Here is a 70,031-nt window from a genome sequence, read left to right as displayed (position 1 = left end):
GCGGAAACATAAAACCACGAAGCATTTTCAGCCCTTTAAGCTAAAAGAGAACAAGACGCGAAAATATTAACATTAGGCAATTGGAAACAAAAAGAAATATGGCAAACTAATAAACTTGGATGTTTCTATTGATTGGCTAAAAATGCTAAAACATAAGACACAAACATAACAATTACATAAATGTTGTCCCAAAATCCAAACCCATCACGATCTTTCCCGTTACAAGTTATATATTAAGGAGCTAACACGCACATATTGACACTAAACACCCAAATCAAGCTTTCTTCGGAGACTTAGTGGCCTTGGAGGGTGACTTTTTTTCCTTGGGAGCTTTCTCAGCGGTTTTCTTAGGCAACAAAACAGGGTTAATGTTGGGAAGAACACCACCATGTGCAATGGTAACACCAGCAAGCAATTTCCCCAATTCTTCATCGTTCCTCACGGCCAAAAGAACATGCCTTGGAATAATCCTGTTCTTCTTGTTGTCCCTGGCAGCATTTCCAGCCAATTCCAACACCTAAAAATGAAGAAACAAGCACATTCCAATATTAAAATTTAAAACTTTAAAATAACGAAAGAAAAATAAAAGTTAGGGTTTTATTTTACCTCAGCTGCTAGATACTCCAATACGGCAGCAAGGTAGACAGGGGCACCGGTTCCAACACGTTGGGAGTACCTTCCTTTCTTCAAGTAACGTCCGATTCTTCCAACGGGGAACTGGAGACCGGCTTTGACGGAGCGGGAAACTGGCTTCTTCTTTGGGCCGCCTCCTTTCCTGCCACCGGCACCCTTCTTCACTTTCGATGCAGCGTCCATTGCAGATTCTTTGCGGAGAAAGAGAGAGAGATTGTGAGAAAATGAGAACGAGAGTTGTGTGTTTGAGTGTTTTGAGCGGTGAAGGAATGGTGATAGGCGGGTTTTATTGAGCCTCGTTGACACTGACGAATTTGAGGATGTGGCAATCGGTGGAAAGTGACCGTTCGATTCGATATTATCTACGGTTCAAGATTATTTCTATGGCGATCCGTGCGCTTTCAAATCAACCAATGGGACCTCGACACTGTGCGAACCCCCCTCGAAATTTTTTCTTTTGGATTTGGGCTCTTTCTCTCCTTTTTCAAATTTCTGTACTTGACCGCGTCAAAAAATTTCAAAAGTGGGAAACCTAAAAATTGTAGATTTTAAATTTTAAACTAAAATTAGTAACACATTTTCATCAATTCATGCATTTGGCAGGAGAGATATTCACGGTTTGAATTGATTTAGATTTGGGGTAGAATGAAATCGAACCATTTAAATTTTAACTAGTATAAATTAGTTCTGATTTGAGATTATTTATGAGTGAACCTAAACCAATTAAATTTGAGTTAGATTGTTTGAATAATTGGGTATTTGATTAAAAATAAAATTCATAAAATATTTGAAAGAAATCAAAAATTTTTTAAATATTATAAATATGTAATAATAATAAAAGACACTACATCATTAATTTAAATTTAAGTAATTATTATAATTTAAAAGATTTTTGAGTTAAGTGATAAAGATGTATATATTATTATATTTTATTTATTTTTTAAAATTAATATTAAACAAATCGAGTTGGTTTGAGTTCTACCATCTCAGAATTAATATTAGAGAAAATAAAAAAAAGTTGTAAAAATTGACATGAGTATAACTAGTATTTATAGAAAAAAATTAACTTGGGTTGGTCTAATGGTTTACTTGCTAGTTCGCTTAATTAAGTGTTGGAGTTCGAATTCTATCTTATGTATATAGTAACTAGTGTTAAACCCGTGCGATGCACGGGCTTATATTTAAATTTGATAAATTAAATTAAAACTAATATTTTATAATCATATATTTTTTAAATTTAGTATAACACTATCATCATCGTTATATAATAAACGTCTTAAATATGTTATTTTATCTTTATTCAAAGTAAAATATGAATAGAAGAGTTCGAAGTTTATAATATTCTTGAACCATAAGGAGGGAAATAAAAAAAAAGAACATATATAACTATAATAATAGCATGTTAATTTTACCCTAAATTTTATATCAAAAAGCTAATAAAAATTTATCAACAACCTAATATCTTAATAACTTCATTAGAAAATCATTGGATGTTGTGCTCCTTGTTACACATTTCATTTCAAATTTGAAAAAAGAGTTATAGATAAATTAGTTATATCTATAGTAAAGATTTGTACAAAAGTGTAAATCATAACATGCTATTAAAATGAAAATAATATTATTCTTACCTAAATATTATTAAAAACCTCTTTGAACACGACATTTGTTGTTGATGACTTTGGATTGCCGTCTTCGTTTAGAATTAAAACCCTGAGACCACTGCGACTCTTAACTCTTGACAAAGCAACATAAAGTTGTCCATAGATGAACATTGATTTTGGCAAATAAAGCCGTACATGTGATAATGATTGATCCTGACTCATGTTAATGGTCATTGCAAAGCATACTGTTAATGAAAATTGTCTCCGTTGGAACTTAAATGGCAATCCTGAATCTGAAGGGATCAAGTTCATTCTTGGAATGTACACTTTATCTCCAATATTTCTACCGCTCACTACCGTCGCTCCAATTACGTTGCTGCCAAGTTTGTTAACTATTAATCTTGTCCCGTTGCATAAACCTGAAGTCTGGTCTATGTTTCGCAGTAGTATTACAGCGACTCCTGGCCTCAAAGTTAACTTGTGATTGAGTAGTCCCGAACATTTGATGTCATTTAGAAACTCTGATGTGAACCACTCTTGTTTTACATCTTCATTCTCATCAGCTTGACATGTTGTGTCAGAGCTCAAATACTCCTTTTCCATCCCTGAAAAGATTGTCAAGACAAAATCGTTTACCTTCTCGACACTCTTAAGTGTGGGTGCAAGAATTGCTCTACTCTGAAAATATATGTAATCTGACATGTTTTGCAACAAATTTGGATATGCAAAGTCTACCAAATGAGAGAGAGGATCATCAGTAGTTGTAATCAATAGATCATCTGAAATTTTAACTTCTGATTCATCACCAACAACAGAGATAATATTTCCATTTCCAACATCAAGTATCTAATTAGCAAATATCTTCGTTTCACCTTCATCTTGATCCAAAGAAGACATTAGAAGCCTCATATTCGTATGCAGTTTCAGAACCTTACAAAATGACCAAAACTGGGATGAGTTAATAGCGGATGCTAATATATCGTGTCTACTTCCTTTCGGAATCACCGGAAGTATCTGTCTGAAATCACTTCCTAGAACAACAATCTTACCACCAAATGGTTTATGTGTCTTATGTTGATCGGTAACTGACATAAGATTCCTGAGCGTCCGATCAAGTGCTTCAAAACGGCAGTTGTACCTTTCCTCGCATACAACATATTGAGAACTCAAAATTGGATCCTGTTTTGGACTTCTCTGATCTCTCCTCATACCATATCATGGTGTCGCAATGCCGACAAAAAATTCTGGGTCATCAATATCTATCACATCTAATAATCACCAAGATAATAAATTGTTTTAGTTATATCTGCAACAAATAATTTATATAAAAATATACCTTTCTTTCACCATGTTAAGTATAAAAATAATATTTATAAAAGATTACCAAAGAATGCAATTTATAGATTAAAAAGATGAGATCATATAATACAATTTCATTGTGCCAACCTCAAGATTTAAGTTTTACAATAAAGCAATGTTCAAATACAAAAATTATAATATATAACCATATCTTAGTTTGAATTTTAAAACTTGAACACTAAACGATAATTTTTTGTTTATAAAAAGCATAACAATAGTAAATAATAAAGTGCTGATATTGCTACCTCTTAAATTACCTGTATTCTCAGCAACATCGAATATGGCTGGGTATTAAATTTGCACAGAATCATCTAAAATAGTCGTATTTTCAATAATATTCTCAACTTCTTGAAAACTTTTTGAAAGATTTGTAGTCAATTCCTTCAAAAATGTTTCTCTTTGTATCAGGTGTCTTTTTTTCAGCTATGTACACTTTTTCTAATTCTTTTTTTAGTATCTAAATTTGAATTAAATGTACTTGCTCTTGTAATCATTAGAGATAATACATCAAGTATTTTATATTATAAAAAAAGAAAAATGAATATATGTTAAATGTTTGAATCAGCTGAATTATGAATATATATTATGAAGGTAGTATTAAAGATAAAAAAAGTAAAATTTTAGCTTTGTGATAATTACAATCTATCATGTTTATCTTACCATGTCTCTTTTGAAGTAGCATAGTCTTCCTGTTCAGTCTTACATCCCTTTGCAATCTAATTCGATTTGTGTACTCCAATGAATCTATAATAATTATTTAGCATATACCAATGATTATTTTTAATAGACCAATTAAAAAGTTAAATGTTTGGTCTTTAAATAATAAAAACATATTAACATAGTAACTGGTAGATATTATTTGATGTTTGTTGAAGATGTTGTTGACTTGTCTGATGACATGAACTATCATATGCTTCATGTGTGATATCCGAATTACTAATATCACTAATATTGGAACATTATTTTTTTTATCTACAGAGTGTAGATTAGTAATTGGAGACCTTGATCAATGTGGTGTTGGGTTATTACCAATAAGATAACTCGAGATATTAGTTTTGAACATATTTTCTGTTAAAGTTTATAATTGAATAAATAGTAGGAAAATCAAAATATATAAAGTGCATGTACATTCCCATAAGCAAGTTCTAAAAAAAATCATCCAAAAATAAATCTGTATTAATGCTATTTGTAATGTTCGACAACACCGATTGAAGATGCACACCATTAGAACTATCACTCGAATTTCCTGTAATTTTTCATAAACAAATTTAGTAACATATTACGAAGACAATGTAAATTAATAATTTATTACTTGTCAATAGCTAAATAATATATAGAAAATATTGTATTTTATGGGCTTTCATTCGACCAAAATACTCATGACATGTTAGTTATTTTGTATACCCAATAAAAACTAAATATATAGAACTGACATACTTAAAAATACCAAATAAAAAAATATATTATTCTAACCTAAAAACAAAAATGATAAAATAATTAATTTATTTTTTTATATGAAATCTACCTTGAATTGTGCTTTGCTTTGTATTTTCTTTGTCTTTTAATATCAATCTTCTCTTCAATATAATCTTACTTCTCTTTGGACTTCTTGTATCTTTCAATATATACCTAAAAATATCAAATAAATAAATTTTTTAACTAATTAAAAATATATATACATTATACATAATACATTTTTATTATCAAATTTTTTATATTATTAAAAAAAAAATAAAGCAGTACACATATGACAGCGTCTGTCTTTGGTATACATGTCCATCAAAATATAGACACAGAAATACATGTATGTTGTTTGTTTACTAAGACAAAAATATGAAAGACATAGTCGTACACAAACACCCATTAAAAACATGTATTTTGTGTCTCTCTAAAATGCGAAAACACTAATTTTTAACTTGAGACACTAATTTTTTTACAATTTTTTCTCATGTCTAACTTACCAAATAGAATATGAAATTAATGCCTTCTTATGTCTATGTAAAATTGCACAGATTTTATTTTCGATGGCTGCTTTAATTTCTTTTTTATTCTCGTTTATTTAGTTAAGTAAACATATTTTACAAAAAATAATATATATTTTTTTATAAAAGTATCTTTTTTCAAATAAATATAACTTTAATCTCACGATCAATAAATTTAACTTATAATTAAAGAGATTGAAAATGAACAACTTATAAGTAAAAGGAGAGAAAAAGATAAAAGTACCTCTATTGTTATAATCTAAAAAATAACAATGTAAACGAAGTAAATAGAAAAAAAATTATAAATGTGACAAATAAAAAAATTTAAATTTAAAAATCAAAACGGCTAAGAAGCCACTTAATTAGGAATTAGTATTAGAGTTTTAAATTTCAAATTTTTAAATAGAATTTTTTAATTAGCTAGTGTAAATTTAAAATTTTTAAATAAACTTTTTTTAATTAAACGTTTGTTATTCATTAAGAATATAGGAATTTGTTAATTTAAAAATAATTTTTATTAGTTTCGTCATAAATAGTATCAATCCTATTATTTATCGATAAAAATAAATAAAATTAAATACAATCTAAAAATTAATAACCTTATAAATTACGTAAATTTAGAAAAAATACTTAAAAAGAGAAAAAAAGATGAAAGTATTTCTACTGTGGAGAGACAATCTAGAAAGATAATAATAACAATTTATAAATGTGGCAAGTAAAACAATTTATAGCTAGTATAAATTTTAAATTTTTAAATAAAATTTTCTAATCAAACATCCGTTATCCATTAGGAATATAGAAATTTGTTAATTTAAAAATAATTTTTTTAGTTTTATCATAAACAATATTAACTTTATTATACTTTTTCTAAAATTTAAACAGTATTACATTTTTTTAAATAGTATAAATAATTTCACATTTTAATAAGATTGATAATTCTATTTATTTTATTATAATTCTTTGTAATTAATATAGTAACTTATAAATTATATAAATTTTTAAAAAATATTCTCAAACCCAATTGCTTACGTAAAAATTAAAAAAAAAAGTATATTTGAATTTAAATTTAAAATTATAAACATAATACTTTAATTAAAAATTATAATTAGATTTTTTTAAATAAATACACATTAAAAATTAATAACTAACTTAATTGTATCAACAATAATTCAAGGAAAAAATTTATAACTTTATGACATTAAATATTAAATTAAAAATTATCAGAATATTAACGGTGAGAATCAAATTAAAAATAAAATCACAAGTAATAACTAAATAACTTCTATTTATATTTAAAAAAATTCTAAATTCCAAACATAAAAATCGAAAAGAACCAAAAAAAAATAATAACTCAATAAAAGACAATGTTTCACCAAAACAAACATATGTTTGGCATTATTCTATTAGATAGACTCTAAAAGAGATTCCAAAACATGTGCATCCAAATTCTCAAGTTTCTTTCTCAATCTTGATCTTCTTGCAAGTTGAGGTATCTCCTTCCACCTTCGAATCTTCCGACTCCGAGGATAGTCACTTAGTTGGTGTAATAACACTTTCCAACAATTCAGATTCATCATTGGCCGCAACTTCAATGGAGAATTCAAGCAACAAATTCTGTACAAAAAACCACGTTAAATTAAAGACTTCTTTCTAACCTTTGATTTTATCTCACTAATATTTTTGAATAAAATTAAGATCTAATTTTGAGAGAACAAACAAAAAAAATATTTTTTGAACAAATACCTTAGTACCTTCTACTTTCTCCCCTTCAATGATTGAGGATGTCTTTGAAATTAGAAACAAAGCACCGGTGTAGTCAACATCCTAAAATTATAATTAATTATTATTTATAAATTAGATACTACTAATGACCAAGAAAGCAAAAAATAAATTAATTTTTAATAGAAGTACACTTATATATACTCACAATTTGAATAGGGTGAGTCTCTTTGAATTTATTTATGAGATCCACATTATTAGTCATCTTCTTAACTTTATAAGAAGGTGAAAAATATGAAATATCATATATTTGAACTTCAATGATGAAGAGAAAGATCTTATCAATTAGGTTGAGTAAAAGTGTAGGTGTATCTGATAGATCTCCTTTCTACAGGATATTACGTAATATATTAATAATAAATAATATAAAAAGTACCAATAAAAATATCTTCACTAATGCTTTTAGAAATAAATATTGGTTAGATCTTACCAATAGGAGTGGATCAAGTATCTCTACACAGCTCTCTTCCAAAACTTGTTTTGCCTCATTGTCAAAGACTACATAACATGCACAGTCAGAATCATCAATGACACCAAACTTTATTCGATACCTGCTTAAAAAAGAAAATAACATAAGAAAAAGTTAAATATAGACTTATTTAATATCTAATCCAATGTACATAGACTTTAATTTAAATAAATAAATAAATAAATAATCTTGGCGTCATAAATAAAAGGATATTAGTAGAAAACTCGCGTCTTCATTGAGTCAAACCATCTCAATTGAGTATGGCAATGTAGAATTTTCGTAACTTGATAGTGTCCATAACCATATCACTCGTATACGTACACACAAATTGTAGATTGTAGGATTGATGTTAGCAATTTTGTGAATATCAGCCATTGGAATAAGTAGGGAGATTTTGGATATATGTAAAGAAAGTGATTGATGTACTTTAAATTGTGGTACTTTACATCTCTCATAACTTATCCTTTTATAGTTGTATCATAACTAAATTTTTTAAAATTTGGTTGACTTTAATTTAAAATTTAAAAAACAACAAACTAAGTTAAACAACCCAAATTTAAAATTTAAAAATAACAACTTAAATAAATAATAATTTAAAAATTCTAAACTAACGTAAATATTTATTTATTGTAATATTAGTATGTAACAACCGAAGAATAATTAACGTAAATTTTTTTAAAACTCTAAATTTCTTTAAAAGAATTTATATAGCTACAATTTAAAAAAAATCAATAAAATTTTAAAAAATTATGCTAAAAAGAATTAACAGATTTTTAAAAAATAGTGTTAAAATATAAAAAAGAACAATCTAAATAAAATTTAAAAAATAACAACTTAAATAAAATAATTTAAAATTTAAAAAATAACAACATAAGTAAAATAATCCAAACAAATAAAACAATTTAAAATTTTAAAAATAACAACCTAAGTAAAACAACCCAAACTTAAAATTTGAAAATAACAACCTGAGTAAATAATAATTTATAATTTATAAATATAAATCTAAAAATTTCTAGTAACGACACGTAAGCAAATAAACTCCCAAACTCAACGTATGAGCGCCACGTCAGCAAATGAGCTTCCCATTTGTATTACTACTAGTGTTAAACCCGTGCGATGCACGGGCTTATATTTAAATTTGATAAATTAAATTAAAAATAATATTTTATAATCATATATTTTTTAAATTTAGTATAACACTATCATCATCGTTATATAATAAACGTGTTAAATATGTTATTTTATCTTTATTCAAAGTAAAATATGAATAGAAGAGTTCGAAGTTTATAATATTCTTGAACCATAAGGAGGGAGATAAAAAAAATAAGAACATATATAACTGTAATAATAGCATGTTAATTTTACCCTAAATTTTATATCAAAAAGCTAATAAAAAGTTATCAACAACCTAATATCTTACTAACTTCATTAGAAAATCATTGGATGTTGTGCTCCTTGTTACACATTTCATTTCAAATTTGAAAAAAATAGTTATAGATAAATTAGTTATATCTATAGTAAAGATTTGTACAAAAGTGTAAATCATAACATGCTATTAAAATGAAAATAATGTTATTCTTACCTAAATATTATTAAAAACCTCTTTGAACACGACATTTGTTGTTGATGACTTTGGATTGCCGTCTTCGTTTAGAATTAAAACCCTGAGGCCACTGCGACTCTTAACTCTTGACAAAGCAACATAAAGTTGTCTATTGATGAACATTAATTTTGGCAAATAAAGCCGTACATGTGATAATGATTGATCCTGACTCATGTTAATGGTCATTGCAAAGCATACTGTTAATGAAAATTGTCTCCGTTGGAACTTAAATGGCAATCCTGAATCTGAAGGGATCAAGTTCATTCTTGGAATGTACACTTTATCTCCAATATTTCTACCGGTCACTACCGTCGCTCCAATTACGTTGCTGCCAAGTTTGTTAACTATTAATCTTGTCCCGTTGCATAAACCTGAAGTCTGGTCTATGTTTCACAGTAGCATTACAGCCACTCCTGGCTTCAAAGTCAACTTGTGATTGAGTAGTCCCGAACATTTGATGTCATTTAGAAACTCTGGTGTGAACCACTCTTGTTACATCTTCATTCTCATCAGCTTGACATGTTGTATCAGAGCTCAAATACTCCTTTTCCATCCCTGGAAAGATTGTCAAGACAAAATCGTTTACCTTCTCGACACTCTTAAGTGTGGGTGTAAGAATTGCTCTACTCTGAAAATACCTGTAATCTGACATGTTTTGCAACAAATTTGGATATGCAAAGTCTACCAAATGAGAGAGAGGATCATCAGTAGTTGTAATCAATAGATCATTTGGAATTTCAACTTCTGATTCATCACCAACAACAGAGATAATATTTCCATTTCCAACATCAAGTATCCAATTAGCAAATATCTTCATTTCACCTTCATCTTGATCCAAAGAAGACATTAGAAGCCTCATATTCGTATGCAGTTTCAGAACCTTACAAAATGACCACAGCTGGGATGAGTTAATAGCGGATGCTAATATATCGTGTCTACTTCCTTTCGGAATCACTGGAAGTATCTGTCTGAAATTACCTCCTAGAACAACAATCTTACCACCAAATGGTTTATGTGTCTTATGTTGATCGGTAACTGACATAAGATTCCTGAGCGTCCGATCAGGTGCTTCAAAACGGCAGTTGTACCTTCCCTCGCATACAACATATTGAGAACTCAAAATTGGATCCTGTTTTGGACTTCTCTAATCTCTCCTCGTACCATATCATGGCGTCGCAATGCCGACAAAAAATTCTGGGTCATCAATATCTATCACATCTAATAATCACCAAGATAATAAATTGTTTTAGTTATATCTGCAACAAATAATTTATATAAAAATATACCTTTCTTTCACCATGTTAAGTATAAAAATAATATTTATAAAAGATTACCGAAGAATGCAATTTATGGATTAAAAAGATGAGATCATATAATACAATTTCATTGTGCCAATCTCAAGATTTAAGTTTTACAATAAATCAATGTTCAAATACAAAAATTATAATATATAACCATATCTTAGTTTGAATTTTAAAACTTGAACACTAAACGATAATTTTTTGTTTATAAAAAGCATAACAATAGTAAATAATAAAGTGCTGATATTGCTACCTCTTAAATTACCTGTATTCTCAGCTACATCGAATATGGCTGGGTATTAAATTTGCACAGAATCATCTAAAATAGTCGTATTTTCAGTAATATTCTCAACTTCTTGAAAATTTTTTGAAAGATTTGTAGTCAATTCCTTCAAAAATGTTTCTCTTTGTATCAGGTGTCTTTTTTTTCAGCTATGCACACTTCTTCTAATTCTTTAGTATCTAAATTTGAATTAAATGTACTTGCTCCTGTAATCATTAGAGATAATACATCAAGTATTTTATATTATAAAAAAAGAAAAATGAATATATGTTAAATGTTTGAATCAGCTGAATTATGAATATATATTATGAAGGTAGTATTAAAGATAAAAAAAGTAAAATTTTAGTTTTGTGATAATTACAATTTATCATGTTTATCTTACCATGTCTCTTTTGAAATAGCATAGTCTTCATATTCAGTCTTACATCCCTTTGCAATCTAATTCGATTTGTGTACTCCAATGAATCTATAATAATTATTTAGCATATACCAATGATTATTTTTAATAGACCAATTAAAAAGTTAAATGTTTGGTCTTTAAATAATAAAAACATATTAACATAGTAACTGGTAGATATTATTTGATGTTTGTTGAAAATGTTGTTGACTTGTCTGATGACATAGACTATTATATGCTTCATGTGTGATACCTGAATTACTAATATCACTAATATTAGAACATCATTTTTTTATCTACAGAGTGTAGATTAGTAATTGGAGACCTTGATCAATGTGGTGTTGGGTTATTACCTAATAAGATAACTCGAGATATTAGTTTTGAACATATTTTCTGTTAAAGTTTATAATTGAATAAATAGTAGGAAAATCAAAATACATAAAGTGCATGTACATTCCCATAAGCAAGTTCTAAAAAAAATCATACAAAAATAAAAATATGTATTAATGCTATTTGTAATGTTCGACAACACCGATTGAAAATACACACCATTAGAACTATCACTCGAATTTCCTGTAATTTTTTCATAAACAAATTTAGTAACATATTACGAAGACAATGTAAATTAATAATTTATTACTTGTCAATAGCTAAATAATATATAAAAAATATTGTATTTTATGGGCTTTCATTCGACCAAAATACTCATGACATGTTAGTTATTTTGTATACCCAATAAAAACTAAATATATAGAACTGACATACTTAAAAATACCAAATAAAAAAATATATTATTCTAACCTAAAAACAAAAATGATAAAATAATTAATTTATTTTTTTTATATGAAATCTACCTTGAATTGTGCTTTGCTTTGTATTTTCTTTGTCTTTTAATATCAATCTTCTCTTCAATATAATCTTACTTCTCTTTGGACTTCTTGTATCTTTCAATATATACCTAAAAATATCAAATAAATAAATTTTTTAACCAATTAAAAATGTATATACATTATACATAATACATTTTTATTATCAAATTTTTTATATTATTAAAAAAATAAAGTAGTACACATATGACAGCGTCTGTTTTTGGTATATATGTCCATCAAAATATAGACACAGGAGTACACAGGAGTACATGTATGTTGTTTGTTTACTGAGACAAAAATATGAAAGACATAGTCGTACACAAATACCCATTAAAAACATGTATTTTGTGTCTCTCTAAAATGCGAAAACACTAATTTTTTTACAATTTTTTCTCATGTCTAACTTACCAAATAGAACATGAAATTAATGCCTTCTTATGTCTATGTAAAATTGCACAGATTTTATTTTCGATGGCTGCTTTAATTTCTTTTTTATTCTCATTTATTTAGTTACGTAAACATATTTTACAGAAAATAATATATATATTTTTTACAAAAGTATCTTTTTTCAAATAAATATAAGTTTAATCTCACGATCAATAAATTCAACTTATAGTTAAAGAGATTGAAAATGAAAAACTTATAAGTAAAAGGAGAGAAAAAGATAAAAGTACCTCTATTGTTATAATCTAAAAAATAACAATGTAAACGAAGTAAATAGAAAAAAATTATAAATGTGACAAATAAAAAAAATTTAAATTTAAAAATCAAAACGGCTAAGAAGCCACTTAATTAGGAATTAGTATTAGAGTTTTAAATTTCAAATTTTTAAATAGAATTTTCTAATTAGCTAGTGTAAATTTAAAATTTTTAAATAAACTTTTTTTAATTAAACGTTTGTTATTCATTAAGAATATAGGAATTTGTTAATTTAAAAATAATTTTTATTAGTTTCGTCATAAATAGTATCAATCCTATTATTTATCGATAAAAATAAATAAAATTAAATGCAATCTAAAAATTAATAACCTTATAAATTACGTAAATTTAGAAAAAATACTTAAAAAGAGAGAAAAAGATGAAAGTATTTCTACTGTGGAGAGACAATCTAAAAAGATAATAATAAAAATTTATAAATGTGGCAAGTAAAAAAATTTAAATTTAAAAATTGAAATGGTTAAAAACTTATTTAATTAGAAATTAGTATTAGAAATTCAAATTTAAAATTTTTAAAATAGAATTTTCTAATTAGCTAGTATAAATTTTAAATTTTTAAATAAAATTTTCTAATCAAACGTCCGTTGTCCATTAGGAATATAGAAATTTGTTAATTTAAAAATAATTTTTATAGTTTTATCATAAACAATATTAACTTTATTATACTTTTTCTAAAATTTAAACAGTATTACATTTTTTTAAATAGTATAAATAATTTCACATCTTAATAAGACTGATAATTCTATTTATTTTATTATAATCCTTTGTAATTAGTATAGTAACTTATAAATTATATAAATTTTTAAAAAATATTCTCAAACCCAATTGCTTACGTAAAAATTCAAAAAAAAAAAGTATATTTGAATTTAAATTTAAAATTATAAACATAATACTTTAATTAAAAATTATAATTAGATTTTTTTTAAATAAGTACACAATTAAAATTAATAACTAACTTAATTGTATCAACAATAATTCAAAGAAAAAATTTATAACTTTATGACATTAAATATTAAATTAAAAATTATCAGAATATCAACGGTGAGAATCAAATTAAAAATAAAATCACAAGTAATAACCAAATAACTTCAATTTATATTTAAAAAAATTCTAAATTCCAAACATAAAAATCGAAAAGAACCAAAAGAAAAATAATAACTCAAGAAAAGACAATGTTTCCACCAAAACAAACATATGTTTGGCATTATTCTATTAGATAGACTCTAAAAGAGATTCCAAAACATGTGCATCCAAATTCTCAAGTTTCTTTCTTAATCTTGATCTTCTTGCAAGTTGAAGTATCTCCTTCCACCTTCGAATCTTCCGACTCCGAGGATAGTCACTTAGTTGGTGTAATAGCACTTTCCAACAATTCAGATTCATCATTGGCCGCAACTTCAATGGAGAATTCAAGCAACAAATTCTGTACAAAAAACCACGTTAAATTAAAGACTTCTTTCTAACCTTTGATTTTATCTCACTAATATTTTTTGAATAAAATTAAGATCTAATTTTGAGAGAACAAACAAAAAAAATATTTTTTGAACAAATACCTTAGTACCTTCTACTTTCTCCCCTTCAATGATTGAGGATGTCTTTGAAATTAGAAACAAAGCACCGGTTTAGTCAATATCCTAAAATTATAATTAATTATTTTTTATAAATTAGATACTACTAATGACCAAGAAAGCAAAAAATAAATTAATTTTTAATAGAAGTACACTTATATATACTCACAATTTGAATAGGGTGAGCCTCTTTGAATTTATTTATGAGATCCACATTATTAGTCATCTTCTTAACTTTATAAGAAGGTGAAAAATATAAAATATCATATATTTGAACTTTAATAATGAAGAGAAAGATCTTATCAATTAGGTTGAGTAAAAGTGTAGGTGTATCTGATAGATCTCCTTTCTACAGGATATTACATAATATATTAATAATAAATAATATAAAAAGTACCAATAAAAATATCTTCACTAATGCTTTTAGAAATAAATATTGGTTAGATCTTACCAATAGGAGTGGATCAAGTATCTCTACACAGCTCTCTTCCAAAACTTGTTTTGCCTCATTGTCAAAGACTACATAACATCCACAGTTAGAATCATCAATGACACCAACCTTTATTCGATACCTGCTTAAAAAAGAAAATAACATAAGAAAAAGTTAAATATAGACTTATTTAATATCTAATCCAATGTACATAGACTTTAATTTAAATAAATAAATAAATAACCTTGGAGTCATGGATAAAAGGATATTAGTAGAAAACTCGCGTTTTCATCGAGTCAAACCATCTCAATTGAGTATGGCAATGGAGAATTTCCGTAACTTGATAGTGTCCATAACCATATCACTCGTATACGTACACACAAATTGTCGATTGTAGGATTAATGTTAGCAATTTTGTGAATATCAGCCAGTAGAATAAGTAGGGAGATTTTGGATATATGTAAAGAAAGTGATTGATGTACTTTAAATTGTGGTGCTTTACATCTCTCAGAACTTATCCTTTTATAGTTGCATCATAACTAAATTTTTTAAAATTTGGTTGACTTTAATTTAAAATTTAAAAAACAACAAACTAAGTTAAACAACCCAAATTTAAAATTTAAAAATAACAACTTAAATAAATAATAATTTAAAAATTCTAAACTAACGTAAATATTTATTTATTGTAATATTAGTATGTAACAACCGAAGAATAATTAACGTAAATTTTTTTAAAACTCTAAATTTCTTTAAAAGAATTTATGTAGCTACAATTTAAAAAAAAATCAACAAAATTTTAAAAAATTATGCTAAAAAGAATTAACAGATTTTAAAAAATAGTGTTAAAATATAAAAAATAACAATCTAAATAAAATTTAAAAAATAACAACTTAAATAAAATAATTTAAAATTTAAAAAATAACAACATAAGTAAAATAATCCAAACAAATAAAACAATTTAAAATTTTAAAAATAACAACCTAAGTAAAACAACCCAAACTTAAAATTTGAAAATAACAACCTGAGCAAATAATAATTTATAATTTATAAATATAAATCTAAAAATTTCTAGTAACGACACGTAAGCAAATAAACTCCCAGACTCAACGTATGAGCGCCACGTCAGCAAATGAGCTCCCCATTTGTATTACTATAAAGATAAAGATAAAGATTTATTGGCCAGTGACAAACTGTTAAATAAAGCTCAAAAATGCGATAAATTAATTTTTGACCTATCGAACTCGAAAATAACACACAAAAAAATATTTATAGAAAATAATAAAATTTACCATTATTAAAAATTATCTACTACTGCTTTTAATTTATTTAAATGTTTTTTTAAAGTACGATAACAATATAGTTACTCTAATGTATAAAATAAGTCTCAATTTCAATTGTGTCATAACAATAATTCAAATTTTCTACCATTCTGGGAGCTGTTATGTGATAGGGTTTTCTAAAGAAGCCTTTGTCTTCGCCAACTAGTGTATTTTGTGTTTTTGTTAGACATAAAAATATTAATAAAAGACACAATTTATTTTTTAATTTTTTAATTATATTTTTCTGTTACTGTATTTTTTTTTTCTAAAATTTGTATATAAAAACAAATAAAAATAAATTTAATTTTTATTATTTGTTCTTTTTTACGATTAATTTATCACTACACAAAATAAAATTACACAAATTTTTGTATTTTTATTTTTTTATATTATTTTTAGTATCTGTCTTATTTAGGAATAGGTTTTCTTGTGGGCACGGCAGGTTTATTGCGAACCCATTCCTATCCACTTCGATATAATAATAATAAATATGAAAATACATTAAAAAATGATAAAAAAAATTAAAATTCAAACACATACTCATAAAAAATATATAATTACTAGAGAAAGAGTAAAGTACCAACTCGATCTGTATCTATTTGTCCAAATAACAACGCGACTTGATAATAAAAAAAATCGATCAACTTCGACCCTTGACTTTGTGCTCCGTCTATCACATGGTCCTTGTATCACTTTTGCCGTCAATTAATAATGAAATTTGATGATGTGTCTCATTAAGCTACTGAAGTGGAAGATTAAGATGGTGAAGTGGATATTAGATGTCCATATGGGTTGTTAGAAAAGACACGGGTCTATCTGGCATGTTCCATATGTGTACAAATGACATTATTTTGCTACTTTCAGAAAACGTTATTAAATGATTATAGCCATCTCTTCCTTTGTTTTATGATGTTGTAGCCATGACTAAGATGGGGATGAGGTTAAAAAACTTTGTTCATAGATGACTCACAATAGATACTATTAGATCAGTCTATTCACAAAGCATCAAACTAGTCAACAGAAAAAATAATGAATACCAATTAATTCACCTAAGTCATTACCTCCCAATTAAAAACTTGCTCATCATTTGAAGATGAAGAGAATAATTGATCATGTTTACGGAAAAGATGCATTTCAACAAGGCTAGAAGACATTTGAAATCACCTGTAATAAGTGTGGCTAAAAGGCCACTATTACAAAATTTGCTCCAATCCCCCTAAATATCCCAATTAAAAGCCTATGACCACGAAAAAAAGAAGAGCTAGCAAGAAAAATATTGCATGAGTGGATTCTATCAATACCACATAAGTATAATCACTTTAGAGTTTAATTTGTCTTATAAATAAGGTTTGGGATTTAAGTGTCACATTATGTTTTGGTTAATGATTTAATTATCTGTAAATAAAATGCTTAGGTGTTTAATTGATTATATATGAATAATGATTTATACAGGTTTAAGGAGTAGAAAAAAATAGTCAAGAGTACCAATTTTGCATTTACTACTATGAATTCAATGATGAATACGTTCATGATTATATCTGTTAAAGTTATGTTCATTCTACTTTTACTGCTCCCCAAACAAAAATTATAATCTGAATCACAATTAAATCATACTATTTTATTGTAACATCTAACTAAGTTTATGATATCTAAGCTAAGTTTATTGACCATCAACTTAAACCTTTCACTCCCACAGGCCAATACAACATCATAAGGGATGAAGCACTCAATTATTAGGTCACCATCTACATTCTCATTTGTTCCAATTTTTGTGGTGCATCAGAATTCTCTTACCATTGGCCCTTATTTAAGGCCTTTTACTCCATCTAACACATAACTTTCCACCAACATTGTATCTAATACTTTTGGTGAATATGCAGTGCCTAAACCAAGTAGACAAGGTAGAGAATAATTTATGAGACTGCATCAAGATTCTTCAAGTTCATCCCCACTTTCACACTCTTTGCGGGGTTCCAAACATAAAACAAAGAGAGAGATGATTAGAATTATCTAATAACATCTTTTAGGGGCAACAAATGATGTTATTTGTGCTCATATAAAACAGGACAGATAGGCTCCTATCTTTACTAATAAATCACGTGAGCACATCAACAAGTTTTATTACTCCTTGACGGCAAAAGTGACAGAGAGTTCATGTTGGCAGAGGAAGTATAGAGTTAGGAGTCGAAATAAATTTTTTTTTATCAAGGGTCGCGTTGTCATTCGAACAAATAGACAGGACCATATTGATACTTTATCCCAAACAAATTAACACAATACTCAATAAGACATTATTTTTTTAATATGTTGTTTGAACCTTAGTTCTTTTAATTATTGTTTTATAAATTTTAAAATTTAATTTTGTATATTAAATATTAAAGGTTATAAGGTGGGTACCCACAAGACTGCAAAGATAGATTAAGTATAACAGCTCACGAATAGTGTTGGAACAATTTTATTGTCTAAAAAGGGCCGGATGAAATTGAATAGATTGAAAATCCGCTCTTACCTATTTTATTGTCATCCTTATTCGTAATATATCATGTTTACTTATATGCAGTGATGAAAAATAAATGTTGGATAGCAAGAGGTTATTTTTTAAAATTGTTATTTATTTATCCATAATCTCATCCATTAATAACATATATCTATTTTTATTTTGGGTGTGCATCATGCTAGCAAAATATTTGCTGGGGGAGAGAAAGGAAAATGAGCACAAAAGCTAAGGGTGCGTTTAGTTTGTATTTTTTATTTTTTTATTTTTAATATTTTATGCGGACAAAATTTTATGAAAGAAAAAAAGAAAATAATAACATTCAATTTTCTATTTTCTTGTCTTATTTTCTCGTTTTTATTCACAAAATTTTAAATACAAAAACAATAAAAATGCATACCAAACGATTCCAAAAATTTTGAGCAATGGGTTACCATATTATAAAGACTATGGATAAATTTAGAGATGGTTTTGTTTGGTGCACGAGAACTTTATTAATTAATTAGGTTTAAGTTTTAGCCGAAATGGATATTTAGCTCATGCAATTTTCTTTGATTATATTTTCAGACTCTGGTCTTACCTTGGGTGATGTTTGGCGCCGTGGACAATCACATTGTTGGGAATAATACACCATTTTCCCTTGAGAAAACACCTTTGACAGAGAAATAAAATAGACACAATCACAACACAAGAATTTAACGTGGAAACTCCAATTACCGGAGAAAAAACCACGGCTGTTGTCAAATGACAACCAGAGAATATCACTATGTGAAAATTGTTACAACACATAGACTTCTTTCTCTCACCGGCACCCCAGTACACCCACACTCTCTCAAAGCAAATATCTAACTACACCTCACAACACTCTCTAAAAAAGAGTACAGAGGAAAAGAAAAATCAGATACAAGCTTAAAGTGTTTCTGACTGGTGCAAAAACAAATGGAGAACTTAGCCTCATATTTATAGCCTAGGCCACCCACTCCATTTGCTATTCTAAGTAATGTGGGACTAATTCAACCAAATCCTAACAATCTCCACCTTGATTGAAATAGTCACACATCTTCAGCTTCCATTGTCAACACCGACAATTTTTTGCTGCCATTGTCTATACCGACAATCATAGTTCAGAGAACTATCATACTCCACCATGAAAGTATACTCACTTGGAATTAGACCACTCCAAGCATTTCGCCTTGGTACAGATCGAAACCTTGCTGAAAATTCATGGTGCAACTTCCAAATTGGCTTTTCCTGGAAGTTCTTCAGCCATCGACCTAACTCCGCCACACACCTTACATCTCAATGCCAACCAATGCCCGTGTGCAATTGTGGACCCGATTGCCACAACTTATCCTTATCCATGGCAGTGCGGTAATACCATGAGGATACTTCTTGTCTTCTAGAGAACATCACCTTCTCTCATAGAGAGAGCAATATTGCAAGTATCAGATTGAGAGTCTTTTTCTGAAACCGCATTACCTGGACAATTTCTCTTTACATGCCCAGACTTTCCACATTTCCAGCATATTACACTCCTTCCACGATTTCCTTTTCCATAATTGTCACTTCTAGCTACAAGCGCCAAATCTGATGAAGTGCTACCCTCATTTTTCATTCTTCTTTCTTCAGCAATGAGCTTACTGGCAACTTCTTCAAAATTCAGAGTTTCCTTTCCATACATTAAAATAGGTTTGATATACTCATAGGAAGAAGGAAGAGACAACATGAGCCTCAGTGCCTTATCTTCATCATCAATTTTCACTCCAATTGCCTCTAATTCAGAGACAATACCGTTGATAGCACTAAGATGGTCGGAGATTTTCACATTGTGATCCATGCGTAGATTATGGAACTGCTCCTTCAATAACAACCGATTTGAGATGCCCTTTGCCTGATACAACCCTTCGAGTTTATCCCAAAGTTCCTTGGCTGTTTTCATTCCTTGCACATTTGCAAGAACATTCTTAGCCAAACACAGGCGAATAGCACTTGCAGCTCTCAAATCTAGTTCCTCCCAATCTTCATCCTTCATACCAGAGATCCTCTCCTTCAACGCCTTGTGCAAACCTGATTGTATCAACACATCTTTGACTTGTACTTGCCACAAGCCAAAATTGATTCTTCCATCAAATTTCTCTATTTCAAGCTTCACAGCACTTGAATATCCTGACATTGTTGCAACCGTATACTGGAATAGTATAACTCAACTGTAGACCGTGCACTAGGAAGGGTCCCCAGGAAAGAGAGGTGGGTCACAATGGACACACTTAAATACCAAGTCTTTCCTTAGCCAGAACCTTTTCCAAACTGCACTCTCACAGAGTCACACTGCCTTCCAGCAACAACAACAGCAACCAAAGATCAACCTCAAGTCACAGGACAAAATTCTTTTCTGATGTGGAAGGTCAGACTAGGCTGCAACCACAGAGCATACTAAGAATAAATCCCACCGAACCGAAGCTCTGATACCACTTGTTGGGAATAATACACCATTCCCCCTTGAGAAAACACCTTTGACAGAGAAATAAAATAGACACAATCACAACACAAGAATTTAACGTGGAAACTCCAATTACCGGAGAAAAAACCACGGCCGTTGTCAAATGACAACCAGAGAATATCACTATGTGAAAATTGTTACAACACATAGACTTCTTTCTCTCACCGGCACCCCAGTACACCCACACTCTCTCAAAGCAAATATCTAACTACACCTCACAACACTCTCTAAAAAAGAGTACAGAGGAAAAGAAAAATCAGATACAAGCTTAAAGTGTTTCTGACTGGTGCAAAAACAAATGGAGAACTTAGCCTCATATTTATAGCCTAGGCCACCCACTCCATTTGCTATTCTAAGCAATGTGGGACTAATTCAACCAAATCCTAACACACATTTGGATGACGTATTGTTATGGTTATTAATGAAAAGGAGGAGGTGCATGAAAGGAGCGTCACAAATTGCAATTCTAAGTTGGTTACAAATACAGGACACGTAGCAATTGATCAGGATGAGTGGGGACTAAGGCGTAGTGTCAGAGAGAAGGTTATTAATAGGAGGTTGCAAAGATATGCTCTTTAGGTGTGATGTGGTAAATTCTCTTCCCTTGTACTTGGTGACAAATTTTATGAACCTTATATTCTTCTATTCTTTTCCTAACTACTCCCTTTTCTGATTGTTAAACATCTTCCTCCCTTCCCAGGTTCCTTGATGGATGCTCGCTGTGGCTGAGATGCAGCTGAACTTATATTCCTTAATTCCTTTATGACTTCATTTGTTGTTATCACATTATTTAGTACTTGTCAATTTACTGTTCTATTGAACTTGCTATTACTTTTTCCTACATAATTGAATAAATATTTATTTATCAGTGAAATTTTCTACTGCAACACCCTTTCATTGGTGCTTTCATTAACCATATTTGTCGCGAACAACACGAGAATGAAAGGCATGGAGGCAGAATCTGCACAAATTTGTTGCGCTTTAATCCTCCATTATGCAACTGCTCCACAATCTGCACCGCTCTAGCTCTCCTTCTCATGAGTTCTCACATGGTGCGAGCTCAACCGGGGACCCGCCGTTTTGTGCGGGATTGCAACCCTGAAGGATGAATGTTGATCTACCGAAATTTGATGGAAATGATGCCTTGGGTTGGATTTACTCTATGGATCAATATTTCGATTTCTTCTGAGTTCCCGATGAAGAACATGTGGGTTTAGCAGCTTCAAATGTCGGGATTGGCCATTCCAAGGTTTCAATTATCACAATGAGTGACACAGTTTCGTTCATGGACTCAACTCAAGAGGGCGATTGAGCTCGAGTTCAAACCCTCATTGTTCGAGTCTCCCAAGGAATTGCTCTTAAAGCTTCAACAACATGGAATAGAGAGTGAGTATTATTCTGAATCTGTTGCTTTAGCTAATCATACTCAGATGAACTGCCTAATGCCCTTAGGGACTGTTTTATATGTGGATTCAGGCTATTCGAAGGGAAGTGAAAGCTCAGTGTCCTCCAAATTTGATGTGTGCTGTGACTTTGGCGAGATTGTACGAGGATAAATTTATCACCAAACCACGTCACACTACAGGGTCGGCTACCCATCGCCCTCAGTTTTCTAACGAAGCTGTCGTTGCTACTCCGCGGCCTAATACACGCCAATCCTTTCCTCCACTCCTTCCTACACCACCACAACAGCCCCTACCAAACACTACCAGAAATTTCACTCGAAAACTTACTTCGACTGAAGTCCAAAGTAAAACAGAGAAAGGGTTATGATACTGGTGTGATGAGAAGTTCTCAGCGAGTCATCGTTGTACCAATTGGCACTTCATGTCATTACAGCTTGAATTGGGGGATGAGACGGTGCCCAGGGGGCCAACGGATACGTTTATGGATGAGACCGCAAACTTGTAGGTGTTGGATCAACATATCATTGAGCATATCCTATAATGTGATGCATGGTACTGAAGGCCCAGCCATGATTCGAATTAAAGCCTTTATCAATGGCTTAGAGGTCTAGACCTTACTTGATGGGGGTAGTTCCGATAGTTTTATTCAGCCCCGTATTGCCAATTTTTTGAACTTACCGGTGGAGCCTACACCAGGGTTCAAGATGGTGGTTAGTGATTTCAATGTTTTGCCAGTGGAAGGTCGCATTGGGACTTGATTGATCTATCCGGTTACATTATTACGATCCCTGATGTTTTTGCTCTGTATGTGGTGGGAAGCGACTTGGTCATTGGAACTACATGGCTTAAGTCCTTGAGAGCCCATATAGTAAATTATGATGCAACTTTTTTGTGATTTATGTACAATGGACAACTTACCACTGTGCAGGGAATTAAACACCAGACTACAGGTTGTGCTCAATTCCATCACATTAAGCGGTTGATCAACACTATTGCTATAACTGAAATATTTACTTTGGAATTGACGAAATTAATAGAGGAAAACCAATCACCCTTACGACTGCTAGCTTCTATGGACCCTAAGTTGATGCAGTTATTAACTAAGTATATTGATGTTTTTGCTAAACTTTCGGGCCTACCACTACAGCGGGCTCATAACCACTGCATTCCCTTGGTTAAGGATGCAGAACCTGTGAAGGCGAGACCATATCGGTATCCTTATAGTCAAAAAACCCAAATTGAATTGATTGTACAGGAAATGCTTGATGAGGGGATTATTCAGCCAAGCAAGAGTCCTTTTGCATCTCCAATTTTGCTGGTGCAAAAGAAAGATGGGACATAGAGATTTTGTACTGACTACCGTGATTTGAACAATATTACGATCAAAGACGGTTTTATAATTCCAACCATGGATGAATTGTTAGACGAGCTGTTTGGTTCTTATATCTTTTCTAAGTTGGATCTTCGCTCTGGCTATCACCAAATCTTGGTTAAACCTGAGGACCATTTCAAAATTGCTTTTCGGACTCATCAAGGCCTTTATGAGTGGCTTGTGATACCATTTGGTTTAACAAATGCGCTGGCCACGTTTCAAAGCCTCGTGAAATGATGTGTTTCACCTGTATCTCAGGAAATTTGTGTTGGTATTTTTTTATGACATTTTAGTCTATAGCGCATCTTGGGAGCTACACTTTCAACAATTGGAAACTATTCTTCAAGTGTTACAACAAGAGAAATTGTGCACAAAGTTATCTAAATGTTTGTTTGGTACTCATGAACTTGATTATTTGGGTCATACAATTTCGAGGGGTGGGGTTTACATGGAGACTGATAAAGTCCAGGCAGTCCTCAGCTGGAAGCAGCCACAAGACCTTAAGCAACGGCGATAGTTCTTAGGTCTTACCGGGTATTACCATTGCTTCATTAAAGGGTATGATACTCTTGCAACTCCGTTGACTGATCTTCTCAAAAAGGATGATTTTAATTGGAGTGCTCAAGCTGATTTGGCTTTTGAAAATCTCAAGAGAGCTATCTCTTCCAAACCAGTATTGGCTTTGCCAAATTTTGAGCTACCTTATGAAGTTGGGACTAATGCTTCTGGGTCTGGTGTGGGTGTGGTGTTGACACAGAATAAGCACCCCATTGCTTTCTTTTCTAAGAAATTATCAGCCACAATGCGTAACTAGTCAGCTTACACGCAGGAATTTTATACCATCACCGAGGCCATTGTGAAATTTTGCCATTATCTATTAGGGAAGTAATTCATCATTCGCCCAGATCAGCAGAGTCTTAAGGCGCTACTCAAGGAGAATCTACGTACTCCGAGCAACATAAGTGGCTGCACAAGCTGTTAGAATATGATTTCAAGATCCACTACAAGCCCGGAGTGGATAATGTTCCTGCCAATGCCTTTTTCTAGATCATGTTTTGTTGCTTGGTCATCACCAAAGTCTGATTGGCTGCACCAGCTAAAAACTGAAATTGATCAGTATGCTAGCCTCAATGCCATTGTACAACAATGCATATAGGGTTCCTTGAATGATGCGAACTATGCTTTGAGAAATGAGATTCTCTTGTGGTGAGACCGGGTGGTGATTCCCCAAACTAGCAGCTTAATCAATTCAATTCTGAAGGAATATCATGACAGTGCAGTGGAAAAGCACTTTGGTGTGGTGAAAACAATGGACCGAATCTGTGCGACCAATTATTGGCCTCACATGCAACGCCAAATACGTAGCTACGTGTTATCGTGTACTACTTATCAGCAGGCGAAGGCTGAGACGAAGCTTTCTGTGGGGTTGTTGCAGCCTCTTCCCATACCTATGAGAGTTTGGAAGGACATTTATATGGATTTTATTGTTGCTTTACCCCCCCCCTCTGTTGGTTTTTGGTGATTATGGTGGTTGTAGACCATTTAACCCAAATTTGTTCACTTTATTTCACTCAAGCATGATTTTAGTAGCAAAACGGTTGCTGGGGTTTTCATAAAAAATGTGGTTAAACTGCATGGTTTTCCTGTTCCATCGTTTCAGATAGATATAAGATCTTTGTTAATCGATTTTGGCAGCAACTTTTCAAGATACAAGGCACAAGTCTGGTGATGAGTTCTTCCTATCATCCTCAAACGGATGAAAAAAGTGAAGTTGTGAATAAGACTTTGGAGATGTACTTACGTTGCTTCTGTTTTGACAACCCACAAAGATGGTTTGAGATGCTTCCATGGGCCCAGTTCTGGTACAACGCTAGCGTTTATAGCAATACTAAAATGTCGCCTTTTAAAACCTTGTATGGTCGGGACCTCCCAGCAGCTTGGTGCAGTATGAATTCTGCCAAGATGATGAGTAATCTTTGCAAGATATGCTACAAGTTAGAGATCAACTCCTTGATCAGCTCAAGCTTAATCTCCCTTGCTCACAGTAGTTTATGAAGCACTTTGCTGATAAGCATTGAAGGCACTTGGAGTTGGAAGTGGGCAGTGACGGACCCATAAAATTTTAAAAGTGGGAACAAAAATATGTATGCTAAAATAAATTTTGTTGAATATTATTAATTATATCGAGATATAATAATTAAAAAGAGTTAGTGAACGCTTTCATTCTTAAAATATTATTCATTATATATAATTTATAAAAAAATATTTCCAAAATTTGGATTTAAAATATTTTAATTAAATTATAGAAAACTTGTTATCCTAACTAATTTTTTATTTATTTTTATACACATTTAATAATAAAGAATAAATCAATTGACACATTAACGTCTAATGATATACCAGTGTTTATAATTTAAAACTAAAATTATTTATAAATATTAAAAAAATTAAATCTGTATATAAAAAGTAAGTTTATATAAAATAATAGAAACTTAATTTATAATTTTTTATTTTTTAAATAATTAAATTTGTTATATATATTTTTTAATTTAATTTTGATATAACATTAGATGAAATATTTTATGTATTTGTTTAACTATGTAATGTAATTAAAATATTTTTTATTACTATTTTTTAAAATAAAAAAATATATTCTAAATTCGTAAATTAATCGATTTATTTCAAAAATTTATATGCAATTACAAATAATAGAATAAAAGATAAAAAATGTAACATAGATGAATAAATTGAGAATAAAATAAAATATATAGAATCATGAAAAGAATAAAAAATTAGATTAATACCTAAATTATAATTATTTGAATTAAAATTTGTAATTAAAAGTATCAAAAAGAAAAACAATAAAATTAAAAGATACAAAGAGAGTTATATAAAAAAAAATGGAGAATTTGAAATTTATTTTTTGATGAAGAGAAGTTAATAACTAGATAAAGAATAGTAAGGAAAGATTAAAATATGAAACAAAGAAGAGGGTTTAAGGGGATAAAAGAATGGCGGCGCAAGAACTAAATTATTTTAGGTTAACTAATAGTCAAAATGATAGAAAGACAAAAAAGTAAATTTGAGGCTTTAGTCAATTGAATTTAGTTTATTTGTAGTAGAATCATTTAAAATTTAAAGTGGGGCACATAATACGTTATATATAACTATAATTTTGTTTTAAAAAAATTGAAAATACAGTGGGGCAAGTTTCCCCTATTGTTGTTAGGGGTCTGTGTTGGAAGTGGGGGACTTAGTCCTGGTCAAATTCCAACCTTATAGACAACATTCAACCGCTTTGCAGAAGAACCATAAACTTAGTATGAGTTACTTTGGCCCCTTTCAGATGAGTCACAAGTTCAGCCCAGTAGCATATCGTTTGGCACTACCTGCAGAAGCTAGAATTCATTATGTTTTTCACATCTCCTCCTTAAAGTAATTTTGTGGTGAGCAGCGTAATTTTACTTGGCAATGCCACTTCACTCCACTGAAGTTGGTCCCATCATTGAACCTCACCAACTGTTGGCTAATAGAACGATCTTGAAGGATGGAAAAGAAGTGCAACAAATTTTGGTTCAGTGGGGACAAAGCGCGGGTGCTGAGGTTACTTGGGAAGAAGCTGACAAATTTCAATGTGTTTACCCCACTTTCAACCTTGAGTACAAGGTTGTGGTTGAAGAGGAAAGTAATATTATGGTTATTAATGAAAAGAGGAGTGCATGAAGGAAGCGTCACAAATTACAATACTGAGTTAGTTATAAATATAGGACATGTAACAATTGATCAGGATGAGTATGGACCAAGGCGTAGTGCCAGATAGAAGGCTATTAACAAGAGGTTGTAAGGATATACTCTTTAGGCGTGTTGTGGTAAATTCTCTTCCCTTATATCTGATAACAAATTCTCTGAATCTTCTATTCTTCTCCTTACTATTCCCTTTTCTGACTCCCTTTTCTAATTGTTAAACCTCTTCCTCCCTTCCAAGATTCCTTGATGGATGCTTGCTATGGCTGAGATCCAGCTGAACTTATATTCCTTAATTCCTTTATAACTTCATTTGTTGTTATCACATTATTTAATACTTATTAATTTACTGTTTCATTAAATTTAATGTTACTTCTTCATACATAATTGAACAAATATTTTTTATTAGTGAAGTTTTCTACTGTAACACCACACCCTTTCACGTGTACATTGTTGTACTAAAAGAGCTTAAACAAGAGCTTATGAACTATGATCTTAACAATCAAGCAGTGGTTGAATCTGGCTAATTATGGAGTGCTAATTCTGCAAAGATGCACACAGCTAGAGATGGTTATAAATGGTCGTTAAAGAAGAAGCATGAATGGCTTACAAATGAAATTTGGCTTCGGTTGTGGCGCTCAAGTGTTCTAGAAAAAATTATCTCATGTGACTTTGCTGGGGTGATGGAATAATCCCAATTGGAACTATAAATTATTTATCCTAAATTTTGTCCAAAATCTCAACAAATCTAGAAGAGTTTAGGAGTGGGTCTAAAGACGAGCAACTCAAACTTGCATTTCTAAGTTTGATGCACAAAAACTTTAAGCAAATTGAATTTATTTTTTCAACTGGAATATAGTGGGTATGGAGAGATAGAAATAATGACATTTTTAATCAACATGATTCTTCGAGCAAAAAGAAGGTTATTATGCTCATTAAGCATGCCGTTCGTGATTTATTCCAATCCAATTCCTTTCAATAGAATCATATCATACCCTCTTTAATAATACTTGAAAACCTCCTCCTCCAAGTGCAACTAAAGTGACTTGTGATTCCAGCTTATTGGAGGGCCATCAAGTTGTAGAATTTGGTTGCTTAATTCAAAATAACATGGGTGATGGCTAATAGGTTTCTCAGATAACATTCTAGTGGACAGTGGCAAGTATTCTTTGTAATTTGAAAAAGACTTGTACTACGTGAAAATGTGAGAACAGAAAAAGAATTTGTGAAACTAATAGTTTAGAGGCCTTCTTATTGATCCAACAAGAGATCAATACAATGTCGACAGAAGACAATGATCTTCTTTTGAATATTAGATAGAGGTGGTAACATGTACCCTACCCGCGGGTACCTAATCCGACCCCATCCGATCGGGTAGGGTTGTCAACCCGATCCGCAGCGGATAGGGTAGGGTGCGGGTCGGGTAGAGTACGGGTTGAGCTTCAACTCTACCCGACCAACCCGCACCCTATATATGTATATGTTATATATTTATATAAAAATACGTTTCAAGTAAATATTGAATCAAAGATCTCTCACTAAATGTAAAAGATCCTTAACCGCTAAAAGAATATCATTAAGTGATAATTTAATATATTTTTTAATATAAAATTTAGTTCTATTTTAAATTATCATAAAATTATATAATAATATTGTATTTTTTTTGTAACCCGCAGGTAGGATTGGGTATCCGAAAGTTGAGAACGGGTAGAGTTAGGATTGGGATATTCTCAACCTGCGAATAGCGTAAGATTGAATTTATATAAAAATCTTAACCCACAAATAAAGTTAAGGTTGGTTTCAAACCTTATCCTACCATACTCATTGTCACCCCGATTATTAGAGAAGATCTTCACCACATCTGGGCCGGACAGCTAACATTCCACTAATTCAATGATTAGCAATTGATATAGCTCATTGCTAAGTGGCTACGAAGAATAAACAATCATACCCAGAATGGCTTCAATCCTGGAATGCTTTTGAGGTTATAGATTATTTATAACTTTCGATTTGTTTGGTCTTCCTTTCTTTGTGTTATTTATTTATTTATTTGCTACTTTTAGAAAATAATTTTAGAAAAATGCTAAAAAGTCAATATAATTTTATTATTTTTAGATTACAGTTAATTATTAATATTTAAAAATATAAATTTAAATATATTTTAAGCTAAAAGAAATTAAGAGGGAAAGAGCGATTTATTGAATTTTATTGTTAGACGATTATATTTATTATCAAAATCTATTAAAAAAATTGTCCACTACTTTTTTTTAGTTATTTATAGATGAAGTTGTATAAATATAAATGGTAGCAAATTAATTTGTTTAACATGAAATCTCTTAAAAGAGAATGATCAAATTGATTATTTTGTATTTTTTATTTATATATTACTGAAAATTGCTGATGTATGAAGTAAAATTTATAATATAACAACGTTTTTAATATTATAATAGATTTTTAATAATGACAATAATCAATTAACTTATATTATTATCTCTTAGATATCAAATTATAAAAAATATTTTGAAAATCAAATTAATTGATGCCTATCTTAACATTAATTGATATCTCAATGTCATATACATATATATATATATATAATTATTCTTTCTTTTTATATTGTATAGATGAAAGTTTTTTTTTTTCATATCACAAGATCATATTGAAGTAATTTTATTTATATATTTTCATCAATTAGAATCATAATCCATAGAAATATAAATAGAGCAGAGGTTTTGCTAATATAGGGGACTATTATTTATTTGAAGGGATAATTATTTGTTTAATCCAATAAAGGGCGGAAGAAGTGATGATGGCAAGACCGACTTAGATTTTACGGCTGCAAATTATACCGCGTATATTTCTCTTTCACTATTTTGACTTTGTTTCCTTCTTAGTCTCTGCTTCCTTCCGCTTTTGTAGCTCCCAGCTGGCACCTCCTTACATTTTATCCTCTCTCTCTCTCCTTCGAGGAAACCCTAATCCCTCTTCCTCCTTCATTCCTTTTCCCTCTTCAGATCTAATCTAATCTTTGCTGCAACCATGTCTGCGGCACTCGATATGACCCTTGACGACATCATTAAGAACAACAAGAAGTCCGGATCAGCCGGATCCCGCGGCCGTGGTCGCCAATCCGGATCCGGACCCGGACCTACTCGCCGCTTCCCAAACCGCGCCGCCAACCGTCTTACGCCTTACGCCACCGCTAAGGTTTTTACTTTTTTATTGATTTTTGTTCGATTTGAATATTTTCGAATCTTTTTGTTTATGTGGATTCAGATCGCGAAGGTGATTTGGTGTAACCTTTTGTTGGTTTCGTTTTTATATGTTTTCAGGCGCCGGAGACAGCGTGGCAGCACGACCTGTATGCAGATCAGGCTGTGGGAGCTTTCCCTGCGCAGGGTGGTCGAGCGTCGTCGATTGAAACGGGGACCAAGCTATACATCTCGAATTTGGATTATGGTGTTTCTAACGATGATATCAAGGTGAGCCATCTCTTATTGATATTCGAATCTATCTTTGTTTCCTAAGCAGAGAGCTTTGGTGTTCTGACTTTTGAATTTGAAGTCTTTGATGTTGCTTGTTTTGCTACTCTCTCTCTCTCTCTCACATTACATTAAGGGATGTAGAAGAACACTTCCTAGCCATGCCTTTGCTTGTATATGTGAAATTTGATTTTGAATTGGCTCTGTTATTCTACTCTTTTTATGCATTTATAGAGATAAAAGCACGTGAAGCACATATTCTAATTGTAACCGCTACAAACTCATGTATGCATGATTATTGGTTAGTGATAATATTGAATATTTCTATCAGCTTGGGACGTCTGATAGCGAGCTTAATTGCTATGCTTTCTCAATATAAAAACACTAAACACAGATTTGGACTACTATTTTAAGGAGTCATTATTTCTTACCATATCTTTTCCTTTCCGATTAATTACATTGAGGTCAACGTCTGGTGCAACATAATGAATGGGAAAGAATTACAACAACGTGTATTTGCAATCCTTTAAAAAGCTACAAATAATGATGTTTCCAAGTTTATCACTGACGATGCAAACAACACCAGGAACTTACTTTCATTGTTGTTCTAATCATGCCTGCATATGTGTTTTGTTTTATGCTATATTTCACTCTATCTCCTGTTGAAGTTTTTCCGCTCTGTATTTATTGTTTTTTTCAAATAATTGTAGGAATTATTTTCTGAAGTTGGTGACTTGAAACGGCACACTGTTCATTACGACAGGAGTGGGAGATCGAAGGTATCTAGTCCAGCTGGAATATTTTGGTCCTTCTGATCAATTGTTTCTGTCCTGCCATAGTTTAGAAAAAAAAATACTCTTTTTCCATAGGGTACAGCGGAAGTAGTCTTCTCGCGGAGAGCTGATGCTGTAGCTGCAGTGAAGAGGTACAACAACGTGCAACTTGATGGGAAACCAATGAAGGTAGAGATTGTTGGAACGAACATCACAACACAAGCTGTTGCTCCTGCTGCAAATGGAGGTTTTGGAAATTTGGGTGGAGTTCCCAGAAGGTATGTAATTCATTAATGAATCTGTACATTGGTGTTTGGGTTGTCCTTAATCTAACTTTTGGAAGTTAGGCATTCATAATTCTATTGTGCTCGGACTGACTGTTGTTATGGGATGTGCATGCACTGATTTTTTGTATTTCGAGGTTTCACTTTTACCATGCTGCAAAGCTTCACTATGTCCTGTTTTGTGTTGATTAAATTATTTCCTTTTTTGTAAATGTAGTTCATTGTTCCGAATTTGGCATTACCTTGAAGGATTGCATTGATTATATTATATTATCTTCGCACTAAAGATTGCCATTTCATATTTGATATTTGGATCTTCTAACAAAAACCTTAGAGCATGCATCTTGTTGTGTATATGAGTTTGATCGGTGAATACTCGATTTTAGTTCTGGTAATGATACCTAAATCTTTTGTGATGCTTTTTATCATGAAATATCTTGTAGACATTGTTTTTATCATCCAATTTGAAGGTCTATATCATTGATTTGGCAATGCTTTTGATCTATTTAAAGCTTATTACACGTATTTTGGCTTTTAAACAGTGGACAAGGGAGAAGTGGAGGGCCATTAGTACGACTACGTGGTGGTGGAGGTAGAGGACGTGGCCCTCCTCGAAGAGGTCGAGGGCGTGGAAGAGGTCGTGGCGGTGAGAAGGTATCTGCGGAAGATCTTGATGCTGATTTGGAGAAGTACCATTCAGAGGCAATGCAATTAAACTGAAGAAAATTACCCGTGTTATATTTTCTTGGTATTACCGTTGTGGTTATTGGGGCTTGGTGATGGAACACTGCCTACTTATGTAACTTTATCCCATGCTTTTAGGGGAAAAGGGGGAAGGACAACTTCTAGAGTGAACTTTTTCAGTTGATATATGTAGTTTGGGATTTTTGTAGTCAAATATTTATTTTTCTTGACTACGACTGAAATGTGGGTAAAGAAACAAAGTCAGGATGTAATATGCAGTCGGGCTTGCTTTCATTGGCTTTAATCAATTTTTATTCAGCAAGTATGGATGTGGAATCTGTGATCTCGTCTATCCATGCACAAAGAAAGCTTTGGCTTCAAAATGTGGAAGGCTGCAGATTTCTCCCACTGCTGTCTGCTGCTTTGTGCTTTGATTAGACTGTAACTGTGGAATCATCAAAGAAGGTAGCTTTCCCTGTCGTTGCCTCCTCCCCCCAGAATGACAAAGCTCCTTGAATCTCTCTTGGTAGTATCATTTTTCCTGTGCTATTAATTTTTATATATGATGGTATACCATGTTGAGTTTTTCTTACCTGTATTGGCTGTATCTTTTAGGGAAGTTGTTTTTCTCTTGACTGTTTGGTAATTCTGACATACTATCTAGTGGGATGGAATCTATCATCTGTTCTCTGGTTGGGTGCACTGGTCAAGATAGTTCAACAGATGAAAGATAGATAGAGCCTTCCGTGATAGGTTTGCTGCAGGAGTTAGCATTTATGTAGATCCTGCTGCATTCAAGGTTAAGCTGTCTAAATGGTGTTCTGTTTACATTTTGTTCCGAATTATTTCATATGCAATTATCAGTATTCGAACTGAATGTTACATAGAGAAGAGGGGAGTGCTTGCTCTTAGTGATGGTTGGAGTGGTCGTTGAATAATTCTGTTTTCAAGGCATGTAAGTTGGGTGTGGGAAAGACTTGCAGTGCAGGGATTATAACCTGGTGCATATTTCTCCCATATTGGGTTTTGTACAAGCCGATATATTAGCAAAAGATATGATCATCAACGGCCAGTTCTAGTTAATAATCAACTCCAATACAAGTGTTTTGTTGTTAAATATGGGGTTGCTAAGTTGATTTTAACTTGGGATCAAGAAGTATCCTCTTGAATTTTGAAGCTCCTACTTTGCAGCAGTTAGGACTTGAGGCATATAATTGTTACAAAGCTTTGCGCCTTTTTGTTATCTTGTTCAATGTAATTATAACCTGTTGTTCGTAGTCATATAGAGTAACGGACAACTTGTTCGTAAATTTGATGGAACGAATTGCAGTTCCGTGCCTTTTATAAAAATCCCTGCTTTTACATCACCGCTTTGTGAAGTTGGATTGAATTCTAGATTTATTGCTGATAGAGTAATATTGTACATGAGTTATCATTATCATTAATGATAATAGTGCGTGCGGGAAGTGTTCAGAGACCCTTTTCCCCCTTGCGTTTCCCTGTTGGCATGCATTCAAAGTTGGAAGTTCATCTGTAAAAACTTCATGTGCATGGGGATGGTCTAAGATGACTTTGGCTTGGCAATCTTTGCCCAGAAGGACAATAACACCCTCAACAAGGAGTGAAGGATTGCCTTAATGCAAAAATCCAACAAGTTCCAGCAAGTGGAAGGCCAATACCAGGGATATAGCAATCTAAAGAACAAACTTATAAGATGCCGAGGGTATCGTCCAACCTGAGTGCCATTTTATAATATCTAAGTCAAATGTTTCTAGGCTGCAAACATCTAGCTCCTACTATTTTAGTTAACTGTCAAAATACAACCTAGGTTAAGAATAACAGTATTTGCCACTTACCGGAAAGAGCAAATCCAATGCTTCCCAGGCCGTATGACAAACGGCTCTAGTGGGATACATCAGACCGCCAGGAGAAGTGAAACTATACAAACAAGTTTTTAGTCTTGTACTTGTAGTCATTTTAAGTTCCATGCCTGTACAATATTGATAAAATAAAATAAAAACGGGTTAGTTCGAGATAAGAATTTTTTGAGTATAGTATTTCATGGTAACTATAGTCTATAGTACCCTGAAGGACCTTAATTTCTGAAAGGTAATGCAGTAGTACTGGTTCTACCTTCAACTTTTGAAGCTGAAAATAATTTCAGAACCACAGATCAGTAGGGTTGCTAACATCATCATTTCTACATAGGTACGGAGAACAACTCCAAACACACAAAGTTGTACCTGATCAGTAAGTTCTGTAACAAATATATCTGCCGGGCCACCGTTCAAGAAGGCATTTGGAAAAGTTGGACAATGTTTCAGAAAGCTATCTATTTTGTTAGCTGAAAAGAAAACCAACAACCTTTTTAGAATACTAACACAATTATTCATAGGCTAATCCGGTCTACATAATATCTACCTGCATTGTAAAAGAGCATGAACCTTGAAAGCAAAAGATACATATCTCGTTGTGCCTGGAATTCAACGAAAATTTTAAGTGCCGCTAAATCCATATCAGGTGAGCATAGTTCTACTGATAAATAACTCTGAGGAGATCTCATCAGACCTGAACTGGAATTTTATTCAATCGATTGGGGACCAATGTAACATCTTGCAGAAGGTACTGATCTTGAAGAGGAAGAGGAAGATTAATAATCATTGGCCAAAACCTTTTCAGAAACATTAAACAAGATTTGGCTGTAGGACTCTTACACAGAACAGAGACTGGAAACGCCTTGTGTGTGTTTGAATGTCAATCCTTTTCATAAACAAACAATAAATATTTTCCAAGTTACAAGGGAATAAGCATAACTAACTAGTTCATCACTTCATCTACAAAAGATTCATCACACATACCAGAAAACATTAGTGGCACCTTGAACAAGAGCAGCTGAGTAGCGAAGCAGCACTTCTGGATTGTCAAGTTGAACTTCAAATAACTGCAAAAATGTTTGAACTAGTTATATATATATTTTGCGCAACAATCTACAAATGAAATGAAAGACAAGACATACCCATTTGTGGAAGAGGAGGGCAAATATGTTGGATGCAAATGATTGGGTCCACATTTGAACAATCATTTCAAGAATACGTTTTCCAGTCTCTGGAACTCTGGCAAAATACTCGGCAAGAACATCATAGAAACATAATGGACCTTCAATCAAATCCTCTGCAGGAGATATAACATCTTCTTCCTTTTTCACTATTACATCTGTTATACCCAGGAGACTCAAAATCATCAACTATAATACGCGTACAGTTTCAAATTTCCATAACTAACCTTTGGCGCGATCATCCACTTCTAAAGCTACATCTGCAAATAGCTCCTGCAACAAGTTGCACCTCTGCGACGGATTAGCTACTGCCTGCAACACACACACATATTTACATCAACACAAAGCAAGCATTAAGATAAATAAAAGAAAAAAAAAGTTGAAATTGGAAGAAAAGGGACCCGGTGGAGCTTCTTGTGGATGGCTTGAGAAAGAGCATTGAGACAACTACTAGTCATTTTTTTTTGTTTTCAGGAAGGAATAATCTGATATCTGAATTCAAATGGAGCAGCAGTGTTTTATAGTCGTTTTTATGAAAACACAGATTTCAATTTCCACATGATATGTGTGTGTATAATATCTTCCGACAGCACCACCGACCGTACAGTAGTACAAATCAAAGTTGATGCATGTTTGGGGTTGGATCCTAGTGTTTGGTCTTAATTAACAGTAGTCCATAGCCGTTTCTTTCTTTTGACATATATGTATGTGGTTTTTGTGCTTTTCATTTTGGTGCAACTATATTGTTTATTTATTTAAATTTAATCTAATCTAATGTTATGTCATTTTATGTTAGAGAGACGTAGAAGGAAATGTGATTAGTGTGAGGTGTTTAGCCACGGTGGCACCATGGAAGTGTCAGGATCAAAGTGTTGTCAAAATTAAAAGCTGGTATTGGAATATGAGACACAAAATTAAAGGCGTTTGTGCATCATTGCAGTTTAATTTGGTGGGTGCTGTGTTGTCCTAGCTACCGCGTGTTCGCTAAAATAGTATAATGTTGTCAACTTCATAGGTTGGATCACTATAATTTAATTCATGAGGAAATCAGTTTACTTTGATTTTTCTTTTAGTACACATGTTATGTAAACATAGTTATCATTATTTTTTTGTAGAGATATAAACTTCTCTTATATTATTATCTAATATCTACACCTCATAATAGTAGATGAATGGTATACGAATTTAAATCTTTTTTCTAAGAGATGCAGTTTTCACTGTCATCTTGGGAGCTGTTTTTTTTACTCTCATGAAACTCAGTTTAATTTTTTTATTCTCTAATGGATGGCGGTCATAAAATCACATTGTTTAAATGCATATATTATGTGCCGACCACAGAACTTTTCTCAATCTAATCAGCATTGCAGAACCTCAAACTCATCATAGTATTTGTTCTGAACTAAGTCAAGTTCACAAGAAAATAACATTGAAAGGTCCAAAAAAGTTATTATGCAAAATAAGCCTATAAAAGAGAGAATTAAGATCTATGGAACCTTGAATCACTCAACTTAATGCTACAAAACTAATCCGTGAAAATGTTTCTGAGCCAATAATTATTAAGTAGAGTAAAGTGACAATTAGATACCTAAAAATTTTGACTTCGGATTAGTCTCTAAAGAAAAAAGTATCAATTTAGTTCTTCACGATAGCAAATGGTAGACACGTAAAGTCATTCTATCAATTTATCATGTAAAATTTAACGGTAGACACGTAAAGTCATTCTATCAATTTATCATGTAAAATTTAACGGTACTGTCTATATGTTTTGTTAACTATTGTGACGTGTTTATTAATGAAAAATTGTTATATAGATAACAACTTTTGGAACAAAACTTCATATGTTTTATTAGGATTCATGATAAATAGAGTAGCTGATAAAGATTATATGAAAACTCAAAAAATAATAAATATTTTACTGTCCAAAACTACATCATTATTTTCATTTCACACTACCCATTACCTACATCATTATTTTCATTTCACACTACCCATTACCGAAAAAACCATTTCAATTATTTATTATTATTTATTATCGTGGAGAACTTAATTGATACTTTTTTTTCCATTAAGAACTAACTAGTCCATAGTTAAAATTCTCAAAAATCTAATTATCAATTTACTCTCTTAAGTATAATGGTTATATTGAACAGGATTGTGATATCTCATTTAAAGAGAAAGCCGCTATTCTAATAAAAAGGAAAAAAAAAAGAAAGAGAAAACACTATAAAAAAGGAAGAACTGAAAGGGATAAATTTAGTTATCATAGTCACAAGATACACAAATTAACTAAAGTATGGGAATATCTTGCATAATTTTCCCCGGTGTGGTCTTGCTGCGACAAGTTAGCGAGTTCTCATCTATAATGAAGATCGGAAAGATAAAAATACTCCAAACAATGACACTGACAAAATGAACTGTTGGACTCATTCTCAATGGCTTTCTGTTTCACTTTTAACAAGTGATAACCGAACAACAGAAACTCTTGCATCTCCTGACTGAACTTTATTTCATTAATAAAACCTTTATAAACAACGTGTTAGGATGAAACAAACATCATATACTCACTAACGAAATTACAACGCCAACAATTGATCATCAGCATAAGAAATAATAATCAGAAGACACAACTACTATTGGAAACACCAGATGAGGCATATTATGCTAAAAAAAGGAAAAAGAAAAAGCACTATTCAATATCTACCAACCCATCAACGTTCTTCTAACTCTATCTACAATCTGATTTCTAGCAGCAACACTTGTTAAGTGAAATTCACAGTTCTCATCCAAAAGGAATCTGTACACCTCCCATTCACGTGCTGATGCTGAATAACGTCCTACTTCAGCCTAAAACAAAAAAAGAATAACATAAACATTGTAAGATCTTGATTACCGATAACAATTGGAGATAGTAGAGATTTTCTATCACATTGCTGAATTTGCTTACCGAGAAAACACAGATTCCAAGTGTTTTGAGAGCATATGTGACATCATAGAACACCCGAGGTCTTCCCTTTCCAGATAGCTCAACTGGATTAGCAACCAATAGTTCAGTATCGGGCCCTCGGTTGGCAATCATAACTCGCAACGGATGAAGCATTTCCTGCTTTAGACGTGAGCAAAGCGCACTCTGCTTCCCGGAATCCAAAATCTTTTTCCCATCTTTCTGCTGAATAAATATGTCTAAATCACGATACCCTTTTGTGTTTGGTGAAAAACGGCCATAAGAAATCTGAGAAGAAGAATTCAAGTGTCAGCAAACTGCAGCAATGCTATAGTTTTGCCAGGGTGACTAGAAAGTTAGTCTTAAAAGGATCATAGGTCGACAAAACTGATAAAATAACCATGGATATAAGTCCAAGGACTTTTGAAGTCAGCATTCTACCAAAAATTGAAGAGATGAGTATTGTATATCTTTGAAGGATATTTGAACTTGAAAGAAATGAGAACCTATGAAGCATACTTATGTTGCAAAAGTAATTCCATAAAGAAAAAAAAAAACCTATACCTTTATATTCATGTCTTTCAAAGTTCTCATAATGTCATAAAGAAGACCCTTGTGATCCGCACAATGTATTTGAATAAGTGTGTGAGCTGGGCTTAGCGAATTGTCTATTATCACATTGGTCCTTTTCAACTTCGTCATATCTGGGCTAAGAGCTTGAGAACGCCGCTCATTATCTGATAACTCGCATTGAAATAGCTCCTCGGCTAAAACAGGTGACAGAGAAGTGATGCCTTGATTACATTCATACTCTGGACCGGCCAATTGAAGTTCACAGCTGACACAGGAGTCTTGGAGAACATTGTTCAATCTTCCGCACGTCTCATCTTGTCGCTTTCTTGTGTGTAAAAGTTCCCTATAACAAAAAATAAGTGACAGTTACCAACAGCCAGCATTACTCACTTGAATCAAAGGCATCAATATTTGACAGAACCAATAGATTCCTTATAATGTTCATAAGCCAAATTTCAAGTAGCATCTCCTAAGGCGAAGCCACATCTAGAAAAGAAACATATTCCTTGCAATCAACATTATCAACTAATCCCACCATGGCATTCAGCCAAAAAATTTCACAATCAGATAGGGCACTCACATGTTATCTGTTATGAAAAAGAGGTCCAAGACTCTGCCATCAGGTGTCGTCGTCACTTTCACCTTTTGTATAGAAAGTTCAAGCTCCGACAGGACTTTTGTAACATCTAGAAAAGTATCAACTATAGCATAAGCAACACAATTGCAGCTAACACACACAACATGAAAGATCAACTCAAACAAAGAATTTCTGCTACCGTGTAATAATCCCTTTCGATCAAGGCAACAAAACTTGAGTAAATATTCAGGAGATGATCTTGGAGGTTGCTGGACGAGATAAAACGAGGCTGAACACGGTGGGCAAACTGATTGAAGGCGATCTTTAAGAAAAGAACAACTCGTAGCGAGCAATGTGGAATGAGGAATTACCCACAATACAATGTAGCACCAAATGCCATCAGTTGAGATGTCTGACAATATTCAGAGGAGTGAAATAAAGCGATCAGCCTCCACTAGCCATAGCATTTAAGCCAAGAAAACCACTCACACTATAAAAAATCTCAGGATTCATAAGGAAGACATTTACTCAGAGTCTAAAATCTATTGAAAAAAAAATACCAGTAATCAAGATGCAGCACAAATAATTCTGCGAACTAAGATATCTATTTTTAGTATTTCCAAATTAATGAAATCTGTGCTATTATCATGAAAGTTATCAGAGTTAAATTCTTTAAACTATGAAGCCACCAAAATTAAACAACTACTTTAGCAAAGAGGAAATTAAATAAATAACAAATTTTCCAACTGAAGAATGTCATAGAAGTGAAACAAAATACCCAGTCTACCAAAAAAAATCAAGCGGTGAAAGAGTTTAAGGATGACAAACCTCCTTTGGCAATGGAGAGACCGAAATCGAGGATGATTCTGAAGACATCGCAAGCGAGACCGGTTTTGTCGGGGCAGTTTACAGTTATGACAAAAGGCTCACCAGACTTGCTGGCTTCCTTTATCTGAACAACGTCGTCGTCGCCGCCGGCGCCGCCGGGAACTCTCATGATGATGATGGTTACAGCTCTGACACGCGTCCCAAGTCAAAGGAAGTGAATCGGTGAGATGGTTTTGGTTTTATACTTTTAGGTTAAGATTAAGGTTTGGGTTTGTTACGTTGCTTAACAGAAAAGAGTAATTGAAGGGAGGAGAAGCTTGAGAACAGTGTAGTGACTGGTGAGAGTTAAGTTTAGATTTTCCCCATCTAATTCCTCGTTAACCTGACTGTGATTCGACATGTCCACGTCAGCAATCCAGAAGCCACAGTAGTGAAACGTCGCCAATGTTGCTGGCTTGCTGCTTTCTGACTTGCTGCTTATTTTTCTTGTGTTTTTTTTATTAACTATTGTATATACATAAAATTATATTAAAAATTTTATTAAAAAAATAAATAATATTGTTACGGTGGGTAACCCGAGATTGACTGAATAGATGGCGTTGGCTGGCCCAAATGTGCGAAGGAGGAGGTTTCCGTGTGAGTGCACAGCTCGGGAGACTCCGTCCGACTTGTGTTAGTAAGTGAATGGGGGGTGGTACCTGCAAAGACACTCCGATGCCTAAGTTAGCAAGAGTGTGAGCAGGTCTAGAGAGTATTGGGCTTAGAGATACCTGAGGGATGTCAGTGTATTTATAGTGGTGAGCCAATAACCACCGTTGGAGTAGTGCCGTATCTTTAGGGTGTTAACCGTCCCATTATCTTGGGGAGGTTAAGATATGGCTTTATGAAGCGGTTAGAGAGATTTTAGGGGCGGTTACTCATTTGAATGAGTGTTTATCCGCCAGCTAATCTCATGTCCGACTTCTTTAGAGTAAGTCGTGGTCGATACCGACTTCTTATGTGAAGGTCGGTACTTAGCTAGGCTTAATCCTTCGGACTAGGCCTTTTATTTGGACCTGGGCCTTTGTCATTGGGCCAGGGTATGAACAGTGCCCCTACTTGAGCCCAAGATCTCTTTAGGGCTTGGGTTCAAGTATTTAACTCGGGTTCGTAGCCGACTTTCTTGGAGGAAACACGGGTTTTTAAACCGACGTGATTTTCGCGACCTTTTGTTTCTGACAGTTACGTCTATTCAAGCGTCGTGTCCGTTAGGGATGTGCTTAGGGATTGATGGCTTTGGTAACGGTGCACTCTCATTAATGACTGCTCCGCTTTTACCATTATGCCCCTTAGCGTGTTTATAAATACTTTCCCTCTCTTTCATTTTTCCGTTTTCGCAATCTTTCAAACTTCTTCTTTCCTTGTTCGTGCTGCATTCTTGCGCTTGGAGACTTCTGCTTCTTCCAACCTTCACTTTTCGGATAAAGGTTAGCTTTGCTTCTTTTACGTCATGCCTTGTGTTTGCATGCTTTTGTTTTGTGGGTGGATAGGTTGGTCTGTAGGTTTTGGCTTCGCATCCCCTCTCTTTAGGGACCGTGTTTTTTGATTTTCTTTTTCTTTTTTCTTTTTGTAGGTTTCTGTCACCTTTTATATAAAGAAAAAATGGCTTCTGTAGATGTTCTTTCTCAATGGGTTGATGTCACGGTCCTTGGGGAGGAACCTTTGGTCGACGCTGAGTTTATCACTCATCTTCGTACTCATCACAGGCTTTGTACTTCGGAGGAGGACGAGCCCAAATATGAGTTGATAACCCCGGGTCCGGAAGACCGGGTTTGTTTTGGGAGAGTCAATGAGGCGGCCCCTCATTTTTTCTTTATGTATGAATGTATGATCACCCGCTTGGGTGTTTTTCTTCCTTTCTCGGATTTTGAAATATCTGTTTTGCACCACTGTCGAGTTGCCCCTACTCAACTTCACCCCAATTCTTGGGGTTTTCTGAAGATTTATCAGTTTGTTAGTCACGCTTTGGACTTTCCGACCTCTTTGAGGATTTTCTTTTTTCTTTTTCATATGACTAAGCCCTTTAGTGGGCTAAACAACAAACAGCAATGGGTATCCTTTCGAGCCATACAAGGTCGGAGGATTTTCACTCTTTTTGATGAATCCTTCCATGACTTCAAAAATTATTTTTTCAAAGTGCAAGCTGTAGAGGGTCACCATCCCTTTTTCCTGGATGAGCATTCTTCCCCTCGCTTTCCCCTTTATTGGCTGGAGGCCTCCCCTTGTGAAAAGTATGGTCTAGATGACCTGGACGAGGTGGAGGCGGCCATTGTGGGGTTTTTCCGAGAAGCGTGGGGGAGGGCCCCATACTTGGATACTAGGAAATTCCTTCAGGGGACGCCGACCTTTGTTCGGTCGCAACTAGGTACCAAATGCATTTCCTATTTCCGACTTGTTTCTGTCGACTTGAGTTTTTGCCGACTTGTAAATTTTGCTAATTATTTCTTTTTGCAGATATGGCAAGGAAGAATGCTCAGGAATCTTACCAGAGAGTTCAGGAGGCTAAGGCAAAATCTCGGGCCAGGGCCGGTGGTGCCAGGGCAATCGTCTCTCCTCCTCCTCCTCCTCCTCATCCTCAGAACGTGGGGACTCCCTCTCAGCCCATTGTGATTTCTTCTTCCAGCTTAACCCGACCACTTTCTTCTGCCCGACTTCTTCCTGAGCCAGAGAAAAAGAAGCGTAAGACTTTAGAGTCTGGCTCTTCTTTTGATGGTGGGGTTAAGGCGGATGCTCTTGCATTCGTCCGAAAGAACATCTATCCTCATATAAGCATGGATGATGTTTCTGTTCGAAACCACCTCACCATTCTGGCTGAGGAGAGTTTTCGGGCGGCAGGTGTTTGTGGCAAGCTTTTGGATATCTTTGAGAATACTCCCCTCAGCTCTTTGGGGGTAACCTCGAAGGTTGAGGAGTTGGAGGGGAGGCTTCTTGCTTACCAGGATCATGAGAGGGAGTTGAAGGAGGAGGTAGCTAAACTGAGGGCGGAGAGAGATAGCCTTCGGGAGAAGGAGAGCAAGCTGCGAGCTCAATGCAATATGGAGGCAAGTTTGAGGAAGACAACACAGGAGAGTTATCAGAGTTTGTTTCAAGATCTTGTGTCTGTGAAGAAGGATTTGCTGAATTCTCGGAATGCGTACGCCGATTTGGAGGACTCTATCGCTGACGGTGCCGAGGAGTCTTGGAGGATTTTCCTGGAGCAAGTCAGAGTTATCGCTCCCGACTTGGATCTTTCTCCTTTACATCCTGATAAAGTCGTTATTGATGGTGCTATCGTGGATCCTCCTGTCCCCGTGGTTGTTTCCGAGTCAGAATTGAAGACTCGGGGGCAGAGGATTATTGAGTCTCCTCCTCGTCCTGAAGACGCTCCGAGCTCTTCAGTTGTTCCTCCGACCTCCTCTTCAGCCTCTCTTCCTGGTCCCGGTGGCGCTCCTCCTGAGTCTGGTGGTGGTGATCCTTCTACTCTTCTCATGCGTGTATGCTTTTCTAATTTCGATATTTCAAAAACCCTCTTGATCTTTCTCCGAAAACCTTTTCTATTGGCTTATCTTGTTTTTCGAGCCTTTTCGTTTAAGGGCTTTTATGCAGCCTTTAAACTTTTCTCAGGTTTTCCAATCTCTTTTTGTTATCCTTTATACCCAACTTTGCTTTAGTGAGTTTTTACGACTTTAGGTTATTTTTGCGATGCGTTTTCCTCTTGCTTGGTTCGTCATTTCGACTTTCGAGTCGAAGTGTTTTCGAGCGTTCCTACTCGGAGTTTCGTCCCGACTTATGAGTCGGGTTGTTTCCGAGTTTGTCTACGATCGGCTTATATAACCTCTTTACGCCGACTTGTACCTCGTCGTTTTATCCTGATGACCATCTAGGTCAGTTCATGGGATTTTCACGTTTTGTCGAGCTTAAGTCGGCGCGTTTCGTAGAAAGACTTAGAAAAATGAAGAAGGATATTATAAGAGATATTGTAAATGAAAAAGATCTTTATTAATTGGGGAGGTACCTTTTTGCTACTAAGGGTCTTGATAGCCTATTTTCCCTTAGCCTCTACTATGATGCCTCGTTAAAAACCCTTCTCCAGAAAAAACCCTTTTGGAAAAAATCATGAAGTTGGGAAAAGAGTACATCAGGGAGTAGAGTTCGCTTTTAACTGTAGTACCTTTTCATATTACAAGCATGCCACGACCTTGGTAGCTCAGTGCCATTCAGGTCGGTTACTTTATAATAACCTTTCCCTAACACTTCCTTGATTTTGTATGGTCCCTTCCAATTTGCGGCGAGCTTTCCTTCTCCTGATTTGTTGACCCCAATGTCGTTTCTGATTAGGACCAAGTCATCCGGGGCAAATGTTCTTCGAATGACTTTCTTGTTGTACCTGGTAGTCATCCTTTGTTTCAATGCCGCTTCTCTTATCTGGGCACCTTCTCGGACTTCGGGGAGCAAGTCGAGCTCCTCTTTGTGTCCCCGTACATTTCCGACCTCGTCATGGAGAATTACCCTTGGGCTTTGCTCATTGATTTCTATTGGAATCATGGCTTCTACACCATAGACTAGTCGGAAAGGTGTTTCTCCGGTGGCGGATTGGGGGGTTGTCCTATAAGCCCATAACACCTGAGGGAGCTCTTCAGCCCAAGCTCCCTTTACTTCCTGTAGTCTCTTCTTTAGTCCTGCCAGTATGACTTTGTTGGCTGCCTCGGCTTGCCCATTGGCTTGTGGGTGTTCTACCGAGGTGAACTGGTGTTTGATTTTCATACTGGCTACTAAGCTTCTGAAGGTAGCGTCGGTGAATTGCGTTCCATTATCCGTAGTAATGGAATAAGGTATCCCATATCTTGTGATGATATTTTTGTAGAGGAATCTGCGGCTTCTTTGAGCGGTGATAGTGGCTAATGGTTCTGCTTCTATCCACTTTGTGAAGTAATCTATTCCCACAATCAAGTATTTGACTTGTCCTGGCGCTTGGGGAAAAGGACCTAACAAATCCATCCCCCATTTTGCAAAAGGCCATGGAGAAGTGATACTAATGAGCTCTTCTGGGGGAGCCACGTGGAAATTTGCATGCATCTGACATTGTTGGCATTTCTTCACAAATTCTGTGGCATCTCTCTACAAGGTCGGCCAATAGAATCCTGCTCGGATTACCTTCCTGGCGAGCGACCTTGCTCCGAGATGGTTTCCACAGATCCCGCTATGTACTTCCTCCAACACCTCGGCGGTTCTTGAGGTCGGTACGCATTTTAACAATGGTGTTGATATCCCTCTTCTGTAGAGGACATTTCTCACCAAGGTGTAATGCTGTGCTTCCCTTCGGATCTTTTTAGCTTCTTTCTCCTCCTTAGGGAGGATGTCGAATTTCAGGTATTCGACTAAGGGATTCATCCATCCGAGGTTTAAACCGACTACCTCAAGTACTTCTTGCTTATCTTCTGTTTTTGCTACCGAGGGCTCTTGGAGGGTTTCTTGAATCAGGCTTCTGTTGTTTCCTCCTGGTTTGGTACTTGCTAACTTGGATAGGGCATCCGCTCTGCTGTTTAGATCCCGAGTTATGTGTTTGACCTCGGTTTCTGCAAAGCGCCCAAGGTGTTCCAAAGTTTTTTCCAAGTACCTCTTCATATTAGGGTCCTTTGCCTGATATTCTCCACTTATTTGGGAGGTCACCACCTGTGAGTCGCTGTATATCATCACTTTTGTAGCACCGACTTCTTCTGCCAATTTTAGTCCGACTATCAAGGCTTCATATTCTGCCTGATTATTTGAAGCCGGAAATTCAAATTTTAAGGAAAACTCTATTTGGGTTCCTCTTTCATCCACCAATATCATGCCTGCGCCGCTTCCCATTTTGTTGGAGGATCCGTCTACATAGAGTTCCCATGTAGTCGGCTTGTCCTCTTGGTCCCCTGCGTATTCTGCTACGAAGTCGGCGAGGCATTGAGCTTTAATTGCCGTCCGAGTTTCATATCTCAGATCGAACTCGGAGAGCTCTATTGCCCATTGAACCATTCTCCCTGCAACATTTGTCTTTTGGAGGATTTGCTTCATGGGTTGGTTTGTACGGACTCTTATTATGTGAGCTTGAAAGTAAGGTCGTAGCCTTCGTGAGGCTATTACCAAGGAGTAGGCAAACTTTTCTAGTTTGTGGTACCTTAGTTCGGGGTCTTGTAGGACCTTACTGATGAAGTAAACTGGGTGTTGCCCGACCTCGTCTTCTTTTATCAGGGCTGACGAGACAGCCCTGTTTACTACGGATAAGTACAGAACGAGGTCTTTTCCTGGTACTGGTCGGGTTAGGATAGGAGGTTGGCTTAAAAATCTTTTGAACTCTTGGAACGCCTCCTCGCATTCCGGAGTCCATTCGAATTGGCATCCCTTTCTTAATAAGGAAAATAGTGGAAGGGATTTTAGTGCCGATCCTGCCAAAAATCTGGAGAGGGCTGCAAGTCGGTCATTGAGCTGCTGGACTTCTCTCAAACAAGTCGGACTTTTCATTTCTAGGATGGCTCTACATTTATCGGGATTGGCCTCAATCCCTCTTTGTGTTAGCATAAATCCTAGAAATTTTTCTGCCTCCACCGCGAAGGCGCATTTTGCAGGATTTAGTCTCATCCCATGCAGCCTTATGGTGTCAAAGACTTGTGAGAGGTCGGATAAGAGGTCGACTTCCTTCTTGGTTTTCACTAGCATGTCGTCGACGTATACTTCCATTAGGCTCCCCAGGTGAGGAGAAAACACTTTATTCATCAACCTTTGATATGTGGATCCTGCATTCTTCAATCCGAATGGCATGACCACATAGCAATAGTTAGCTCTGGGTGTGATGAATGATGTTTTCTCCTGGTCCGGCTCATACATCGGGATTTGATTATATCCCGAGTAGGCGTCCATGAACGACAAGTATTGGTACCCCGAGCTGGAGTCCACTAGGGTATCAATACTTGGTAGGGGATAAGGGTCCTTAGGACATGCCTTATTTAGGTCGGTATAGTCGACGCACATTCTCCATTTACCATTCTGTTTTTTGACTAGCACTACATTGGCTAGCCATGTTGGGTACTTGACCTCTCTAATAAAGCCGGCTTCCAGGAGCGCCTGTACTTGCTCTTCTACTATTAGGGCTCGTTCTGTGCCGAGATTGCGTCTTCTTTGTTGTACAGGTCGAGATCCTGGGTAAACCGAGAGCTTGTGGGACATGAGCTCGGGATCAATCCCGGGCATGTCGGAAGCCTTCCAAGCGAAGAGGTCGGAATTATCTCTTAGGAGTTCAGCCAACCCTTGTTTTAGGGTTTTCCCTAGGTTGGCTCCTATGTAAGTGTTTTTTCCTTCCTTCCCACCGACTTGTATCTCCTCGGTTTTTCCTCCCGGTTGAGGTCGCAGCTCTTCTTTGGCCCTTGCGCTGCCGAGCTCTATTGTGTGGACTTCTTTGCCCTTTCCTCTCAGATTTAGGCTTTCGTTGTAGCATTTTCTCGCCAATTTTTGATCTCCCCTCACCGTTGATATTCCCGCTGAGGTCGGGAATTTCATGCAGAGGTGGGGAGTGGATACCACTGCTCCGATTAAGGCATTATAAGCTGACCCCTCATCAATGACTATGAAGTCTATACTCAGAGTCTTTGATTTTTTCCCTTTTCCGAAAGTGGTGTGAAGGGGCAAAAATCCTAGTGGTTTTATTGGCGTGTCCCCTAATCCGTATAGGGTGTCGGGATAAGCTCTCAATTCTTTCTCATTTAACCCTAGCTTGTCGAAAGCAGGTTTGAAGAGAATGTCCGCCGAGCTTCCTTGGTCTACTAGGGTTCTGTGGAGATGGGCATTGGCTAGGATCATAGTTATTACCACTGGATCGTCATGTCCAGGGATTATTCCTTGCCCATCTTCTTTTGTGAACGAAATAGTAGGAAGGTCGGGTGACTCTTCCCCGACTTGGTAGACTCTTTTGAGATGTCTTTTGCGAGAGGATTTAGTAAGCCCCCTCCCGCAAATCCTCCTGAGATCATATGGATATGCCTCTCTGGAGTCTGCGGTAGTGGGTCTCTTCTATCCATATCATCTCGCTTTCTCTTTCCATGACTGTCCGACCTTTCTATGAGATATCTATCAAGCCGACCTTCTCTAGCCAGCTTTTCTATCACATTCTTGAGGTCGTAACAGTCGTTTATGGAGTGACCATATATTTTATGGTACTCGCAGTAATCGCTGCGGCTCCCCCCTTTTTTATTTTTAATGGGTCTAGGGGGTGGCGGTCTTTCAGTGTTGCAAATCTCTCTGTATACATCCACTATAGAAACTTTCAGGGGAGTATAAGAGTGGTATTTTCTTGGCCTTTCGAGACCGAGTTCTTCCTTTTTCTTGGCTTCCCTTTCCCTCTCTTTAGTTGAGGGAGGGGGTCCAGGTCGCCAACTCAGGTCTCTTAACTTGGCGTTTTCTTCCATATTGATGTATTTTTCAGCTCTTTCTTGTACATCACTTAGAGAAACGGGGTGTCTTTTAGATATGGACTATGAGAAGGGACCTTCTCTGAGCCCATTGACTAGCCCCATTATGACTGCCTCCGTGGGCAGGTCTTGGATCTCCAAACATGCTTTGTTGAACCTTTCCATGTAGGCTCGTAAAGACTCTCCGACCTCCTGTTTTATTCCCTGGAGGCTCGGTGCATGTTTTACCTTGTCTTTCTAAATTGAGAACCTCATCAAAAACTTTCTTGAGAGGTCTTCAAAGCTGGTGATCGATCTCGGGGGGAGGCTATCGAACCACTTCATCGCTGCTTTCGATAAAGTGGTCGGGAAAGCTTTGCATCGCGTCGCGTCGGAAGCATCAGCTAGGTACATCCGACTTTTGAAGTTGCTCAGATGATGCTTAGGATCCGTGGTTCCATCGTAGAGGTCCATGTCCGGGCTTTTGAAGTTTCTCGGAACTTTTGCCCTCATTATGTCCTCGCTGAAAGGATCCTCTCCACCCGAGAGTTGTTCTTCTTGTTCGTCGCGGGAGTTGTGACTCTTGAGGGAAGATTCTAGCTTTAAGAGTTTTCTTTCTAACTCTTTTCGCCGTTCCATCTCCTCTTTTAGGTACCTCTCAGTTTCCCTTTGCCGCTCCCGCTCTTGTTCTAACTGTTCCAGGCGGCTGTGGACTAACCCCATTAGTTCAGTTACGTGGGACGGTCCGCCTTTTTCTGATTCGCGCCCGTCTGAGGAATTTACCTTCGGGTTTTTTACCCCGGAGGTGCCCTCTCTATGTTGATTGTTAACTTCCTGGTGTAGGGCTAGGTCCACATCGTTATTGCCTGTGTCCAGATTCTCTTGCTCAGAATCTGTCTCCACATGGCCTTCTTCGTGGGATCTGTCCGCCATCAATGGATGATCTCTCGGGTCCCCGACAACGGCGCCAATGTTACGGTGGGTAACCGGAGATTGACTGAATAGATGGCGTTGGCTGGCCCAAATGTGCGAAGGAGGAGGTTTCCGTGTGAGTATGCAGCTCGGGAGACTCCGTCCGACTTGTGTTAGTAAGTGAATGGGGGGTGGTACCTGCAAAGACACTCCGATGCCTAAGTTAGCAAGAGTGTGAGCAGGTCTAGAGAGTATTGGATTTAGAGATACCTGAGGGATGTCAGTGTATTTATAGTGGTGAGCCAATAACCACCGTTGGAGTAGTGCCGTATCTTTAGGGTGTTAACCGTCCCATTATCTTGGGGAGGTTAAGATATGGCTTTATGAAGCGGTTAGAGAGATTTTAGGGGCGGTTACTCATTTGAATGAGTGTTTATCCGCCAGCTAATCTCATGTCCGACTTCTTTAGAGTAAGTCGTGGTCGATACCGACTTCTTATGTGAAGGTCGGTACTTAGCTAGGCTTAATCCTTCGGACTAGGCCTTTTATTTGGACCTGGGCCTTTGTCATTGGGCCAGGGTATGAACAAATATATATAATAATTATTATTATAAATATTTTATAAAATTATAATTAAAATCAAACTCTTAAAATTTTTAATATTAAAATATTAAAAATAATTAGTATTTATATTAATCAATTTGAGTTTATTAAGTGATTATCTCACTTGTCCGCTTAAACAACTATTAGGGGTTAGAATCTCACCTTATGTATATAGCAGTCCATTGGCTAGCGATAAACCCTTAATAAAGGGAGTATCAATACGTGGTTAGACTTGGCAGGAGTTTTCGAATACGCAGGTACCCGACCCGTCTATACCCAGATGAAAAGGGTAATAACTTGACTCGAGTCGGGACAGATTTTGCTCAAGACAGGTATCGTCGGGTTTAGGGTGTATCCACCCCGAATGTATATATATAAACACTTTTTAGAAATAGGATTTGCCACACATCACACATGATTCATAGCTTCAGTCTAATACTCTATAGCCATGCAAGATAAACTCAATCATCATCACCTAAAATCTTCTTCTTCTCGACTTCTTCACAAAAAAAATCGCATAGCTCCTGTCATGTTGTTGCTGAGTCCATCGCCGCTTACCTATTCACAACTCCCATCTTCCTTCATAGCCAGAGACGAACCCACGTTTAATATAGAGGGGCATTTGCCCCCACAAAATTTTGTTAAAAAAATTAATACTTATATACATATATACCACTTATTATATTATATTATATTTGTTTCAAAATAAAATATAAATAGTTCTTTTGTATTTTATGTTAAAAAATATTTTGTTAAACTTAACACATAATAATTATATTGTTAAATTTGATTTAGAATGAAAAATAAATAAATACACTCAAAAATTAGTGATAATTAATTATATTATATTAGTTAATTAATTAATAATTAAATTAAAATTTAGTTTTCTAATTAAATACAACTTAAATTATTAGAGATTTTTTAAAAAAATTTTAAGATAAAAAAATATATTATCTATGTATTAATATACTGTAATTATTTTGGTTAAAAAATTTATTTATACTATAAAAATTATAATAAATAGATTTGATAATTAAGTAAAATAATTGTTTAAAAATAATTGTTTAAAAATATATATAAAAAATATTTAATCATGTTAAAAATAAAAAAAGTTCTTATAAATATTTTTTTGTTATTTTAAATATTATATTATGTGTATGAAATTATATTTTTATTATTTTAAATATTATAATAATAATTGTGTGTATATTTCTTGTTTTTATCAATATGTATGAGATAGTTTTAATTTTAAATTTTGAATATATCTAAACCAATTTAGATTGATCAAGTGATTAACTTAGTCGTCCGCTTAAATAAGTATTGAGGGTTCGAATTCTGTCTCGTATGTATAGCAACTCGTTGCCGGCCAATTGTAGATTTTTAAATGGAATTCAAATTCACGACGGATTAGTCCTTAACTTGTTGAATATCGTGGGAAGCAAAAAAAATCTATACCTAAATTTTATTATATTTTTGTCCCCATTACTAAATTTTTATGGGTCCGTCATTGTTCACAACTTATGTCATCATCGCTGCTCATCCCGTTACCATCGTTATTGAGCCCGTCGCCACCATTCTCATGCCGAGTTTCTTTTCTCTAGGTAAGTTTTCCTCTCTCTCTAATTATGAGTCTGTTAAGTTCTTCTATTCAAACATTGATATTTAAATTATAAAAAAATTGATTTTCATATTTTATAAAATATCATACTGATGGTAATTGTAAATATGACGCAACTTAAAATTAAATAAAGTAACATAGATAAAACAAATAAAAAAATAAAAAAATTACTTAATATTGTATAAAATTTACCTATAAAATTATGTACTAAAAAATGAATTTAATTTTAGTATATTAATAATATAAAATATTTTATATAATCATTCAATTCAATTAGATTTATCTATTTAGGTCATTATTGAAAATAAATTTAAGATACCAATATACAATTACTTTAAATTAAGCAATAATTATCAATACTATATAAGGGACATACTATTCTACTAAGAATGATTGCCATAAGGAATAATTTTCTAATTTTCTATACTAATATTAAAAAGTTTATATAATACTATATAATAATATTATCATTATTAATACTATATGATATCAAAACAAAAAATATCATCGTGCTAAGATAATATTATTAATATTATATAAATCATCTTTGTATTTATTTTTCTGTGCGTATATAATATTTAATTAACACATTAAGACATATATAATATTTTGTTAATACATATATAATATAAAGTGATTTACAAATTATTATTAATTCGTATATAATGTATAATTAAATTTAATGAATTTAATTAGAATAAACAATAAATTATTTATTTTATTTTAGACTTTATAAATGAATAAATTAATTAATTAATATAACAAATTACAATTAATGTAGTAAAATTAATTAAATAATATATATTATAATAAATTATATTAATATTTAAATATCTAATCAAATCAATTAGCTGATATAATTAAGTCATGGTAATAAATTGTATTGAATGAGTTAAAATAATTAAATCGGGAAACACTCTCCAGAACATGCCACATCAGCTCCATCATTAAGTGCAAACATCCGATTTCTATATAATAGAATAGATTTGTAAATCTAAGTTTTATTTAAGAGTTTGTGTTAATCAATGTGTTATTATATACACAAGGCGTAATTTAAAATTTTATATTTATTTAAATAGATAAGTAAATTTACTATTTTACTAACTTAAATTAGTTTTATTTTCACTTTAATTTGGGATTCCAGTTGTTTCATATTTATTTTAAGATGTTTTATCTTTTTATATCTATTTTAAATTTTTTAATTTCAAATTGTATTGAGTGATTAGAAAATTTGTTAATTGTTATAATTAAGAGGAACGATATTTATTAATTAATTTGTTTTTTAGTAATTTTTAGATTCATTTATTATTAATGTTGTAAGTGTGAAGAATGTATAAAATTTGTCTAACATTAAAAAAAATAAAAAAGTATGAGAAATTTATAAGATGAGAAATCTATTAACTTATTATCTTAAAATTTTTGAATTAGATGTAATATCTTTTTATCTTATGTTCTTTTCACTTAATTTCTCTGTGAAATCTTTGTATGTAATTAGTGAATTAAAATAAATATAATTTTATATTTAAAATAAATTAAAATTGAAAAGGAAAACTAAGAGAGTAGAAAACACTTTAGTAAAAGATTGGAAAGCTAAAAAATAAACTTCTAATGTATTTTAAAAATCTTTTTTTGAAAATAGTATTATGGAAGTTTTCAGCAAATAGTGTTGTTTCTACGTTCACTTCAACGTGCATTAGTCTTTGATGAACGTTATTGATTTTTTGCAAAAGAATTTTTAAATTTGTTTCAAGTCATTTCAAATATTTTAAATTTTTTTTCAATTTTTAGTACTCCTTTTTATATTTTGAATTTTTTTTATTAAATTTGTTATTGTAATTCTATTATAATATAAATTATTGATCTTATTAAAAATGACAAAATAAATAAAAAATTGATCATACATAATAATGAAATCATAAGTAATAAAATTTTACAATCCAAAATAATACTAAATAAAAGAATACTGAAAATACTAAAAAAATTATAGAATATTTTTTGTTTAACATTGTAAAATTTATTATTGTAATTTTTGTTCACTGTTTATTATTCTAATTTGTTAGAATATGTATTATTGTTCCTATTGAAAATGATAATTTAAATAAAAAATTAATCATAAATAATAATAAAAACATAGTAAAAAGTTAGAATCCAAAATAATAAACAAAATAAGATTATTGAGAGTACTCATAAAGAATATTAAAATATATTATTTTATATGTTATCTTTAATTTAATAAATAAATATTAATTTTTATTATAATAGTAAAAAATTATAACAAATTAAAATAGAATTTTATAAAAAATACTATATAAAAAATATACTAAAAGAAATATAAAAAAGATTAAATATACTAAAAAATAACATTATAATTTAATATTATATTTTTTAGCAATTAACTAATTATCTATCTAGAAGTCATTTTAACTAATATTATCCAAACAATTTTATTTTATCAAAATCAATTTTAGTATAGAATTGCCGAACATAAATCATGTTGGCTCAAACTCACTTCTATCTAAAATCAATTTTACTAAATCACTTCCATTCAAACTCCAGTTTGACCAACTCTAATCCAAACACACACCTAGAAGAGTCATTAGGTAAGGTGAGTTAAAGAATTTATGAAAAATAGGATCTTTAGTTCATGCAAAAAATATTTGACTTTTAGAAAACAATATGATTTTTTATTTTTTAATAAACTATTCCTAATTTTTTATTTGCCGTTTATTTTCCACCAAGTGAAAATTAGTCCACAAAAAGTGTCATTTGACTTATGTGGACCTTGTATCAGAGTAAAAGACACATCTCCATACTCTAATAACATTTATCTATTTTCCAAGGGATGTGTTTGCTTAGAAGAAACTCAAAACCCAGAAAATGTGTATAAAGAAATTCAGAAGAATATTAAAACTAAAAGAAAAAAAATCATAAGCAGAAATTTCAATTCAATAAACATTCCAAAATTTGAAGTGACAAGCTGTAGTCTTCTGGCAAATAATAAACATTTAAAGATAACAACTCTTTAAGACTTTAACTATGTGACAATTCAGAAACCAAATTAGAAAGCCATCCAAACCTCCTGAGTATAACAACTATGAATATGAAAAATTTTAAAACTGCAGATTCATCCCTCTTAACATGTATGGACAGAGTGAGCGAGTTAATTGCTCTTGTCAACTCCAAGCCTCAGACGGAAATCCTCCTCCATGCGAGGAAGACCATCGCGCAACTTGATTTTCGGTTCCCATCCCAACAATTCCTTTGCCTGTGATATGTCCGGTTTCCTCTGTCGTGGATCATCCGGGGTGTTCTCCACCATCTTGATCTCCACTTTTGGATTAATAAGCTGAAAAGCATGCATAAAGCATTAACAAAAATATTTGCATTCTCTTTGCAGATAAAAACATAGATGAAATGTGTTAATTTGGTATTGTGCTCATATAAGTCCTTAAGATCAAAATATTTTGTAAACCATACTAGGAGAGATGAAGGCTACTAATATAAAAGGGTAAAACATCTTAAAAACTAACCTCCTTCACTGTCTCAGCAAGTTCAACCATTGTAAATTCGCCTGAAAATGTAAGCATACTCAAATAAGTAACTGAGGCTAAATAAAGGTAAAAGTGAGTGGTATTCAAATATAGGCCTCTCAATATCACTCTTACCTGGGTTTCCAAGGTTGATTGGTCCGGTGTTCGGTCCTTCCATGAGACGGATAAGTCCATCAACCTAAGGCATTTCACAAAATAAATATAAGCAGATTCCTGGTTTTAATACAACAATTAAAACAGATTCAGGTACATACCATGTCTGAGACGTAGCAGAAACTGCGAGTTTGTGTCCCTGGAGATTGGACTGTCAAGGGTTCACCACTATAAAACAACAACAACTACTGATTAGGCAGAAATGAACCAGAATGGAGGGAAGAAAAATGAAGAAGAATTAAGTTTGGCAATACCGAAGTGCCTGAGCAATGAAGTTGCTAACAACACGTCCATCATCAATGTTCATGCGCGGTCCATACGTGTTAAAGATTCTTGCAATGCGTATTTCTAGGGTTGAAGATGAAGAAGAAAAACATCTCAAGGAGTGAAGTCTCTTTGATAAATTTATACCAGACATATGTCATAAAAGACCAATAATTGAAGACAAGAAATTACCTAGCCCATGCTGCCTATGATAATCAAACATCAAAGTCTCAGCCACACGCTTCCCCTCATCGTAGCAGCTACGAACTCCTGTTATTAACATATATTAAGTCCTCAGTCTATGTCTACATGAATATGCATAAAAGAAATTATCTGCCTCAATAAGGTGAGCATTCATCAAGGAGCAAATGAAGGTGGGGATATAAATCAATTAAAGGAAAAATTCCCGGAAAACTCATCAAAGGAACTAGAAGCGAGTTCACAAATTGAAGAGGAAATTACTAACACATAGGATTAACATTTAAGAAGCCAAGGTAAAAGTTAAGGCCGGGAAAAAGGAAATTACCAATAGGGTTAACATTTCCCCAGTAGCTTTCAGGTTGGGGGTGCACAAGAGGATCACCATAAACCTCAGAAGTTGATGTAAGCAAAATCCTGTCAAGAAAATTAGAACCAATTAAGAACAACTTATAGCAGCATTTGAGGTTACGTTGAAAATATAATAGAAATCCGAACCTTGCTCCAACTCGCTTCGCAAGCCCAAGCATGTTCAGTGTTCCAATCACATTTGTCTTTATTGTCTGTAAAGTTATTATTCCCTTACAAATTAGAAAGTCTTTCAAGGTATGACCGATAGAGAAAATGTTCAATTAAAGATGCATGACAGGAGCTTGGTGATGAGCTAGAAAGCAAATTCTTCAGCCTTTACAGGATGGTTAAAGAGATAAAAGAAGACTTCAAAACGATACCTTCACAGGATTGTATTTGTAGAAAATAGGAGATGCTGGGCATGCAAGATGATAGATCTGATCAACCTCAATCAACAATGGCTCCGTAACATCTATGATGGATCAAAGTGAAAATGTGCATCAGTGTCACTGGTTTACTAAGCTATTCAAAGCGGAACATGCTATAATAAGCGCAAGTCTTGGATAGTTGATAATAGAATAGATGAGATAATACCATGACGGATAAGCTCAAATCTTGGATGACCAATCCATTTTTTGAGATTGTCCTTGGATCCAGTGAAGTAGTTATCAGCAACAATGACCTGGTTAAAGACAAGGTTATTGTGGCAGAACTTTGTTAAATCACACGTTGTCCTATTTGCTTTATCATAATTTATTTCATATAAGATGATAGGAAGTTATTTCATTTATTTAGAATTATTTAAACATGAATAAAAATTCTTTAAGTGTAACATGCTGACCTCATTTTTTTCATTTTCCATCAATCTGTCAACCAGGTGAGACCCGATGAATCCAGCTCCTCCAGTGACCAATATTCTCATGTTGGACTGTAATCAAGAAGGAATAATAAATTAATAATAGGTAAAGGTAAAACACAGCATCGATCGAGGTAAAAAGATGTTTCTGTGAAACTAGTGATTCAGGTAAAGCTTATAGCCAAAACATCTAATACAAATTGGATCAAAGATGCATAATTCACCTCTCATATACATAATCCAGAAGCATAGATACAAGTTACAACAAAGAACATAAAAACAGAAAGGGAAAAAAATCACTGAATACAGTTAGTATACAGTATACAGTCTATACTGATCTGTTTACAGTATCAATGTGTGACTTAGAAACAGACTTGTAAACAACAATTGATTCATTGTATCATTAACTAATTATGGTCACATCATATTCAACATATGGGGAAGAAAAAGACATAACATAAACCAAATCTTCAATCAATAAAATTCTAGCATAATGAGTTATATAATTAAATAATGCAATCAACATGATGATCACAGTGACTTGTTTGCAACAAAAGAACATGAATTTAAAACGATGCAATGACTCACCTGAAAGAATTTGGAGAAACGCAAGGGAGATGGCAGAGGTGGCTGCTTTGTTGATGTTTGGTGATCTCCATTAGAAGAATTGCTTGCCATTGTCAGAGACCTTTAAAAGTCAAAATCCTGTAAAATAAAAAATTCTAGTGGATAAATAACATTCACAATCCAAATAATCTGGCTTTCAAATCCATTAACTAAAGGGTCAATTCCAGGAAAGAACAGGAACTGAACCTGATGAATAATAGGTCTAGAAAATTAGCAACACAAAACCCTAACCAATCTTCTGATACAAGCATAGAATGTTAATACACCCATTTATATATATAGACAGGAATAAATTAAGATCCCCCACCAAACGGTGAATTTAAAAGGGAATAAAAACATTTATGAATATGAAAAATATAGAAATTTGGAAGAAAAACAATGAGTAATGGAAGCCTTGAAAGTCACGGAAAGTAGGAGGAAAACATAATGAAAGCACCCAGGCAACGACACAGTAATGGAAATCACACCAAACTAATATTCTGAAGTAAACATTCAGAAAAGGGAAAAAAATAAATTAAAAAAACAAACAAAACGCAACCAACAGAAGCCGCACATTGAAATTTGTGTCTTTGACTAATCTGTATAAAATAAAGGGTGTGAATTTACCTGACTAATGAGAAATTGAGGTGTTGATGGTGGGAGAGATCACGGATGAGAGTAAGTGAAAGGATGAAACTAGTTGGAGTGTGAAGAACGAAAGCGAATATGCTCTGTTGCTGCATGCGTATGTGAACTGTGAAGTACAACGTTACTATATAATGGCCTGCCGCCTGCCACGTCATTTGTGATGACGCTTATTAGACCTACGTGGACCCCATGTTCTTAACTTCAAATTTTAATCTCTCTTCTATTAATTAAAAAAGATAAGAATTTATGTTTCAATATTATCAATTATCCGCAACGATATTTCGATTCAAACATTTTTTAAAAATATTTTTCTCAATATATAATTAATAGTCCGGTTACAATAATAATGTCAATAGCATGCGTTACTGATTTTGTTCTTGTTTAGGCTTGGTATCTTTTCTTAAATTTTAAAATCAAATATTTAAGAAGCTCAGATTTAGATAACTTTTGTTAAAAACGATTGATTTATTTAAATTAAATTAAATTTTAAGCTTATCTAATATCTTATCTTCTTTACCGCCTTAATAACCATATCAGTATCAAGTTAACATTAACATAAACGGACTATATCATAAAAATGATTATACACAGCTTGGACTTTAATTTCATTTGTACAAAGCATATAAGTTACATGATATCTCATACAAATTAATCTCGCTATTGGGATTGTTCCACTGAACAAGTTCTTTCATGCACTCTTCAATTTGCATCACCTCTTGCATAATAGTCTTCAAGCAAAAACCCAAAGCACTCAAACTCACCACAATTTGGCTCTTCAACTCTCTCTCATTTTCACCATCATACAAGCTCTCAACAACACTTGTAGACCTTTGAAGAAAAGAGTCTATCTTATTCTCTATTCCTTCCTTGCCCAAAATAGAAAGCATCCATGCATCACACTTAGTTGACTTTCCATGTTCAAGATCACTAGAGATTCTCTTTCTCTCAATCTCCTCCTCAACAACCTTAAGAGATTTCATTCTAGATATTTCCTCCAAATGTTGAATTGAAGAGCAAATCAACTCCTTAATGTGTCCAAGTTCATCTTGTAGCATATTCACATCCTCTTTCTCATCATATATCTCATCCGCCATATGAAATTCTTGTTGGATAAACTTCAATGCTTGATCTCCAAAGTGCAAGAGATCCACCAAATTTGACAATGATTCCAAAAGCTTATTATAACACTCTTCATGAAATTTTAAGAACCAGAAATTAGGCTCAATTTCTGCTTCCACCACAAACTTCCTTAGCTCATTAACTTGTATGCTAAACTTTCTTAATGTATCTTCCAAATCAGTTTTGCCTGTAACTCCAATTAGGCCCAATGATCCAATGGACTCACCAATTGTGACCAAACATTGAGAGAGCCCAACTTTGGCTAAAGTAGAAGCCCTTTTAGGCATGAATATGAGGTCCACAAAAATAGAACATAAAAGCCCAATAAAAGTTTCAATGATTCTTGCAATGGCAAATTCGCTTGGTGGGCCAAAATTTTTCCTACCAAGGATTAGAACAGCCCCAATAACTGCAGATATGCCACCTGCTGGGCCATACATTCGGCTTCTTTGAAGGATGCTTGCAAAAATAAACCATGGAACGAGAGAAAGAAATCTAATTGGCAAAAATCTCTCGAAGACAAAACAGCCCAAAACTCCATACACAGTTCCTAACACTGTTCCTTGGGCCTTTACATTTGCTGCTCTGAATGTGGGCTCCCTTCCTGAAACATAGCTAACTGCAACAGGAAGACCGGCCCAGAACCCATTCTCTTTGCTGTAGGTTAATCCCATGAACACTGCAAGGCCCAATGAGATTGAAAATTTAATTGCTGGAACAAGATTTGTGTTTCCCATTATTATGGCCCAGTTAGCCCAGTTTCCTTTACTGTTTGGGGAAATTTGAGTTTTGTCCTTGTGTATAACACATGATGTACTAGTGAAGGATGTGTTGTGAAGGAGTTTGGCACAAAATAAGAAGAAATAAGTGGGTAAATCTTGGTGGGTTGTTGGCATGGTATGAAATGATTGGAGGAAATTTGTTGTGGCTTTTGTGCTTGATTCAGGAACAGTTAGGGAAGCCCCATGTTTTGTGGTTAAGGTAACATGTTCCTCTAGTGTGCTAAGGCCATGTTTAAGGTCTTCATTGAGAATAACAATGTTGACTGGGAATGAGTTGGTACTTTTCAAAGCCAATTCCATCCCTCTGAGGTTGGTATCTATCTGTTGAAGCCTCTTCATTGGGACCCAGCAATGCAACCTGAAAACCTTAAGCAGAGGTGTCTCCCACCGTATGCTATCCTGTTCAAAATAGAATACACATAATAAGATTTTATTTTTAAATAAATTCAGCAATTATTTTTATGTGAAGTTGATAGCTGAACTTACTTGACGGCTAACGATTGCTTGAAAGAGCTTGGTTTGAGTAGTTACGAAAGACTTAGCATGAGTGACTAATGCATGTGCAGATGCAAAATTGATGTCATCCTCGCATATTACCTTTATTAGCACTTGCATTCTCTTCAACATACTCTTCCTTAATACCTTGTAATTTCTCTTTACCTGCACGTACAGCTTATATGTTCTATGTTAGTTTTTATGACTAATTGTATCTGAATACAAAGAATATGAATGGTTATAACCTCGTAAGTGGCAAGACGAGGATAGGGAAGAAGCAAAGCAAGAAGGCTAGCGATGACGCCAAGTGCAGTACTTGCAGCCAAGCGTAAAGGGTGCATGAGAGGATTAGTGTGGACTCCATTAGCATAACCTGTCACATAAACAAGCACTATTTGACCAAGCGATATTCTCTTTGCCAACAAATGCGTTGACCGATCCGAAGGAAGAACCACCACAAAGGCAGCCACAGCGACGGCCACAGCGGTGGTGGCATTGGACAAGCGGGCTGGGTGTACAACCCAGAGGGTGAGCATGGCGGGGCCGATGGCTTGGATGGTGGCGTAGAGGGCGAGCCAGCATGCTCGAAAGGTGTCTCCGAAGGTGGCGTCGTTGATGATGATGAGAACGAGAGAGACGTATGAGAATGCAGGGAAGGTTATGAGGGTTTGAATGGAGGGTGGGCCCAAGAGGGTAACGGAGCCCACTATGGTGCATGCTAGGGCTGTTCTGAAGGCTGAGGCTAGGCATGCTTGCCATAATGCTGGGAATTGGAACCGTGCCATGTCTCTAATTCTTCAATATTATTATTGTGTTACAAAACTTACTATATATAATGAGATTAGAGGCACAAGGCACATGTATGTATTTATTCTCTCATCCATCACCATGCATGAAGTAGTGGATGTGTACGTGGGGCATTTTTTAGGTAGGAGTAATGTTTAAGGAGAAATTTTTGGCTCAGCAATTTTTAAAATATTTGATAATTATTTTATCAGCATAAATATTAAATTATAATTTTTATTAATTTATGTATGTAAATATAAGTATAAATTATTGTTAGTCAAATACTAACAAAAAATGATAATATCTTCTAGTCATATAACATTGTTCATATTTAAAAATCAAATGTCTTTTTATATAAAAATATTAATTAAAAGTTTTAAAATTTTCACATATGCAATTAAACTGTTTAATCTAATATTTATTTATAATTATTATTTTTATACAATAACATTTTTATGTAAATAATCATTTAAAAAAAATTATATTGAAAATAAAATTGTTGGCTAAAACCTTGTTTTCACTTTATACATAAAACATTTGTGTACAATAATCATAACTTGTGTTTATATTTTTTTTCCTGAAAAACTAATGGAAATTATATATAAAAATTTGAATACGATATTATCCTCATATATATAAATAGTAAATCTTATCTTTATATTTTATCTTTTTGGAATCTCCTGCTAGTAAACTTGCACCAATGAGGAAACCATTTTCCTTTGTCTGAAAGAATAAGCATTGTAGATCGGAGAAACAACTGAAACCGTGCCAAAGGTTAGAAAGGATAAGTATAAGAAACCAATTATTTGGCTACCAATATTTTGCTAATTTTCTGCCAATTTCTGCCAAATATTTGGACTCTAATAGAAAATACCATTTTGATTTTTGATAGTATTGGGTGGTTATGTTTCTTGTAACGTAAATATTTTTTAATTAATGACAACATTTTAAAGGCTATGTAGTATATGTGGTTACGATAGATGTAGGAACCAATTTAATTATTTGCTTATACATACTGGTGAGTTATAAAAAAGACAAAGATGAACCTAATTATGTCATGTTCAGAATAGTATAAAAAATTAGACAATATCTAAAACTGTATATAGTAAGAGTGGTTATGCGCTTTGTTAGAGTTAGTGGCATTGGGTTCAACAATGCTGAGACTAAGAAGCAGAAGTTTCCAGGCAAATAAAGGAATCCGCCATGGAAGTGGGATTTTCATAGATATCCACTCAGATTGACTTCCGTTCCAGAATTGTACTGGAACCTTTCCCTTCGCAACGATGAAGGGTCACATGGCCCACCAAATTAAATTCAGCAATGAGATTGCATGTCCCCTTTGATGATTAAGCAACAAATATCACCACATCAATGAATAATGTTTCATTCGTTAAGATTTTATATTCACCCATAGGATATAATAAACAATCTTTATTATTTTTAATTCTAAATTTTAATAATATAAGAAATAAGGTATTCGCTAATATTGATAGAAATATTAATTTTCTAATATTTAGATAGCTAATATTTTTTATCAATATTAACTAATATTTTAAATTAATACTTTTATTTTTATACTATTAAAATTTAAAATCTAATGTTTAGAATCTAAAATTTAGAATTAGTCAAATATTAATCAATTTTATTAGTCATATAACATTATTCTTTTTAAAATATATATTTAGTATTTCATAAAAAATATTATACAATTATAAATAAGTTTAATTATTTATTTATTATAAATTTAATTATTTTATTATGACAAATTTGATTATTCTAATAATTGGTTATTTAGTTAAAAAATATGAAATACGGTTATAAAATATATATTAACTTATTTTTAATGTATAATATGGTTTAATCTTGTATAAATGAAAAAATTTAAAGATTAATAGAATTTATTATTTTTGACCAATATTTTTAGTTATTAGACTATTTTTTTTAGTCTAATAATTTAATATATATTTTTAGTCTACACTTTAAATATTATTAGCTAATTTTACTAGCTAAAAATAAAAAATTCTGTTAGTTCTCTAATATTTTTATTTTAAAAAAGATTGTAAAATAAAACCTATAATATGTCGTCATCTCCAACAAATCAAATTACAATATAATATGGCAACACTATTAGTAATGCATGCTTTTGTATGTTAACTTTCTATGCTGACGAAATAAAATTGAGTTTGAGCTTGTATTTTTTATTTGAGGGAACACAGGAGGACCACACCCACACCCATACCCACCAAGATCATTGTTTCTACTTTCTTGGATTGGATCGTGGATGACGCTAGCGCTCTACACAATTTAATAATCTATTTACGCTTATAAAGGTTTTCTTGGAAACTTAGAAGCAAACCCTCCTATCATATGACCATAATACTTCTCATGTAGGTGGAAATCCTATGTAAGAAAGTAGTGCATCTTTGTCTTATTTTACGCTATAAAATATAAAATACGAATACTATATAGTTTTTCTCCAAATTTAGTGGTGTATTATAGTCTTGAATATTCATTCTCACCCACATTCTTTTTATTTTTTTATTGGTTTATAGTAAGTGTCTCTTCTGGATTTGCACTATTCAGACAATGAATATAGCTGTGTCATGCTGCTGACAGTTTCTGAGATTCTGAGATAAATAAGTGAGATGAGGGACAATGTAAATTAGGGTGATAATGAGTGTTGATAGTAACATGCACATACATAAGGCTCTGTATTTGGGACAGTTTATTTCTTAAAATAGGAAGTGCAGAATTTTAGTGATTTCCTGGTGCATTATGGGAAAATATCAATATTGTCCGTATGATTCTTTCCTGAGATTCCAGTGAACATTCCACTAAATCTGTCACCAGACTCATCCATGCTCCCAATTGCAAATTTACTTATAATGTATTACTTTCAAAATATTGGTTGATTATACCAATTAAATAAGAGTCGGTTTTAAATCAGAAAAACGTGTCTCTGACATTACACAATGTGACTAAGACTTGTTAGAGGACAAAACTAATATGAAGCAAATACAAAAGTTCAGTAAAAGAAATTTGTTATATAAGCTAAATTCTGCTAAATGTCTGAGGAAACACTAACCTCGTGCATAAGGAAAATCTCATTAGCAATATCACAATCTCAACTTTATCATTTTCTCAGTTTTTGTTATCCTTTCTCTCAGCTCCTCCACAGAACTTCAGCATAACGGTAGAACAAAACAGAACACCCCCAACATGCACCAAATCTCAACCGAGTTTTTCTAAATCGATTTCTTATTGCTAACATAAATATAGAGGACTACAGAATATAATAACTGAAGAAGCATTTTTTTTTCCTGACTTAAGGAGTCTTTGATGATTGCTAAGTAATTCCATATCTATATTGCAACCGATAACTATACATTGTTAATTGGACAATGCCACACACTAAGAAGATTTATACAACCAGCAAAAGGAAACTGATTTGGCCAGCACTCTTTGCATTATGATGAGAGGAAATGGTGACTACCGGCATCATACATAACAAATCCAAGAGATATGAAAACCCAAAATATGAGAAAACCTATGAGAACGGTTCTCAACAACTGCTCATAGTTACCAAACGAATGATCTTCGGATTCATTGGAACGATGCAAATGCAATGATGTTGAATCCTCATTGTCACTATCACTAATACCTCCCACATTATCTCCCCTGCTGGTCCCTGCTGTATGAGGTTGCAGCATTCTACCATTGCTAATTTCAGAGCATTCTGAGCAAGTGCAGCAGCCTCCGAGATATGATGGCAGTGCTGGAAGATTATCAGTAAGAACCTTATGATACATCTTCCCTTCCATTTTCAACTTTTTCCGAGTTGTAGGCTCCAAACTCTTTGACAGAAATGAACAAATTAAGATTGTTTAGTAACACCCCTTTTCACATGCTATACTGTGTTAAATTCAACAGATAAGAAACTGAAAATATGATATTATGTAGATGGGTGTTTCACATGAAAATGTAAAATTGCAATTAATCTAAACAATTCATTCAAGATCCATACATTTGAAGACCATCAACCTGATGCAGCTTCTCTTACTACTTTCTAAGTCAATTTAGGCTGATGAAAGAGACAGGAGAACCTACCTGGATAAAGCTCTGGGCAGTAAAATTAAGAACTTCTGGGAGTCGTATGACAAACAAACAACCAAGACGATTTGGGAAGTGCTCTTGCAGCAGCGAACAACAAGATTTCATCATTTGCATGGGAATTTTCAATGGAGATAACCCTTCGCAGTCCACCAAGACAGTAATTTGGGGATTGTCTGCATCAACCAACTGCACGATTCCATGTTCTACATGTGATACTGAAATAACAAAGAGTGGATGCCATTAAACAATGGCATAAAATCAATAAGCTAAAAAAACTGAGTTTACCCATGTTATGGAAATGAAAGGAGGGGAGAATCCTGCCCCAACTATTCAAAATACAGCATGTACAGAATGAGAAACATACCCACTGCCTGAGCAAATCGAGGTCTATCTTCAGATGCCAGTGTACTGCAAGCTAGCCCAAGCTTTACAATGAGGCAAGGTCTGTGCATCACATCATATCCATGCCAAAACACAACTTTTGACCACTTTTCCAGCTCTTCTTCAGTAAGAATTCTGTAAGCCTCTCGCCAGCGTACGGTCTTTTTGATTGAGGTAAGGAAGCATGAAAAGTCATTATTAGAAGCTGCATAAAATCTTCGGAGCTCATCATTATTGATTCTGCATAAACACTACAAAATCATGGTCTGCAACAACCGGAGACACCAAGAACTATGATAGTTGTGAATGAGATTCTGTTCTGCAGATGTAGATAACCATAAAATACCTTTCTGGCAAACAAATCCCTTGACTTTCAAGCTCTTGAAAGAGTTGAGACAACCAATATTCAGATTCTAAAATTTTGGAATCTGTCGAGCACTGACTGCAGAAGCATGAAAAGAACAAGTAAGAAAGCTTGCAAGTAGAGCTAAATGATCAAGATACAAAAACCTGTAAAATAAAGTTCGTTTCATTTGACTAAGAACACAGCAACATGTTAATTCAAAGAAGCTGTAGTTATAAAAACACAACAATTCTGGGTTCAATATGCCTCACATATACATACATCATACAGGAGAAGATAAATGATTATTTGAGATAAGTTCTTCAAATTCTTATCCTAGCAAATAAAATTAGAGAACCATACATTCTCTCTTTTCCTAAGTACAAACTTGTACCCGTCAAAAAAATAAAGCACAAAGGGTTAATAGACAAATAGATAAACCTGTGCATGAAGATATAGAGCGTTCATATACCTTGTATTCATATCAGCCTGCACAGTAGATAATTCTGAGGATTTTACTAAATCACTATGTGAATCAGTAACACAATCTGACTTTCCATCACTTAATTCTGATTGGTCAGAGAAAATTGTTGCAATTGAAAGGGCTAGTAGTGGTCTTGATAGGACCTGACAGAATAGAGAATTATATGTTTGCTCCATTAAAATGTAATCAAATACATTTTTTTTATGAAAAAGTTCAGAAATCTAGAACAACAAACCTGCATACTTTCCACTAAACCTTTAAAGGGTGCCCATCTCTGAATCCATTGGAAAGGCGGATAACAGAGTATCTGGAGTGCCTGAAGGCCTTTCCATACAAATGGACATTTGCTTTTGGAGAACCTCCTTACAATCTCTAAAGCAGCAACTTTAAGCGCAAAAATTGTGATGCGGCCGACGGCACTGGTTCCAAAGTCACCATCAATCAGTGAAACAAGGTGCTGATGATATCTCAGCACAACAGATTTAGGGCGAGACAAAATCAGTGATTTTCTATATGATTTTTTCCCAGTTGCAACACTGCCTTGTTTGGGGTTCCTGGTCATGTTAGAATTAGAATAGTCCACCATGTCTCCCATGGAGTCTGATGGCTAAGCAAGCTTCTGTGGCAGGCAAGCATGAAATTGAAAGTATATTTTCAAATACAACTCCATTAATCACAAAATTGTCTTCACAATTAGAAATATGTCTTGCCAATCCCTAATTTTAACTTGTTAAAGAAGCACAGCAATTAGCTTATTTCAGCTGCTGGAAGCAACCAAACATAAAGAACTTGAAGATCAAAATGATAACGAAGAGACATATATGTAAAGCAGCATTGCAACTTCAATTAGTTAGAAAACATGTTCAAACAATAATAGCACCTGCCAAAAGGTATAATAGGCTGATGAAAATAACGAATTTCACAAAATCAACCACAGTAGACTCAAGTCAACGAAGAAACACACTTGGTTTGATTCATGCAGGAACCAAAGCCACAATGATGCTAAATTCGTATGAAATTCTATAATTATAGTAATTATTCTATCTATCATAATAAGAAGAATATATAAGCAACGCGAGGAGTAGGATGAGATAAGCTTCAAACTTCAAAGGTTAACCTGAAATTTGATCGGAAGCGATTACGAGGCCAAAAACATGGCTGCAGCAGAATCTGGAATCTGAGCTACGATAATTCAATAGCCGGTAGCCACTGCGGCGGCGCAGGTCGCACCTCATTCATTGTCAACCGTTCATCTCATCGGTCTATCTTTACCATGGACGGTGTCGATTTATCTTTTGGTGGATTGAATGGATTCTCCATTTATGGGCCTATAAAAAATATTATATGGGTCCACCTCCTGGGTTTTTTACATGTTTAAAAAAAATACATTTTTGGTTGTATACTATAATTTTATACATTAACGAATATCTATATTTATTTTTTATTATATTTATATATATATAATCATTTAAAGTGTTAAAATAATTTTATCAAAAATAATTTTGATATATTATATTTATTAAGTTATTTTAATTTTAATTGAGTAAATATATCTAATATAAATTTTAAATATTATCATTAAAATTACTTTAATAAAATGTTTTTAAGAAGTATAAACTTTATGGAGTGACAATATCCACAACTTATACTAGTTTTACTCTATACCAGGTAACATCTTCTTGGACATGTCATTATCACATTTGCCTTTGTGTTTGGGTGATTGATTTGATTCAATTACAATTATGTACAACTAAAGCAATTAATTAATTATATCAACTATTTTGTTGTAAAACAAATAAATAAAAAAATATAAAAAGAGAAGAATATTTTACTATATGTTATTATAATAGAGATGATTTATATATATATATATATATATATATATATATATATATATATATTAACTAATTATATATTGCAATTTATAAAAAGAGAAGAATATTTTTATATATATTATTGTATATGTATAGTATGAGTCTTAAGACTTAGCCTACTATTTATAGTCTCACTAAATTTTTTATTTTTAATTTTCATTAATATAATTTATTTAAAAATTTAAGCATTTTCTTTTTTAAAAAACTAAGTGTCCCAAATATTAATAAGTATTCATATTCATTTTTATCACATTTGACTTTTTAATATAAAGACACACATTAGCTAAAATCTTTTTATATTATAAATTAAAGCATGCCGACAACATGCACTAAAGATAAAAACGATATTAGTAAATAATAAAATGGAAAGAATACATAAAGAATATATAAAAATAATAAAATTGTGAAAGAATAATGAAAGAAAAAAATACGAAGA

The 70,031-nt window shown here is 33.4% G+C and overlaps 7 protein-coding genes and 1 long non-coding RNA gene across 10 annotated transcripts; 1 reads left to right on the top strand and 7 right to left on the bottom strand.

The window, feature by feature from the left end:
* Window positions 1-97: 97 nt before the first annotated feature.
* LOC112706718 (histone H2A) lies at window positions 98-916 on the bottom strand. The gene is made up of 2 exons (XM_025758151.2): window positions 607-916; window positions 98-517 (listed from the first exon to the last, which is right to left on the bottom strand). Exons 1-2 carry the CDS (start codon window positions 814-816, stop codon window positions 275-277), a joined length of 453 nt encoding a protein of 150 aa, XP_025613936.1. The 5' UTR covers window positions 817-916; the 3' UTR covers window positions 98-274.
* Window positions 917-14,085: 13,169 nt separating this feature from the next.
* Window positions 14,086-15,153, bottom strand: LOC140174589 (uncharacterized). Its single transcript, XR_011864326.1, has 2 exons — window positions 14,547-15,153; window positions 14,086-14,416 (listed from the first exon to the last, which is right to left on the bottom strand). It is a non-coding gene; the product is annotated as an uncharacterized lncRNA (long non-coding RNA).
* A 15,437-nt stretch (window positions 15,154-30,590) lies between these two features.
* Window positions 30,591-33,641, top strand: LOC112706716 (THO complex subunit 4A). Its single transcript, XM_025758150.3, has 5 exons — window positions 30,591-31,033; window positions 31,159-31,308; window positions 32,019-32,087; window positions 32,178-32,359; window positions 32,908-33,641. The coding sequence occupies exons 1-5, from the start codon at window positions 30,866-30,868 to the stop codon at window positions 33,083-33,085; spliced, it is 747 nt and encodes a 248-aa protein (XP_025613935.1). The 5' UTR covers window positions 30,591-30,865; the 3' UTR covers window positions 33,086-33,641.
* A 788-nt stretch (window positions 33,642-34,429) lies between these two features.
* LOC112706715 (uncharacterized) lies at window positions 34,430-36,712 on the bottom strand. Its single transcript, XM_025758149.2, has 11 exons — window positions 36,506-36,712; window positions 36,332-36,416; window positions 36,066-36,262; window positions 35,908-35,990; window positions 35,764-35,809; window positions 35,618-35,674; window positions 35,471-35,525; window positions 35,293-35,393; window positions 35,134-35,197; window positions 34,906-35,039; window positions 34,430-34,784 (listed from the first exon to the last, which is right to left on the bottom strand). Exons 1-11 carry the CDS (start codon window positions 36,560-36,562, stop codon window positions 34,611-34,613), a joined length of 1,053 nt encoding a protein of 350 aa, XP_025613934.1. The 5' UTR covers window positions 36,563-36,712; the 3' UTR covers window positions 34,430-34,610.
* Window positions 36,713-38,593: 1,881 nt separating this feature from the next.
* On the bottom strand, window positions 38,594-41,511 carry LOC112706714 (ACT domain-containing protein ACR9). The gene is made up of 6 exons (XM_025758148.3): window positions 41,024-41,511; window positions 40,395-40,607; window positions 40,199-40,304; window positions 39,610-39,961; window positions 39,049-39,333; window positions 38,594-38,948 (listed from the first exon to the last, which is right to left on the bottom strand). Exons 1-6 carry the CDS (start codon window positions 41,190-41,192, stop codon window positions 38,802-38,804), a joined length of 1,272 nt encoding a protein of 423 aa, XP_025613933.1. The 5' UTR covers window positions 41,193-41,511; the 3' UTR covers window positions 38,594-38,801.
* Window positions 41,512-55,519: 14,008 nt separating this feature from the next.
* Window positions 55,520-59,321, bottom strand: LOC112706713 (UDP-glucuronic acid decarboxylase 6). 2 transcript variants are annotated; one of them, XM_025758146.3, is made up of 13 exons: window positions 59,198-59,321; window positions 58,553-58,669; window positions 57,950-58,036; window positions 57,703-57,790; window positions 57,489-57,580; window positions 57,256-57,320; window positions 57,086-57,174; window positions 56,752-56,829; window positions 56,550-56,643; window positions 56,397-56,463; window positions 56,257-56,320; window positions 56,122-56,162; window positions 55,520-55,937 (listed from the first exon to the last, which is right to left on the bottom strand). In XM_025758146.3, exons 2-13 carry the CDS (start codon window positions 58,640-58,642, stop codon window positions 55,752-55,754), a joined length of 1,041 nt encoding a protein of 346 aa, XP_025613931.1. In that variant the 5' UTR covers window positions 58,643-58,669; window positions 59,198-59,321; the 3' UTR covers window positions 55,520-55,751. The 2 variants fall into 2 exon arrangements, with proteins under 2 accessions (XP_025613931.1, XP_025613932.1); XM_025758147.3 differs by lacking the exon at window positions 59,198-59,321 and adding an exon at window positions 58,778-59,185.
* Window positions 59,322-59,768: 447 nt separating this feature from the next.
* On the bottom strand, window positions 59,769-62,493 carry LOC112706712 (uncharacterized). Its single transcript, XM_025758145.3, has 3 exons — window positions 61,860-62,493; window positions 61,606-61,779; window positions 59,769-61,518 (listed from the first exon to the last, which is right to left on the bottom strand). The coding sequence occupies exons 1-3, from the start codon at window positions 62,397-62,399 to the stop codon at window positions 59,824-59,826; spliced, it is 2,409 nt and encodes an 802-aa protein (XP_025613930.1). The 5' UTR covers window positions 62,400-62,493; the 3' UTR covers window positions 59,769-59,823.
* A 3,247-nt stretch (window positions 62,494-65,740) lies between these two features.
* Window positions 65,741-69,093, bottom strand: LOC112706711 (uncharacterized). Of its 2 annotated transcripts, none has more exons than XM_025758141.3 (7): window positions 68,839-69,093; window positions 67,957-68,340; window positions 67,710-67,864; window positions 67,241-67,336; window positions 66,878-67,134; window positions 66,508-66,728; window positions 65,741-66,254 (listed from the first exon to the last, which is right to left on the bottom strand). In XM_025758141.3, the coding sequence occupies exons 2-7, from the start codon at window positions 68,314-68,316 to the stop codon at window positions 65,868-65,870; spliced, it is 1,476 nt and encodes a 491-aa protein (XP_025613926.1). In that variant the 5' UTR covers window positions 68,317-68,340; window positions 68,839-69,093; the 3' UTR covers window positions 65,741-65,867. The 2 variants fall into 2 exon arrangements, with proteins under 2 accessions (XP_025613926.1, XP_025613928.1); XM_025758143.3 differs by having other exon boundaries at window positions 68,602-68,886.
* Between the last annotated feature and the right edge of the window lie 938 nt (window positions 69,094-70,031).

Source organism: Arachis hypogaea, chromosome 8 (assembly GCF_003086295.3).
Source record: "Arachis hypogaea cultivar Tifrunner chromosome 8, arahy.Tifrunner.gnm2.J5K5, whole genome shotgun sequence".
Classification (NCBI taxonomy): Eukaryota; Viridiplantae; Streptophyta; class Magnoliopsida; order Fabales; family Fabaceae; genus Arachis; species Arachis hypogaea.
This window is presented reverse-complemented; position numbering and strand designations above follow the sequence as displayed.

What these genes read in the sequence shown, in the direction of transcription:
- LOC112706718 (XM_025758151.2), bottom strand. Translation starts at nt 816, where the DNA reads ATGGACGCTGCATCGAAAGTGAAGAAGGGTGCCGGTGGCAGGAAAGGA. An exon ending in TGGAGTATCTAGCAGCTGAG is followed by an intron (nt 518 to 606) that starts GTAAAATAAAAC and finishes CTTCATTTTTAG; the next exon opens with GTGTTGGAATTGGCTGGAAA.
- LOC112706716 (XM_025758150.3), top strand. Translation starts at nt 30,866, where the DNA reads ATGTCTGCGGCACTCGATATGACCCTTGACGACATCATTAAGAACAAC. An exon ending in TTTCTAACGATGATATCAAG is followed by an intron (nt 31,309 to 32,018) that starts GTGAGCCATCTC and finishes AAATAATTGTAG; the next exon opens with GAATTATTTTCTGAAGTTGG. An exon ending in TTGGGTGGAGTTCCCAGAAG is followed by an intron (nt 32,360 to 32,907) that starts GTATGTAATTCA and finishes GCTTTTAAACAG; the next exon opens with TGGACAAGGGAGAAGTGGAG.
- LOC112706715 (XM_025758149.2), bottom strand. Translation starts at nt 36,562, where the DNA reads ATGACTAGTAGTTGTCTCAATGCTCTTTCTCAAGCCATCCACAAGAAG. An exon ending in AGTGGATGATCGCGCCAAAG is followed by an intron (nt 36,263 to 36,331) that starts GTTAGTTATGGA and finishes TGGGTATAACAG; the next exon opens with ATGTAATAGTGAAAAAGGAA. An exon ending in CATGCTCTTTTACAATGCAG is followed by an intron (nt 35,394 to 35,470) that starts GTAGATATTATG and finishes TTTTCTTTTCAG; the next exon opens with CTAACAAAATAGATAGCTTT.
- LOC112706714 (XM_025758148.3), bottom strand. Translation starts at nt 41,192, where the DNA reads ATGAGAGTTCCCGGCGGCGCCGGCGGCGACGACGACGTTGTTCAGATA. An exon ending in TCGAAAGGGATTATTACACG is followed by an intron (nt 40,305 to 40,394) that starts GTAGCAGAAATT and finishes ATACTTTTCTAG; the next exon opens with ATGTTACAAAAGTCCTGTCG. An exon ending in TGAAAGACATGAATATAAAG is followed by an intron (nt 39,334 to 39,609) that starts GTATAGGTTTTT and finishes TCTTCTTCTCAG; the next exon opens with ATTTCTTATGGCCGTTTTTC.
- LOC112706713 (XM_025758146.3), bottom strand. Translation starts at nt 58,642, where the DNA reads ATGGCAAGCAATTCTTCTAATGGAGATCACCAAACATCAACAAAGCAG. An exon ending in TGGAAAATGAAAAAAATGAG is followed by an intron (nt 57,791 to 57,949) that starts GTCAGCATGTTA and finishes GTCTTTAACCAG; the next exon opens with GTCATTGTTGCTGATAACTA. An exon ending in ATTTGAGCTTATCCGTCATG is followed by an intron (nt 57,581 to 57,702) that starts GTATTATCTCAT and finishes GATCCATCATAG; the next exon opens with ATGTTACGGAGCCATTGTTG.
- LOC112706712 (XM_025758145.3), bottom strand. Translation starts at nt 62,399, where the DNA reads ATGGCACGGTTCCAATTCCCAGCATTATGGCAAGCATGCCTAGCCTCA. An exon ending in CTCGTCTTGCCACTTACGAG is followed by an intron (nt 61,780 to 61,859) that starts GTTATAACCATT and finishes CTGTACGTGCAG; the next exon opens with GTAAAGAGAAATTACAAGGT. An exon ending in AAGCAATCGTTAGCCGTCAA is followed by an intron (nt 61,519 to 61,605) that starts GTAAGTTCAGCT and finishes TATTTTGAACAG; the next exon opens with GATAGCATACGGTGGGAGAC.
- LOC112706711 (XM_025758141.3), bottom strand. Translation starts at nt 68,316, where the DNA reads ATGGGAGACATGGTGGACTATTCTAATTCTAACATGACCAGGAACCCC. An exon ending in GTTTAGTGGAAAGTATGCAG is followed by an intron (nt 67,865 to 67,956) that starts GTTTGTTGTTCT and finishes CTATTCTGTCAG; the next exon opens with GTCCTATCAAGACCACTACT. An exon ending in GGGATTTGTTTGCCAGAAAG is followed by an intron (nt 67,135 to 67,240) that starts GTATTTTATGGT and finishes GTGTTTATGCAG; the next exon opens with AATCAATAATGATGAGCTCC.